Source organism: Sciurus vulgaris (assembly GCF_902686455.1).
Source record: "Sciurus vulgaris genome assembly, chromosome: 1".
NCBI lineage: Eukaryota > Metazoa > Chordata > Mammalia > Rodentia > Sciuridae > Sciurus > Sciurus vulgaris.
The window spans coordinates 118,080,565-118,145,102 of NC_136461.1; the positions used below are offsets into that span (position 1 = coordinate 118,080,565).

The 64,538-nt window shown below is 42.4% G+C and overlaps 1 protein-coding gene and 1 pseudogene across 3 annotated transcripts; one reads left to right on the forward strand and one right to left on the reverse strand.

Annotated features, from left to right (window-relative positions):
* The first annotated feature begins 2,963 nt into the window (after positions 1-2,963).
* LOC306643312 (CD48 antigen-like) lies at positions 2,964-50,062 on the forward strand. 2 transcript variants are annotated; one of them, XM_079109360.1, is made up of 7 exons: positions 2,965-3,321; positions 33,241-33,588; positions 41,903-42,202; positions 43,201-43,311; positions 43,617-43,762; positions 45,680-45,823; positions 49,791-50,062. In XM_079109360.1, the coding sequence occupies exons 1-6, from the start codon at positions 3,252-3,254 to the stop codon at positions 45,788-45,790; spliced, it is 1,086 nt and encodes a 361-aa protein (XP_078965486.1). In that variant the 5' UTR covers positions 2,965-3,251; the 3' UTR covers positions 45,791-45,823; positions 49,791-50,062. The 2 variants fall into 2 exon arrangements, with proteins under 2 accessions (XP_078965487.1, XP_078965486.1); XM_079109361.1 differs by lacking the exon at positions 33,241-33,588 and having other exon boundaries at positions 2,964-3,321.
* On the reverse strand, positions 39,059-40,865 carry LOC306658914 (RBPJ-interacting and tubulin-associated protein 1-like; annotated as a pseudogene). The gene has a single exon. The product of its transcript is annotated as an RBPJ-interacting and tubulin-associated protein 1-like (transcript).
* Positions 50,063-64,538: the final 14,476 nt, after the last annotated feature.

The window sequence follows — 64,538 nt, forward strand, 5'->3', positions numbered from 1 at the left end:
ATTAATCATTGGTATGTGGGGGATTTTTGTGTTGCATAGAAGTTCGTAAGTTCCCTCAAAGTTCCCTCCCCATTCAGGCTTCATGTGTTTGTAACACTGTGACAGAGCCAAGTCTTCAAAGGAACTGAGCTGATAGTACTCCTTTCTCTCACTGCTACTCCTCCCCAAAATCCCCAGACAAGAGCCCCTCAGTACGAGGCATGGCTGGGAACTGAATCCACAACTTTTCAGAACATCCTAAACAACTACTTCTCTGTTTTCTCACCAGCCCGCATGACTCTGATCAACAAATATCTCCATTGGCCTTTTCTCTGTCCAGAAGAAAATGTGACTCTCCTTTAGATGTCCTGTCACAGTCTGTTAAGGTATCAATCATCTGTGTATGCTCTCTCCAGTTCAGAACACTCCCTGTGAGCCAGATCTTGTCTTGGGGCATTTGGGGTCGGGGAAGAGAGGCAGAGAATGCATGGGAAAGAAAGGAAGAATCTTTTCCCTGGACAAAGCTCTATTTGTGAAAGTGAACAAATTAACTTCTAAAAATATGTTAAAACTTATTAGCCACCAGGGATATGAAAAGTGAAACAAAAGATGCCATTAAAAAATATATCAGGTTGTCAACCAGGTTGATAAGAGTATTGACAAGGTTGTAAAAAAAAAAAAAAGGGAATTCTCCTAGACTTTGGGTGAGAATGTAAATTTGCACAGCCATTTTGGTGAGCAGTTTGACAGCATATCAATAGTTGTAAATGTATAAGGCACTTTGATCTTAAAATTCTACTTCCAGGGATATATCTTAACAGAAGCAAAGCTATCGGCATGTTTGAAGAAACATGTTTAAGAGTATCATGGCTCAAACTGCTGGATGCCTATTCACTATCGATCCTGTCCTCTCCTAACTATGTGTTTGGCTGTAGTGATGTGACTAACTCAACGGCCAATGAAATGTAAGCAGAAGTCACTGGATGTGACTTCAGGGAAAACTCCCTCCTTCTTCTACTCTTTTCTTTTCTCTAGGGTTTGGACCTTGTACACGATGACTACAGTTCTAACAGTTGTTTTGTGACCTTGAGAACAAAAACTATATACCAAAGAAGAGAAAAATGTAAGGATCCTGGGACCCACCCTCATGCCTCACAGAGTTCCTGTTCCTACCTGTACTGTTTTACTACAGTGTGGTTCTGGACACAAGAGAAAAAGAAGCCAATAATTTGCTCAGGTCACTGTGATTAGGTCTTTCTCACTAGTAGATAAAATGTATTTGTTTTCTTTTTTCTTTTTTTCTTTTTGATGGGACTCTTTTTTTTAAACTGGCAAATTATAATTATACATAATAGTGGGATTTGTTGTTACATATTCACACATGCACATAATAGAACAAAATAATTCCCTCAATTCTCTCTCCTCCTGCTTTCCCTCCCCTTCTCCCTTCCCGGGGTCCCCTTCCTCTACCCTTTCGGTTCCCTTTCAATTTTCAGGAGATTCTCCCTCCCCTACTTTTCCCTTTTTTCTCTCTCGTTTCCATTCACATATGAGATCCTTGACTTTCTGAGTTAGCCAAGTTTATTTCCAGCTGACGCAGATGTTTATTGTGACGTTGCTTTAAAATAGAGGAATGACATGAATGTCTAAATGTCCCTGGCTTCTGGAATTTTCTTGAGGTTTTCAAGACCCATACAGTTTCAATACATGAAAATCCTTATATTGGACCTCTTCTTTTCCTTAAAGACACTTGAGTTTGGCCACTCTTGAGCACATTCCTCTCAAGCTGTTGGAGAGCCACATTTGTAAAGCAAATATTTTTAAACTCCCAAAAAAGAAGACCCACAGGAAGTAAGAATCAATCATTATAAGCTGTATCTAAAACCCTAAATTATAGCAACAAAACTCAGGAAGTGGTCGACAGACAGACGGAAGAGAGAAATGTGCTCAATTGTCACCTAACAGGAGAAAACAGATAACACTTTTTTCCCCATAACATTCATAATTAGAAGAAAAACAGATTCAAACTCTCTCTTTTTTTTTTAAATTACCAGAAACCACTACTAAAGTTGAAAATAGGATGTGTTCCTCCAAAATCATTAGGAGGCAGAGAAGGCAAAGGAAATAGTCTATTAGTGGTTTATAAACATCTTAGGGCTGTGAAAATGGTTACAAGATTTTAAGCAGGCCATCCTACCATATGTACATTAGTTGATTTGTTTATTGTATAGTTGAAGGCGTATAGTACATAAAAATAAAATATTTGAAAATATGAGATAGTCATATCCATAAAATAAACAATCTTTTCATATCTTGCAGTTCATGATGTCTTCACACAACACTGGCTAATACTTCAGGCCCTGTGTACATTACAGTAAGGGTTATTGTCATCTGCAGCAGAGGCAGTTCTGTATTTCATATGCTTTTCTTGAATATTTTGAATTTTGGGTGTATTTCTTGTCCAATTTAATTGGACCATCTGTTTTGCCTCATAATATACTGATGAAGAACTTATCCCTTGTGGGGGAAGGTCAGCTCTATCTGTTGTTGGTGTGCATTATGTTATTATTTTCAGTCTACCAATATCAGAAGGAGATCTTTTCAAATGAGGCACCCACTGTGTGTAGGTTCCTTCAGTAAGAACCAGGCCCACCAGAGAGCAGTTGTTTGAAATTGATCCTGGACTATGAGGAGCAATCTCACCCTTTACCTTGAGCCTTGAGCGTGTTGTTCACACACACTCAACTGTTCAACTGTTTCACAAACAAAGCACACCAGGGTGCAGGGTGGAGGGGCAGTGGGGATTTGTAACATACTAGGTAAGAGTGCTTTACTACTGTAAATTAAAGGGTTAATTGACAACCCGCCCCTGCTATTTTTTTCTTAGACTACAACCATCTCATATAACCCGCATAGGAGATATTTTACATAGAAAGGTAACTTCTAAAAACTTTATTTTAAAATGCACAGAAAAACATGCCCAGAAGAACTACACAAGACTATTTATGGTGGTTAGTTTTGTGAGGTATGATAACAAGTGATTTTATTCATCTGTATAATTTGCTGTGTTTTCCAAAAATTTTCTCCAGTCAACATCAATTATTTTGGGGTCAGAAAAACAACCTTGTATCTTCAAGTGAGAAGTTCCTTTTGACTCAAATGGCAAGAGAAAACTCCAGCCTGTGTTGAGAGGGTTTAAAAGGATAGGGGACTCAGGGAGAACAGGGCGGGGCGGAGGAGGGGCCGCGTCTCACCTCAGTCCCGGGGCGGTAATGGAAGGCTCCGGCAGCCGCTGCTGGCTCCACATCCTCATCCTGATGCTCCAGATCCTTCTTTTTCTTGGTGAGTAGCAGAACGGGTGGGCGGTGGAGACGGGAGGCTGGAGTCAAGGGTAAGGCAGGTGGGAAGGAGCTGGGGCTTCCGCGGATTCAACCTCCTGATTCACCTTGCGCTTTTGAGGGATGAGGCGAGGAAAAGGGGGCTGGGGACTTTCTGGGATAGCTCCAGTTGTGCCACCCTCAGGCAAATCACTGTCATGCACTGAGTCGCTCTTTGCCTGCTGACCCAAAGGAAACGCAGGCTCACGGGAAAAAACAAAAACAAACAAACAAAACAAAACAAAACCAAGCAGGATGTTTTTCTGACGCCAGAAATAATTCATATTGACTGTAGGAAATTTGGAAAACATAGCAAATGATACAGATGAATAAAAATCACACTTTATCATACCTGACAAAACTAACACCACAGATACTCTTGTATCATCCCTCTTGGTAATTTTTCTGTACTTCAGTAAATTTTTCTTCAGAATACAATTATTTGCTGGACTGTGCTCAGCTACAGCTGCTATCCTGAGAGCAATGTCTTGAGCCCCTAGTTTCTTGCTGCCTTAGCAAAAAAAGACGAAAAAAACAAAAGGAAAAAAAAATTGCAAACACACCCTATTTCCACGACCTACCCAATCCTTCAGCCCACTTCCTTCCTCTACTCCTAGACTGAGTTGGGTTGCAGCACAGCCTTTTATGCACCAGGCTGACGGTGTCTTGGCACCCTGCTCTTGCTGCAAAACCTTGTTATAGATGAAAGAGGGGCTGAGTTCTGCAATCAGACCCACTGGATTCCTACTATTGTTCATAAAACCTTGGGCATGTACCCTGGGACAAATAGGTGTGCCTTTCTGAGACTCAGTTACTTCAGCTGTAAAATGACCCTCTTAAAAGTCACTGCTGGGGAACCTCTTCCCCTACCTTAACCTGGGTAGTCTGGGAGTAGAGGAGCGAAGTAGAGTAACACCTAACTCAAAGTGCTGTTTGGGAGATTAAGGGAAATAGTGCACTTTCCGACCACTGTCTGACATAGGGACTTAAGTGTGTGGTGTTACACTTTTCTATCTTGATGAAAACTTGCAAAAGGATAAAATTAAAAAACAAAACAAAACTTTGTTTTGTAATTAAGGATTTTATCATAATCCCACAGTTTAAAAAGAGACAAGATTTTCCTCTGGGAACCAAAGGGTTGTATTAGTGCAGAGACTGTGCCTTCCTAGGCTTCTCATTACCTGGCCCCTTCTTCAGGTATAGTTCTTAAAAAAAAAAAAAAAAAAAAAAAGAAAGAAAAAGAAAAAAGGAAGAAAGATTGTTGACAAATGAGCAAAGGACATGAACAGATGAAGCTTAAAGAAAAAATTGATAAGTAAAAATGCAAGAGTCATCCTCATAAGTTCTTAACCATGCAAATTAAAAAAAGTAGATGTCATACTTTGCCTATCAAATTAACAGTCCTTTTTGTTTTAAATGAGAACATTCAGTATAGCAATGGAGCAGTGCAACAGGTGTTCTTATATATTATAGCAGTTTTTTAAGTGAGTAAAGTCTTCTTAATAGTCTGTTTGATGTGTCAGAAACATTTGAACATTTAATTTTTTTTTTCATGGTATTTCCACCTCTGGGGTTTAATTTTAAAGGGGGAAAAACAACATCATGCAGTAGAAGCTTTTACACGAAGAAATTAATTTTGGTCTAGTTATAGTAATGAAAAGCTTCAACCAATAAGAAGGTGAGTCACATCTTGTCAAATGATGTTAAGATGGTGAAACGATTGCTTTAGTAAGTGACTTTGGCTGGGCCACTGAGTTTTCCTGAGATGAGAAGATGGAAAGGATTTGGTTAGAAGGAAAGGGAATAAGCACATGTTGAAAACCGGTCATATGCAAGATATGTCCTGGGGATGTTAGAGGCATGATCTCATTCCAGCCTCGCACACTATATGTTAGTTACCTGTGAAGTTTAGTCAAGGATGACGAAGTAGGGAAGAGCCAAGACATTGGAAGATCCCTACTTAGCACCGGCACAGATACTTTGGTTGGGAATCTGGCTTTATACATAAGTCTCCCTAACCCATAAAGTCCCAAGTTTTCAATTCTGCAAATGTTTCAACAAAATCATCAAGAGCATTGAAATAACTTAGGAATCATAACCTAGAGCTTATATATATGTTACCTTAATATTATTGAATTATAATTATTATATCAAAAATATAATTATTATAATATATTTACATAGTGTATAATTATATCATACATTATGTGTATATTTAAGTTTTATGTATAGGTGTTCTGCATCTAGGACAATGTTCTGGGACAATGGGACTAAGTGGGTTCAGTAGATACATTACCCCCATTTAGCATTTGAAGAACTGTAGGCTCTGAGAGGCTAATTAACATGGAGGAGATCGATCATAGATCTAATATGTTTTACACTAGGATTCCAGCTGCTCCAAGACCATGCTCTGCCTCTGCGTGATCTGGCTGTGAAGTCAGTAAACTCTGTGCTGTCTTTGCACTCCCCTGCTGATCTTCCTCCCACAGGGCTCCAACCCTCTTAATTAAAGGACTGCAGGGAGTCGGTGGTGGTGGGGAGAATTCCCAAATGGCCCTCTGCTATTTGAAAGAAATTCAAACTCATAACTCTGTCTTCCCTTTCATGCTCTAGCCTGGAGGAAAGTAATTCCGTTTATAGCTCTCAATAGGGAAACAGCTGCTCCCTTAGTACCTTCCTTCCCTCTGCCTGCCCTGCTGTTTCCTTTCTTGCCAGTGAATACTGTCATTTTCCTGTTTGGGTCATGGGATCTTTGCAGGGGTCAGTGGTTAGTTCAGGAAGTTCCCCTTCTTTTATCTTTTTGAAATTGGTTGATTGATTAATTTTCCCATATTTTTTATTGGTGCATTATAGTTGTACATATTCATGGGATTTGTTGTTACATATTCCTCCAGGCACAAAATATCTAATAATCTAATTTGGCCAATATCACTCCCCAGCATTTCTTCCTCCCTCCCTGCCCCCCAACCCATGGTCCCTTTCCTCTACTGATTTCCCTTTGATTTTTAGGAGATCCACCCCATCTTTGTTTTCCTTTCTTCTCTCTAACTTCTGCTTATGAGAGAAAACATACAGCCCTTAACCTTCCTAGTTTGATTTATTTCACTCAATATGATGTTCTCTATTTCCATCCATTTTCATCCATGCCATAATTTCATCTTTATGGCTGAATAAAATTCCATTGTGTACATACAGCACATTTTCTTTATCTATTCATCTGTTGAGGGACACCCAGGATGGTTCCATCTGCTTTTCTTTTTGAAATGCTAGTTACACTTAGGCTGGCTCCACTGTTCTGCCATTGTATTTATCACCATTCTGAGAAAACTGCGCAGTTGGCAGCAAGCAAACACAGGAAGTCACCTCGGTCTCCAGCTGCCTTCTCATTTGTGTGCTGTTGGTTGCCCAACAACCATTGAGGTTGGAAGTCCCACAGAGGAGAGGCAGCGGTTCCTGCCTCGCCCACGCCTATGCACATGGCTCTCACCTAAGCAGATGTAGGCCAGTCATATCTAGGCTGCCTGGAGCCCTCCATGACGGGGGAGGACAGAGAGGTGGCTGGGTCCCAGTGTCTCTAACCACAATGTACTTTTCTTCCTTTAAATATTGACAAGACAAAAACTGTTTCCTACAAACACTTCTTGGATTAACGCACATTCAGGCCTTTCAAGCCATGATGAACTCATTTATATTTTGAACTGAAAATGACAGAACTACTGAGCCTTTGTCCTTTATTTTCAAAAAATTAAACTTGTATTTTTATATTTTTTTTAAAATGAAACTTTTAAAGCATACAGCATGACAAACTTGGGCTGAGGATATAGCTCAGAGGTGAAGTGCTTGCCTAGTATGTGTGATGGACCAGGGCTCAAAATAAGGAAGAAAACTTTTGGTCAGGGAATGTCTATGTGAAGAGACAAAAATCAAGCTACAGAGTGGGAGAAAATATATGAAAACCTATATCCATGACACAACTAGAAAGTAATCTATCTACAAACCTCCATAAGCTCAACAGCTAAAACAATGGGGTAAAGAGGTATCACCAAGAGGTTATGCAGATGGGAAAGAAGCATATGCAAACATATTCAATATGATTAACTACCAGGGAATACAGCTTAAAACTACAATGAGACATCAACATCCCGACATACTCAACAGAAGGATTAAAATAAAAAATAGTGTCAGCACTGAGTGATGGAGAAGATGCAGAGAATCTAGATCACTCAGTTGCTGATGGGAACATGACACATTGCAGCTTCTCTGCAGATTCTTACAAAGCTAAACCTGAAATTGCCTCTTTAGTCATATTTCACTCAGAAATATAAACAAATTTTAAAAAATATCAAGCATACAGCATTGTATCATAATAGTTATTATTATTATTATCCTCCTCCTCCTCCTCCTCCTCCTCCTCCTCCTCATCATTTTGGTGCTGGGGATCCAACCCAGAGCCTTGTGCAAGCTAAATACACACTTTACCACTGAGCTATACTGTCAATCCTAATCTTGGTTTTGTAAAATTTTGCAAAGAAAAAACTTTATGGACTTGTATTTGCATGTGCCTTCAAGGCAGGGCACAGGATGTCTTTGTGCACTAGCGATGGAGTAAGGGAAGAGCTGTATTCCATTTACTCCTCTCCAGTCTTTCACTCATTATTTGGTTTGATTCTTTTTCTATGTTTTATGGATTTTAGAAGTGTAGTTGGAAGAAAACTGGAAACCAGAAACTCTGGATCTTACAGGGATTGTATCACAAACTTCTCTCAAGTGATTCCTCTCAATTATGTTGTAGTTGGGAACTTTATCTCTCTGTATATAGTGAAGAAGCTTTTCTGTAGCCTGGTGGGAAATACCTTAATACATTTCTTTAAAAGGGAAAGAGAGAAAAAGGGAGAGAGGGAGATCAGGCAGCTCTCAGAATATTCCAGACCATTACAGATACACAGACTCAACTTCACTGGTATGTGAAGCTCTTGATGCTTTTCCTGATGCTTCTGGTTTCTGGAAATTCCCTCATTCCACTGCTTTCCTAAACTCAAACCACATACTTTCTCCTTATTTAGATCTCTGTTTAAAGTCCAGGGAACAAAATTTGATCAATTATGTGTATATATGAACATGCCAATGAAACCCACTCTGTACCAATAAAAATTCCTCTCTTGAAAAATGGAATGCCCCCAAAAGAAATAAAAAACAGGAAATATATACACAAAGGAAGCTAAAATATTTTTTTGCTTATTTCATTCAAATTTAATGAAAACCTCGATGACATTAATCACTTTCTCGGAAAGTATAGTTTAGTGAAAATATAGTTTCTCCAGAAGAGAAAGAAAATCTAAACAAATAATCTAATTTTTAGAAACCCATTAAATTGTCAACAAGCTACTTCTTAGTACATGGCACAGTTTCACAAATTAATTATAACCAATGTTCAGGGAGTAGGTAATTCTATTTTTACCACTATAATTTAACAGTGTTATGCTTACTAGTTAACATAGTTCTGCCAGAGAAAGAAGTGAGGCAAAAAATTTCAAAGGAAAGGGTCATATTGTAATTATTTTGTAATGATTTAATTTTTTTTCAAAAATCTAATGCACTCACAGGAAATTTATTACAAATGTTAGGAGAACTCAGGAAAGGAATGGCATATAAACAAAATAGAGAATTAAATAGATCTGTAACATGATACTAATAACCAGAAAAATGTTTTAGCACTAGAAAAATAAAATGCCTATTTACAAATACAATAGGAAATATGTAAAAGATAGTGATTTCTCTAGTAGGAAAATTAAATTTTACAAAAGTACTTTCTCTTGATGTTAATCTATAAATTAACTATGATCCTACCAAAAAATATTGAGGATTAAAAACATTTCAGACAAGCAGATTCTTTATAGGGAAGTAGGTCGTGAAAACTTCCAAAAATATTTCAAAAAAAAAAAAAAAAAAGCATAATCAGAAGACTAGCTCTGGAAGATATTGAAACATATGTAAATATATTTCCATATGGCAGTGGGGTAACAGCACATGAATAGACAGTACAGAGAAAGACCCAATGAATGGTTTTGAGACAGCTAGCAGCCATCAGGAAGAAAATATAAAACAAAACCAGTTGGATTCACTTCGCAGACCTCAAGCCAAAATATATTCCACAAGGACCGAAGATTTAAATCTGGAAATTTCTATCTGGAAAAGGACAGTGATGATTGTAAAATATCGTGAATGTACTGAATAACACGGATTACACATTTAAAATGATTAAAATGATATTTTAGGTATTTTGCTATGCTGAAATTATCATGCACACAAAACGTTAAACAAACATATTAAAATGAAAAAAAAAAAAAAAAAGAATTTTTTTTTTTTTTTTAACAACCAAGAGTGGGGAAGGCCTTATGTGACAAAACCAAATACAAAAATAGAAAAAAGCCTCTGAAACTGGAAAAAATTAATAAATTAGACAACATAAAAATGTTATTCATGGCAAAAACATTATAAAGAATTAGAAGAAACTCACAAATTAGGAAAAATATTGCAACACGTACACTAAAAGGGAAAATAGGTGAAAAGTACTTGAGATGATCATTATTTGGAAACAATAGAGGATCAAATGCAATAAAGCAATACAATGGAATTCTATGCGGTCTTGCAAAGTTAAGGCAGCTCTTTGTACAGTTATAAAATCGTCGTTAAGATCATTAAGGAAAAAACAAAGGTGAGATCAGAGTGCCTAGTATGTTAGCATCTGTGCAAAAAAGGAGGGGAATTTGATGCATACATTTTCTCTGTATTTGGTAGATTATCTCTGAAAGGGCACAGGAAAATGCAATAAAGGAAGAAAGTCTTTTTCAGGGTTAGTGGTTCTGAGCCTTGGAATTTTGAACCATGTGACCTTATTAGTTATTCCAAACTTCATGAAATTGAAAGACTTAAAGGCTGGAAATGTAACTTGTGCTACGCTCAGTATCTGAGCGGGGCAGGGAAGCAAAAATCACTAAAGGACTTTTCCATAACAAAACAACAGCTGGCGCAGAACCAGCTCTTCATGAATCTCTATCAGTGAAACAGTCAAGTGACTGTTGTCCAGGTGAGGTAGGAGCTGGGGATTCTGATCTTCAGAGACTCATGAATTCCTATGGGTTGGAGTTTGAGGGCAGAACTAGGAGAGCCTGCCGGACCTCCTGGCTCAGAGGCACTGTGAGAATTACACAGAAGGGCCAGACTGTGCCCAGCCCCTGTAGATGGAAGTTCACAGTTGGGGAAAGAAGAGATGATATCTTCTTCCAGTGCATATAGTTGGTGCCATGAGAGCTCCAGGGTGGAGCTGGCCAACCCTCTCCTCACAGCTGGCTTGCTGATGCTCAGGAAACCCTCCTATGTTGACTTGACCACTGAGGGCAAATGGAACCATGGGTAGGCAACTGAAAACACACCTAAGGGGCCTCAATAGCTTTGAGAAAAGAAGACCTTGCAGAATGCCTAGGATAGCGGGGAGGCTAAGGCAGGAGGATTGAAGTTCAAAGTCAGCCTCAGCAACTTAGCAAGACCCTCCCCCCACAATACACCTAGGACAGAACTTTACTGTAATTAGTTAGGAATCATTTGGGTCTTGTTAAATGTGTATTCTGATGCAGCACCTGGGTGAGGCCTGAGATTCTGCATGTCTAACAAGCTGTGAATTGATGCTGATAATTGATGAGACCATACTTTGATTAGCAAAAACCTAGGGGAAACCAGTTAAAGCAACTCTCAATTCTGACTGCATTTTAGAAACACCAGGAGAACAGTTTAAATTTAAATATCTAAGGCCCAACACAGACACAATTAAATCAGAATTTGGGGGGCGGGTGGAAGATCAATCTTTTAAAAGGAGTACAATCAGAATGGAGGAATAATTGTTTAGTATCTCTAGATTTATTTATTTATTAATAGTTTTTTAATTGGTGCATTATGATTATACATAGTAGTGGGATTCATTGTGACATATTTATACATGCACATAACATGATTTTATCAATTTCATTCCCAGCTCTTCCCCTTTCTGTTCCTTTCTCCCTTCCCCTGGTCTCCTTTCTCTACTCACTGTACTCTATTTTTTTAACTTCTTTCTAGCTTCCACATATAAGATAAAACATATGACTCCCTTCACTTTCTGAGTCTTAATTTGCTAAAAAAAAAAAAAAAAAAAAAAAAAATCCAAATAACCTAATCAATAAATGGGCAAATGAGCTACATAGACATTTTTTCAAAAGAAGAAGTTCAATGACCAAAAATATATGAAAAAAATGTTCAGCATTTTTAGCAATCAGGAAAATGCAAAGTAAAACTACACAGATTTTATGTCACCCCAGTTAGAATGGCAATGCTCAAGAAAACAGTAATAAATGCTGATGAGGATATGAGGAAAAAGGAACACTTTATTTTAAAAATCTTTTTTATTGGTTCTTTTTAGTTAGAAATGACAGTAGAATCCATTTCGATATAAATATACAAACATGGAATATATCTTATTCTAGTTAGAATCCCATTCTTGTTGATGTACATGATGGTGGGATTCACTGTGTTGTTTTCATGTATGTACATGGGAAAATTAGTCCCCAAAAGCCAAAGGTTGAATGTTTTCTCTCATCTGTGGAAGTTAACCCACAATAAGAGGGGAGAGTGAGGAGAAGAATAGAGGTTCAGTAGATTAGAAAATGGAAAGACAGGCATCTCGTTGACGTACTGATATAAATTACTTTGGTTATATATACAGAAATGGGATTGCTAGGACATACATCAGTTCTGTTTTTCATATTTTGAGGAAATTCCATACCGTTTTCCATAATGGCTGTGCCAATTTGCATTCCCATCAACAGTGTACAAGGGGTCCCTTTTCTGCACCAACCCTTGCTTTGGTAAGTCACCCTAAATATCTATCTCACTGTGGTTTTAATTTGCATTTCCCTGATGATAGGTAATTCTGAGCATTTTTTCATATGTTGGCCATTTGTATATCTTCTTTTGAGAAATGTCTATTCAGATCATTTGTCCATTTTTAACAATTATAATTATTAACACATAGTAGTTGTACAAATTAAGGGCTTTCACTGTGACGTTTACATATGGTTATGTATTATTCCTCGGTCACATTCACCTTTCTTTCTGCGGTCTCTTATCCTCTTGCCCTTCCCCACTCAGTCTATTCCCTTGCCCTTTTCCTGAAAGCTCCTCTTGCACTTTCAGGTTTCTTTTTCTTTCTCTCTCTCTCTCTCTCTCTCTCTCTCTCTTTTTTTTTTAATTTCCACATATGAGAGAAAACACTCCATACTTGTCTTTCTGTGTCTGACTTATTTCGCTTATTTTGTTATTTAATATAACGTCCTCTGGTTCCATCCATTTTCCTACAAATGACATCACCTCACTCTTCTGTATTCATTTGCTTTTCATTATTTATATATAGTATTGGCGAGTGAACTCAGGGGTGCTCTTCCACAGAGTTATGCCCCTGCCCTTTTTATTTTTTATTTTGAGATAGGATCTCACTAATTGCCGAGGCTGGCCTGGAACTAGTGATCTTCTGTCCCAGCCTTCCCTGGTGCTGGGATTACAGGCATGAGCTACCATGCCAGTTCATTTGTCCATTTATAATTAGATTGTTTTCTTTCTACTGAGTTGAGTTTCTTACATATTTTGTATATCAAATTCTTATCAGATATGTGGCTTGTAAATATTTTCATCCATTCTTTTTTTTAAATTTATTTTTATTATAAACAAATGGGATACATGTTGTTTCTATTGTCATGAAGTAAAGGCATACCATTTGTGTAATCATACATTTACACAGGGTAATGATGTTTGATTCATTCTGTTATTTTCTCCCTCCCCCCAACCCTCCCATTCCTCTTTTCCCTCTATACAGTCCCTCCTTCCTCCATTTTCGCCCCCCTCCCACCCCCCATTATGTGTCATCATCTGCTTATCAGCGAGATCATTCGTACTTTGGTTTTTTGAGATTGGCTTATCTCACTTAGCATGATATTCTCCAATTTCATCCATTTGCCTGCAAATGCCATAATTTTATTATTCTTTATGGCTGAGTAATATTCCATGGTGTATATATATAAGATAATATATATATAGATATATATATAATATACCACAGTTTCTTTATCCATTCATCAATTGAAGGACATCTAGGTTGGTTCCACAATCTGGCTATTGTGAATTGAGCAGCTATGAACATTGATGTGGCTGCATCTCTGTAGTATGCTGATTATAAGTCCTTTGGGTATAGGCCAAGGAGTGTGATAGCTGGGTCAAATGGTGGCTCCATTCCAAGTTTTCTAAGGAATCTCCACACTGCTTTCCAGAGTGGCTGCACTAATTTGCAGCCCCACCAGCAATGTATGAGTGTACCTTTTTCCCCACATCCTCGCCAACACCTGTTGTTGCTTGTATTCTTGATAATCGCCATTCTAATTGGGGTGAGATGGAATCTTAGTGTAGTTTTGATTTGCATTTCTGTTATTACTAAAGATGTTGAACATTTTTTCATATATCTGTTGATTGCTTGTACATCTTCTGTGAAGCGTCTGTTCATATCCTTAGCCCATTTGTCAATTGGATTATTTGTATTCTTGGTGTAGAGTTTTTTGAGTTCTTTATAGATACTGGAGATTAGTGTTCTATCTGAAGTATGAGTGGCAAAGATTTTCTCCCACTCGGTAGGTTCTCTCTTCACATTGCTGATAGTTTCCTTTGCTGAGAGAAAGCTATTTAGTTTGAATCCATCCAAGTTATTGATTCTTGCTTTTATTTCTTGTGCTATGGGAGTCCTGTTAAGGAAGTCTGATCACAGGCTGACATGTTGAAGATTTGAACCTACTTTTTCTTCTATAAGACGAAGGGACTCTGGTCTGATTCCAAGGTCCTTGATCCATTTTGAGTTGAGTTTTGTGCAGGGTGAGAGATAGGGGTTTAGTTTCATTCTGTTGCATATGGATTTCCAGTTTTCCCAGCACCATTTGTTGAAGAGGCTATCTTTTCTCCATTGCATATCTTTGGCCCCTTTGTCTAGTATTAGAAAATTGTATTATTTGGGTTTGTGTCCATGTCCTCTATTCTGTACCATTGATCTACCTGTCTAATTTTGGTGCCAATACCATGCCATTTTGCTACTATTGCTTTGTAGTATAGTTGAAGTTCTGGTATTGTGATACCCCTTGCTTCACTCTTCCTGCTAAGGATTGCTTAGCTATTCTGGGTTTCTTATTTCTTCCAGATGAATTTCATAATTGCTTGCTCTATTTCTGTAAGGTACGTCATTGGGATTTTAATTGGAATTGCATTGAACCTGTATAGCACTTTAGGTAGTATGGCCATTTTGACAATATAATTCTTCCTATCCAAGAACATGGGAGATCTTTTCCATCTTCTAAGATCTTCCTCAATTCTTCTTTCTTCAATGTGTTGTAGTTTCATTGTAGAGATCTTTACCTCTTTGGTTAGACTGATTCCTGAGTATTTTATTTTCTTGAGGCTATTTGCAAATGGAGTTGTTTTCTTCATTTCTCTTTCAGCTGTTTCATCGCTCGTGTATAAAAATGCTTTGGATTTACGCGTGTTGATTTTATAGCCTGCTATTTTGCTGAATTCATTGATGAGGTCTAGAAGTTTTCTGGAGGAGTTTTTTGGATCCTCTAAATATATAACCATGTCATCTGCAAATAGTGACAGCTTAAGTTTCCTCTTTTCCTATTCATATCCCTTAATTTCTTTAGCTGTCTAATTGCTCTGGCTAGTATTTCAAGAATGATGTTGAATAGAAGTGGTGAAAGAGGACATCCCTGTCTTGTTCCCATTTGTTAAAGTGGAATGGTTTCAGTTTTTTCTCATTAAGAATGATGTTGACCATGGGCTTAGCATAAATAGCCTTTACAATGTTCAGATCTTCCTACTACCCCTATTTTTTCTAGTGTTTTGAGCATGAAGGGTGTTGTATTTTGTGAATGCTTTTTCTGCATCAATGGAAATAACCATATGAGTCTTATCCTTAAGTCTATTGACATGATGGATTACGTTATTGATTTACGGAGGTTAAACCATCCTTGCATTCGAGGGATGAGCCCCACTGATTGTGGTGCACAATTTTCTTTCTTTTTTTTTTATTGTAACAAATGGGATACATGTTGTTTCTCTGTTTGTACATGGCGTAGAGGCATTCCATTTGTTAATCATAAATTTACATAGAGTAATTGTTGTTTGATTCATTCTGTTATTTTTTTCCCTTCCCCCACCCCTCCCAACCCCTCTTTACCCTCTATACAGTAGTTTCCTTCCTCCATACTTGCCCCCCTCCCTAACCCTAACTCTAACCCTAACACTACCCTTCCCTCCCCCCATTATGTGTCATCCTCCACTTATTAGCGATATCATTCGTCCTTTAGCTTTTTGAGATTGGCTTATCTCACTTAGCATGATATTCTCCAATTTCATCCATTTGCCTGCAAATGCCATAATTTTATCATTCTTTATGGCTGAGTAATATTCCATTGTATATATACACCACAGTTTCTTTATCCACTCATCAATTGAAGGGCATCTAGGTTGGTTCCACAGTCTGGCTATTGTGAATTGAGCAGCTATGAACATTGATGTGGCTGCATCTCTGTAGTATGCTGATTTTAAGTCCTTTGGGTATAGGCCAAGGAGTGGGATAGCTGGGTCAAATGGAGGGTCCATTCCAAGTTTTCTAAGGAATCTCCACACTGCTTTCCAGAGTGGCTGCACTAATTTGCAAGCCCCACCAGCAATGTATGAGTGTACCTTTCCTCCCCACATCCTTGCCAACACCTGTTGTTGCTCATATTCTTGATAATTGCCATTCTAATTGGGGTGAGATGGAATCTTAGGGTGGTTTTGATTTGCATTTCTCTTATTACTAGAGATGTTGAGCATTTTTCCATATGTTTGTTGATTGCTTGTAGATCTTCTTCTGTGAAGTGTCTATTCATTTCCTTAGCCCATTTGTCGACTGGATTATTTGAATTCTTGGAGTAGAGTTTTTTGAGTTTCTTTATAGATTCTGGAGATTAGTGCTCTATCTGAAGTATGATTGGCAAAGATATTCTCCCACTCTGTTAGGCTCTTTCTTCGCATTGCTGTTTAGTTTCCTTTGCTGAGAGAAAGCTTTTTAGTTTGAATCTATCCCAGTGGTTGATTCTAGCTTTTATTTCTTGTGCATATGGGAGTCCTGTTAAGGAAGTCTGATCCTAGACCAACAAGGTGAAGATTTGGACCTACTTTTTTCTTCTATAATCTGCAGGGTCTCTGGTCTCATTCTGAGGTCTTTAATCCATTTTGAGTTAGTTTTGTGCATGGTGAGAGATATGGGTTTAGTTTCATTCTGTTGCATATGGATTTCCAATTCTCCCAGCACCATTTGTTGAAGAGGCTATCTTTTCTCCATTGCATATTTTTGGCCCCTTGTCTAGTATGAGAAAATTGTATTTATTTGGGTTTGTGTCCGTGTCCTCTATTCTGTACCATTGATCTACCTTTCTATTTTGGTACCAATACCATGCCGTTTTTGTTACTATTGTTACTATTGTAGAGTTGAAGATCTGGTATTGCAATACCCCCTGTTTCACTCTTCCTGCTAAGGATTGCTTTAGCTATTCTGGGTTTCTTATTCTTCCAGATGAATTTCATAATTGCTTGCTCTATTTCTGTAAGGTACGTCATTGGAATTTTAATTGGAATTGCATTGAATTTGTATAGCACTTTAGGTAGTATGGCCATTTTGACAATATTAATTCTTCCTATCCAAGAACATGGAAGATCTTTCCATCTTCTAAGGTGTTCTTTAATTTCTTTCTTTAGTGTTGTATAGTTCTCATTGTAGAGGTCTTTCACCTCTTTTGTGAGATTGATTCCCAAGTATTTTATTTTTTTCGAGGCTATTGTGAATGGGGAAGTTTTCCTAATTTCTCTTTCTGAAGATTCATCACTTATGTATAAAAATGCGTTGGATTTATGGGCATTGATCTTGTAACCTGCTACTTTACTGAATTCACTTATGAGTTCTAAGAGTTTTCTGGTGGAATTTCCAGGTTCCTCTAAATATATAATCATGTCATCAGCGAACAGGGATAGTTTGAGTTCTTCTTTTCCAATTTGTATCCCTTTAATTTCTTTGGTTTGTCTAATTGCTCTGGCCAGAGTCTCAAGAACGATGTTGAATAGAAGTGGTGAAAGAGGGCATCCCTGCCTTGTTCCAGTTTTTAGGGGGAATGCTTTCAGTTCTTCACCATTTAGAATGATATTAGCCATGGGCTTAGCATAAATGGCCTTTACAATGTTAAGGAATGTTCCCACTATCCCTATTTTTTCTAGTGTTTTGAGCATGAAGGGGTACTGTATTTTATCAAATGCTTTTTCTGCATCTATTGAAATAATCATGCGATTCTTGACTTTAAGTCTATTAATATGGTGAATTACGTTTATTGATTTCCTTATGTTGAACCAACCTTGCATCCCTGGGATGAAACTCACTTGGTCATGGTGCACTATCTTTTTAATATGTTTTTGTATGCGATTTGCTAAAATTTTGTTGAGAATTTTTGTGTCGATGTTCATTAAGGATATTGGTCTGAAATTTTCTTTCCTTGATGAGTCTCTGTCTGGTTTAGGTATCAGTGTGATATTGGCTTCATAGAATGAGTTTGGGAGGGTTCCCTCCTCTTCTATTTTATGGAATACTTTGAGGAGTATTGGAATGAGCTCTTCTTTAAAGGTTTTGTAGAACTCGGCTGAGAACCCATCTGGTCCTGGACTTTTCTTTGTTGGTAGGCTTTTGATGACTTCTTCTATTTCAGTACTTGAATTTGGTCTATTTAAATTGTTTATGTCCTCCTCGTTCAGTTTAGGCAATTCATATGTCTCTAGAAATCTGTTGATGTCTTCGAAATTTTTTCTATTTTGTTGGAGTATAGATTTTCAAAATAGGTTCTAATTATGTTTTGCATTTCAATCCTGTCTGTTGTGATATTTCCTTGTTCATTCCAAATTTTAGTGATTTGGGTTTTCTCTCGTCTTCTCTTTGTTAGTGTGGCTAAAGGTTTATCAATTTTGTTTATTTTTTCGAAGAACCAACTATTTTGTCAATTTTTTGTATTGTTTCTTTTGTTTCAATTTCATTGATTTCAGCTCTGAGTTTAACTATTTCCTGTCTTCTACTACTTTTGGTGCTGTTCTGTTCTTCTTTTTCTAGGGCTTTGAGCTGTAGTGTTAGGTCGTTTATTTGTTGAGTTTTACTTCTTTTATTAAATGCGCTCCATGAAATAAATTTCCCTCTAAGTACTGCTTTCATAGTGTCCCAGAGATTTTGATATGATGTTTCTTTGTTCTCATTTACCTCTAAGAATTTTTTAATTTCCTTCCTAATATCTTCTGTTATCCATTCATCGTATAATAGCATATTGTTTAATCTCCAGATGTTGGAATAGTTTCTGTGTTTTACTCTTTCATTTATTTCTAACTTCAATCCATTATGATCTGATAGAATACATGCTAGTGTCTCTATCTTCTTGTATTTGCTAACATTAGCTTTGTGGCATAATATATGGTCTATTTTAGAGAAGGATCCATGTGCTGCTGAGAAGAAAGTGTATTCACTCTTGGATGGATGGTATATTCTATAAATGTCCGTTAAGTCTAGATTATTGATTGTGTTATTGAGATCTATGGTTTCTTTGTTCAATTTTTGTCTGGAAGATCTGTCCAGTGGTGAGAGAGGCGTGTTAAAATCACCTAGTATTATTGTGTTATGGTCTATTTGGTTTCTGAAATTGAGAAGGATTTGTTTGACATACATGGATGAGCCACTGTTTGGGGCATAGATGTTTATGATTGTTATGTCTTGCTGATTTATGCTTCCCTTAAGCAGTATGAAATGACCTTCTTTATCCCTTCTGACTATCTTTGGCTTGAAGTCCACATTATCGGAAATGAGGATGGATACTCCAGCTTTTTTGCTGAGTCCATGTGCATGGTATGTTTTTCCCCATCCTTTCACCTTTAGTCTATGGGTATCTTTTTCTATGAGGTGAGTCTCTTGCAGGCAACATATTGTTGGATCTTTCTTTTTAATTCAATCTGCCAGTCTATGTCTTTTGATTGATGAATTCAGGCCATTAACATTCAGGGTTATTATAGAGATATGATTTGGTGTCCCGGTCATTTGGTTCATTTTTTAAATTTTATTTATTTATTTTTTTGACACGACTTGTTTCCTCCTTTATTTGACAATTCCTTTAGGATAATTCCTTCCTTTGCTGATTTGCTTCTTTGTTTTTCATCTCTTCCTCATGGAATATTTTGCTGAGAATGTTCTGAAATGCTGGCTTTCTTTTTGTAAATTCTTTTAGCTTTTGTTTATCATGGAAGGATTTTATTTCATCGTCAAATTTGAAGGTAAGTTTTGCTGGGTATAAGATTCTTGGTTGGCATCCATTTTCTTTCAGGGCTTGGTAAATGTTGTTCCAGGCCCTTCTAGCTTTTAGGGTCTGGATTGAAAAATCTGCTGATATCCGTATTGGTTTCCCCCTGAATGTAATTTGGTTCTTTTCTCTCACAGCCTTTAAAATTCTGTCTTTATTTTGTATGTTAGGTATTTTCATTATAATATGCCTTGGTGTGGGTCTGTTGTAATTTTGTGTATTTGGAGTCCTGTAAGCCTCTTGTACTTGATTTTCCATTTCATTCTTCAGATTTGGGAAATTTTCTGATAATAATTCATTGAATAAATTGTTCATTCCTTTGGCTTGTTTCTCTAGGCCTTCCTCAATCCCAATAATTCTTAAATTTGGCCTTTTCATGATATCCCATAGTTCTTGTAGATTCTGTTCATGATTTCTTACCATATTCTCTGTTTGTTCAACTTTGTTTTCAAGGTTAAATATTTTGTCTTCAATGTCTGAGGTTCTGTCTTCCAGGTGTTCTGTCCTATTGGATATGCTTTCTATGGAGTTCTTAATTTGGTTTATTGTTTCCTTCATGTCAAGGATTTCTGTTTGTTTTTTTTTTCAATATCTCTAACTCTTTATTGAAATGATCTTTTGCTTCCTGTATTTGCTCTTTTAATTGTCGATTGGTGCGATCATTCAATGCTTGCATTTGCTCTTTCATCTCATCGTTTGCTTCTCTGATCATTTTAATTATGTACATTCTGAACTCCTTTTCTGTCATTTCTTCTGCCATGCTGTCATTGGGTTTTATTGATGTAACATCTAGATTTGTTTGCAGCATTTTCTTTCCTTGTTTTCTCATACTGTTCAGGTTTCAGTGGACCGCTGAGATATTGCAGATTTCCTCTATTGACTACCAATGTCCCTGGAGATTTCTATACATATCCCCCCTTAGCCTTCAGTAGGCTGAAGTCTTAGAGGAAGTTGATAATGCGGTGCAACACAAGGAAGCTGCCTCTCTAGGAGTGGTGGCCTTCAGGTGGGGTATAATCCCTGCTAGTGGGCAGAGGTGCCTCCACTTGTTAACCAATGGTCATCCAAAGGGGACCTAGGCTGCGGGCTGAGGCAAGGCCTATTTGGGCCTGAGTCTCTGGTTTTACCGTCCTTGTGGGGAAACCTCACCTGGCAGGGAAGACTCACCCGGTGGGGAGGTCTCACTGGTCAGTTCCTTCCTAGAGGTTCCCCTCAATTTACAGCTACCGCCTGGGCTGGGCTGCCTTCCTCTGCAAAGTTCCCAGGGGCCCGGCCCTACCTCCTGGGCCTGGGAGCCTCACCCTTCGCAGATGAGTCTCCTTAGGTTGCCCCTCCTCAGAGAATCTGCCTGCAGGTCTGGAACCTTCGCTCCGCCCTAAGCCTGTCTCTGTGCGGCTCTTCCACCAAGAAGCCTCCTAGGTCCTGGGACCCTGCTCTGCACCTAATCGCCTGGCTATGCGGCCCCTCCTCTGAGCAGCCACCTGGGGCCCCGTACAATCGCTCTGAGTCCCAGAGACCCGCCACACGCCTCTTCCTCCAGACCGCCGCCCAGTATTCCGGTGCGGTCACTAGGAATCCAAGAAACTCACTGCGTGCCTCCTCCTCCCACCAACCACCCGTAGCCCTGGGCAATCAATCACTCCAAATCGAAGTGACCCTCCCCGTTCCTCCTCCTTCTCCAGATAACCCCCCGGGTGTTCAGGAGTGGCCGCTCCGAGTGGCTCTGAATCCACGTGACCCGCTGCACGGGTCCCCCGGGCAACCGCCCGGAGCCCTGGCGCGGCCACTCAAGACCAAGCGACCCACCACGCTTCTCCTCCAGGCAGCCCCCCTGCGTTCAGGAGCTGTCACTTTATGTCCAAACAATTCACCACTCGCCTTCTCCTTTGAGCAGCCGCCCGGAGTGCCAATGCAGTCACTGCGAGTCCAAATGACCTGCCGCGCTCCTCCTCCTCCTCGTCCCACTCTTCCGGGCAGGCCTCGGTGTTCAGAAGTGGTCCGAGTCCAAACAGCTCGCCACGCAGCCCCTCCTCTGGCAACCGCCTGTAGCTCTGGTGTAGTCACCCCGAATCCAAGCGGCCACGCTCCTCCTCCTCTTCGTCCTCAGGGCAGGCCCCGGTGTTCAGAAGCGGTCGCTTAGAGTCCAAACAGCTCGCCGCGCAGCTTCTCCTCTGGCAACCGCCCGTAGCTCTGGTGCAGTCACTGCGAATCCAAGTGGCCACATTCCTCCTCTTCCTCCTCAGGGCAGGCCCCGGTGTTCTGAGTCCACACAGCTATCCTCGCCACTCCTCCCCTGGGCAGCTGCCGGAGCCTCAGTGGTGGCTCCAAGTCCCAGCGCTGTGCCGAGCGGCCTCCTTTACGGCGCTTCCAGTTGTCCGAGTTCACTGCTCGAGCGGGGGGAGGGGCGTCTCGCCGGCAGCTCTACTTCACAAAGTTTCCTGCGTTCCGGGACCACCGTCCCATCCAGGACGCCTTCCCAATGGGTGAGAGTCACCCGGCTGCTTTGAGTTGGTCCCAAGTGTCTCAATATCTCCTCTTTTGAATCCTGAGTCCTGGAGCAACATGAAATGCAGCCACCCTCTAGGCCGCCATCTTGAAACCTCCCTCCACAATTTTCTTAATATGTTTTTGGATATGGTTTGCCAGTACTTTGTTAAGGATCTTTGCATCTAAATTCATCAAGGATATTGGTCTAAAATTTTCTTTCATTGACGTGTCTTTTCCTGGTTTGGGTATGAGGGTGATATTAGCTTCATAGAATGAGTTTGGTAGGGCACCCTCCTTTTCTATTTCCTGGAATACTTTGAGACGTATTGGAATGAGTTGTTCTTTGAAGGTCTTTTTGTGTGTGTGTGTGTGTGTGTGTGTGTGTGTGTGTGTGTACTGGGGATGGAACTCAGGGCCTTGTGCTTGGAAGGCAAGCACTCTACCAGCTAAGCTCACACCCTAGCCCTCTCTTTGAAGGTCTTAAGAACTTGGCTGAGAATCCATCTGATCCTTGGCTTTTCTCGGATGGTAGGTTTTTAATGGCTTCTTCTATTTCATTGCTTGATATTGATCTGTTTAAATTGTGTATGTCCTCCTGGTTCAGTTTGGGAGGAGTATCTGTCTCTAGAAATTTGTCAGTGTCTTTGGTCGTTTCTATTTTGTTGAAATACAGATTTTCAAAGTAGCTTCTCATTATGTTCTGTATCTCAGTGGTGTCTGTCGTGATATTTCCTTTTTCATCACGAATTTTAGTAATTTGAGTCTTCTCTCTCCTTCTCTTTGTTAGTGTGGCTAAGGGTTTGTCTATTTTGTTTACTTTCTCAAAGAACAAACTTTTTGTTTAGTCAATTTTTTGAATTGTTTCTTTTGTTTCAATTTCATGGATTTTAGCTCTGATTTTAATTATTTCCTGTCTTCTACTACTTCTGCTGTTATTCTGTTCTTCTTTTTCTAGGGCTTTGAGCTGTAATGTTAGGTCATTTCATTGTTGACTTTTCATTCTTTTCTTGAATGCACTCCATACAATGAATTTTCTTCTTAGTACCGCTTTCATAGTGTCCCATATTTTGATATGTAGTATCATCATTCTCATTGACCTCTAAGAATTTTTTTATCTCTTTCCTGATGTTTTCTGTTATCCATGTTTCATTCAATAGCATATTATTTGGTCTCCAGGTGCTGGAGTAATTTGTGTTTTTTATTTTGTCATTGATTCCTAATTTCATTCCATTATGATATGATAGTACACAAGGCAGTATCTCTATTTTTTTGCATTTCCTAAGAGCTGCTTTGTGGCATAACATATGGACTATTTTCGAGAAGTTTCCATGTGCTGCTGAGAAAAAGGTGAATTCACTCATTGATGGATGGAATAGTCTATATATGTCTATTAAGTCTAGGTAGTTGATTGTGTTATTGAGTTCTATGGTTTCTTTGTTTGGTTTTTGTTTGGAAGATCTATCCAGTGGTGACAGTGGTGTGTTAAAGTCACCCAGAATTATTGTGTTGTGGTCTATGTGATTCCTGAAATTGAGAAGGATTTGTTTGATGTACAGGGATGCACCATTGTTTGGGGCATAAATATTTACAATTATTACATCTTCCTGATTTGTGGTTCCCTTAAGCAATATGAAATGTCCTTCTTTATCCCTTCTGACTAACTTTGGCTTGAAGTCCACTTTATCTGATATAAGGATGGAAACTCCCACTTTTTTACTGAGTCCATGTGCGTGGTAGGTTTTTTCCCATCCTTTCACCTTTAGTCTGTGGATGTCTTTTTCTATGAGATGAGTCTCTTGCAGGCAGCATATTGTTGGGTCTTTCTTTTTAATCCATTCTGCCAGTCTATGTCTTTTGATTGATGAGTTTAGGCCATTAACGTTCAGGGTTATTATTGAGATATGATTCGTATTCCCAGTCATTTGGGCTTATTTTTGGTTTTTAAGTTGGCTTGTTTTCTCCTTTGAGTGGTTTTTCTTTAAGGTAGTTCCTCCCTTTGCTGATCTACATTGTTGTTTTTCATTTCCTCCTCATGGAATATTTTGTTGAGAACATTCTATAGTGCAGGCTTTGTATTTGTAAATTCTTTTAACTTTTGTTTATCATGGAAGGATTTTATTTCATCTTCCAATCTGAAGGTTAGTTTTGCTGGGTATAGGATTCTTGGTTTGCAACCATGTTCTTTCAGAGCTTGAAATATGTTGTTCCAGGCCCTTTTAGCTTTTAGAGTCTGGGTTGAGAAGTCGGCTGCTGTCCGTATTCGTTTCCCCCTATTGTAATCTGATGCTTTTCTCTCACGGCCTTCAAAATCCTATCTTTATTTTGAATGTTAGGCATTTTCATTATAATGTGCCTTGGTGTGGATCTGTTGTGATTCTGTGCATTTGGTGTTCTGTAAGCCTCTTGTATTTGATTTTCCATTTCATTCTTCAGGTTTGGGAAATTTTCTGATATTATTTCATTGAATAGGTTTGGCCATGGGCTTAGTGTAGATGGCCTTTACAATGTTAAGGAATGTTCCCACTACCCCAATTTTTTCTAGTGTTTTGAGCATGGAGGGATGCTGTATTTTATCGAATGCTTTTTCTGCATCTATTGAAATAATCATGTGATTTTTAACTTTTAGTCTGTTGATATGGTGAATGACATTTATTGATTTCTGCATGTTGAACCAACCTTGCATCCCTGGGATAAAACCCACTTGATCGTGGTGCACTATCTTTTTAATATATTTTTGTATGCGATTTGCTAAAATTTTGTTGAGAATTTTTGCATTGATGTTCATTAAGGATATTGGTCTGAAATTTTCTTTCCTCGTAGTGTCTCTGTCTGGTTTAGGTATCAGGGTGATATTGGCTTCATAGAATGAGTTTGGGAGGGTTCCCTCCTCTTCTATTTCATGGAATACTTTGAGGAGTATTGGAATGAGCTCTTCTTTAAAGGTTTTGTAGAACTCGGCTGAGAACCCATCTGGTCCCGGACTTTTCTTTGTTGGTAGGCTTTTGATGACTTCTTCTATTTCATTGCTTGAAATTGATTTATTTAAGTTGTGTATGTCCTCTCGTTCAGTTTAGGTAATTCATATGTCTCTAGAAACTTGTTGATGTCTTCGAGGTTTTCTGTTTTGTTGGAGTATAGATTTTTAAAATAGCTTCTAATTATGTTTTGTATTTCACTCACGTCTGTTGTGATATTTCCTTGTTAATTCCGAATTTTAGTAATTTGAGTTTTCTCCCTCTTTCTCTTTGTTAGTGTGGCTAAGGGTTTATCAATTTTGTTTATTTTTTCAAAGAACCAACTATTTATTTTGTTAATTTTTCCGATTGTTTCTTTTGTTTCAGTTTCGTTGATTTTGGCTCTGATTTTAACTATTTCCTGTTTTCTACTACTTTTGGTGTTGGTCTGTTCTTCTTTTTCTAGGGCTTTGAGCTGTAGTGTTAAGTCGTTTATTTGTTGATTTCTACTTCTTTTGTTGAATGCACCCCATGAAATAAATCTTCCTCTAAGTACTTCTTTCATAGTGTCCCAGAGGTTTTGATATGTGTCTTTGCTCTCGTTTACTTCTAAGAATTTTTTTATTTCCCTCCTGATGTCTTCTGTTATCCATTCATCATATAATAGTGTATTATTTAATCTCCAGGTATTGGAGAAATTTCTGTTTTTTATTCTGTCATTTATTTCTAATTTCAATCCATTATGATCTGATAGAATATAAGGTAGTATCTCTTCTTGTATTTGCTAACAGTAGCTTTTTGGCATAAAACATGGTCTATTTTAGAGAAGGATCCATGTGCTGTTGAGAAGAAAGTGTATTTGTTCTTTGTTGTATGGTATATTCTATATAAGTTGGTTAAGTCTAAATTGTTGATTGTGTTATTGAGATCTATGGTTTCTTTGTTCAATTTTTGTCTGGAAGATCTGTCCAGTGGTGAGAGAGGTGTGTTAAAATCGCCTAGTATTATTGTGTTGTGGTCTATTTGATTTCTGGAATTGAGAAGGATTTGTTTGACGTACATGGATGAGCCAATGTTCGGGGCATAGATATTTATGATTGTTATATCTTGCTGATTTATGCTTCCCTTAAGCAGTATGTAATGTCCTTCTGTATCCCTTCTGACTAGTTTTGGCTTGAAGTCCACATTATCGAAAATGAGGATGGATACTCCAGCTTTTTTGCTGTGTCCGTGTGCATGGTATGTTTTTTCCTATCCTTTCACCTTTAGTCTATGGGTATCTCTTTCTATGAGATGAGTCTCTTGCAGGCAGCATATTGTTGGATTTTTCTTTTTAATCCAATCTGCCAGTCTATGTCTTTTGATTGATGAGTTCAGGCCATTAACATTCAGGGTTATTATTGAGATATGATTTGTATTCCCAGTCATTTGACTCATTTTTGTTTTTTGATGTGATTTGGTTTCTCCTTTATTTGGCTATTCCTTTAGGCTAGTTCCTCCCGTTACTGATTTGCATCATTGTTTTTCATCTTTTCCTCATGGAATATTTTGGTGAGAGTGTTCTGTAATGTCGGCTTTCTTTTTGTAAATTCCTTTAGCTTTTGTTTATCATGGAAGGATCTTATTTCATCGTCAAATCTGAAAGTAAGTTTTGCTGGGTATAAGATTCTTGGTTGGCTTCCATTTTCTTTCAGGGCTTGAAAAATGTTGTTCCAGGCCCTTCTAGCTTTTAGGGTCTGGATTGAAAAATCTGCTGATATTCTTATTGGTTTCCCTCTGATTGTAATTTGATTCTTTTCTCTCCTGGCCTTTAAAATTTTGTCTTTATTTTGTATGTTAGGTATTTTCATAATAATGTGCCTTGGTGTGGGTCTGTTGCAATTTTGTATATTTGGAGTCCTATAAGCCTCTTGTACTTGGTTTTCCATTTCATTCTTCAGATTTGGGAAATTTTCTGATATTATTTCATTGAATAGATTGTTTATTCCTTTGGTTTGTTTCTCTAAGCCTTCCTCAATCCCAATAATTCTTAAATTTGTCCTTTTCATGATATCCCATAATTCTTGTAGATTCTGTTCATGATTTCTTACCATCTTTTCTGTTTGGTCAACTTTGTTTTCAAGATTAAATATTTTGTCTTCAATATCTGAGGTTCTGTCTTCCAGGTGTTCTGTCTTATTGGTTATGCTTTCTATGGAGTTTTTAACTTGGTTTATTGTTTCCTTCATTTCAAGGATTTCTGTTTTTTTTCCATATCTCTAACTCTTTATTGAAATGATCTCTTTCTTCCCATATTTGCTCTTTTAACGGTTGATTGGTGTGATCATTTAATGCCTGCATTTGCTCTTTCATCTCCTCCTTCAATGCCTGCATTTGTTCTTTCATCTCCTCATTTGCTTCCTTGATTGTTTTAATTATGTACATTCTGAACTCCCTTTCTGACATTTCTTCTGCTGTGCTGTCATTGGGTCTTATTGATATAGTATCTAGGTTTGTTTGGGACATTTTCTTCCCTTGTTTTCTCATATTGGTCAGATGTCAGTGGGACTCTATGATATTGCAGATTTCCTCTATTGGCTTATAGTGTCCCTGTAGATTTCCAGTGTATCACCTCCCAGTCTTCAGTAGCCTGAAGTCTTGGAGTAACTTAATAATGCAGTGCTTCCGAAGAAAGCTGCCCCTATCCCGCTACTGGTTCCAGGGTTTGGAGCTGGCTCTGTGTGGAAAGGCTCTCACTGGGGGGCCTGCTCCGAGAAGCTGGCTGTGTGGGAGGAGACCACCGCCGAAGTGCCCAGGGCTGCCTGGAGAAGACTCTAGCTGCCCTGCCCTACTCTAATAAGCTGCCCGAATCTGGGTCTGCTGCTCGGGCCGAGCTTCACTGGGTGGGTAGACTCACCCCGTGGCTATATTTTAGTCTGAGTGTCTCAATGTCTCCCCTTCTTGAATCATGGGTTCTGGAGTGACTGGAGATGTAGTCATCCTTTCGTCCGCCATCTTGGATTGCCCCATGGAAAAAGCCTGCGGCTGGAGTGGACAGGTCCTCCTGGAGAGGTCTCTGGCTGCCCTGCCCTGGTCCCAGAGGCTGCTTGTGGGTTGGAGGTCTCTGCTGGTTTGGGGACTTGTGGCTGGCTCCTGTGGTTCTATTTTAGTCTGAGTCTCTCAATGCCTCCCCTTCCTGAATCCTGGGTTCTGGAGCGACTGGAGATGCAGTCACCCTGTACTCCGCCATCTTGGATCCGGTGACTAGTCCTACTTCCTCAGGTGTTGAAGTATATCGCTGGAGAAGCATGCCGAGGAAAATGTAGAGTGAAATTAAACCTTACTAAAGAAAAGTAAATGCAGACTTCTCCCAGGTGTTAGAAGGGGACCCAATGGCAGAATCCCCAAAATGGAATATTAAGAGTAAAGTTCCTTACTATTGGTATTGGTATTTCTCCCTTCAGTTTTGTAAGCAGTTGCTTTACATATTTAGATTTCATTATTTTTCTTGTCTTTCTTTTTCTTTCTTTCCTTCCTTCCTTTCTTTCTTTCTTTCTTTCTTTCTTTCTCTCTCTCTCTCTTTCTCTCCTTCCTTCCTTCCTTCCTTCCTTCCTTCCTTCCTTCCTTCCTTCCTAGTGCTGGGGATTGAACCCAGGGCCTCATGCACACCACCAAGGTGTTCTGCCACTGACCTACATCCACAGCCTTCTATATTTAAGTTTTCTGATGCTGGATATGTATTTATAATTATTATGCCCTCTTGATGGATTGTTCCCTTTATCATTATATAACCATCTCTTATGATTGATGCAAAGTCTATTTGTTTGATATATGTATAGCCACACCTGCTCTTTTTAGCTTTTATTTCCACAGAATATCTTTTTTCCATCCCTTCACTTTCAGCTTATAAGTGTCCTTAAAGCTAAAATGAGTCTCCTGTAAGGTGCATCTGGTTGAATTTAGTTTATTTATCCATTCAACCACCCTCTGTCTTTTTATTGGACTATACTTTTACATTTAAAGTAATTATTGATCGATAAAAACTTAGTGCAGTCATTCTGCTAGTTAGTTTTCTGTTTTGTAGGTAATTTTTTCTTCTGTTATTACCATCTTCCTTTGTGATTTGATGATTTTCTTGGTAGTGATATGCTTTGATTCCTTTCTCTTTTGTGATTTTGCTACAGGTTTTTTTCTTTGTCTTTTCCATGAGTGTTACTTAAAACCACTTTAATTTGAAACAGTGTTTAGCTGAGAGCAACTCATTTTTGACCACATACAATAGTTCTATACTGTAACTTTTCCTCTTCCCACATTTTATGTTACTGATGTGGCAGTTTTACATCTTTTATGTATTTGTGTATCCTCTAAGAAATTATTGTATAGTTATTTTTAATAATTTTCAATTTAATCATAGAATAAAACATGATTTATACACCAACTTTATAGTATTAGAGTATTCTGAATTTGACTATTTTTGCCCTTACGATGAGTTTTATGTTTTTATGTTAGTTAGTATTCTTTCGTTTCAACTTGAAGAACTTTCTTATGAAGCATGTCTAGTGGTGATGAATTCTTACAGCTTTGTTTGTCTTCAATCATCCTTCTCTCTTCCTTATTTCTCTTCTTTGTTTTCTGAAGCATAAACTTGCCAGGTATAGTACTCTTGTTACTCCCCACTTTGAATATATCCTTCTAGTCTTTCCTGACTTGCAAGATTTCTGCTAAAAAAATTGATATTCTTATGGATTTTCCTTTTTATGTGACAATTTTCTTTTCTCTTATTGCTTTCAAAATTCTCTTTTGTTTTTGACTTTTGAGACTTTAATTATAATATGTCTCACTGAAAATCTGTACTTAATCTACTTGGAGTTCTTTGGGTTTCATGATTTTGGATGTTTAATTTTCTCTCCAGATTTGGGAAGTTCTTCTGTCATTATTTCTTTTTTTAATTTTAATTTTACTTTTGTTGGTCTTTTTAGTTATACATAACAGTAGAATCCATTTTATAATTATAAAGGCATGGAATATATCATGTTCTAATTCCGTTCCCAGTATCTTTCTTTCTTCTTCCCCTGCTCCCCTCCCTCTACTCTACTGATCTTTCTGCCATTTACCTATAGTTATTTTTAAAAAATAATTTTCTTGTAAATGTACGCAATGGTGAGATTCACTGTGGTGTATTTATATGTGTATGTAGGAATGTTATATCAGATTTATTTCACTGTCTTTCCGTATCCCATCTTTCCTCCTTTCCCCCCTTAGTTCCCCTTTGTCTACTCCATTGAACTTCTATTCTTCTTCTTCTTTTTTTTAACCCCTGTTGCCCTTTCTTGTGTGTTAGCTTCCACATATCTGAGAAAACACTCAGCCTTTGGCTTTTTAGGACTGGCTTATTTTAGCATGATAGTTTCCAGATCCATCCATTTATTGGCAAACATCATAAAGTCATTCTTCTTTATGGCTAATACTCAACTGTGTATATATACCACTTTTTTTTTTTAATCTTTTCATCTGTTGAAGGGCACCTTGGTTGGCTGTTGTGAATTGAGCTGATGTAAACATTGATGTTGCTGTGTCACTGTAGTATGTTGGTTTTAAATCCTTTGGATATATACTGAGAAGTTATTTCTTTAAGTAAGCTATTCCTCCTTTCTTTTTCTCTGCTCCTTTGGGGCATTCATAATGCATATATTAGTTCCTTGGTGGTAATCTCAGTTTTTTTTTTAAATGGTTTCTATATCTCTGTCAGTCTCTGAAATTTTGTTAGTTATCTGTCTATCTATCTGTGTTCTCTCTCTCTCTCTCTTTTGGTACCAGGGATGGAACCCAGAGGTGCTTAACACTGGACTACATTCCCTCCCCTTTTTTCTATTTCTTAATCGAGGCACGGTATTGCTAGTAGCTTAGGACCTTGCTAAGTTTTGAGACTGGCTTTGAACTTTCAATCCTCCTGTCTCAGTCTCCTGAGTTTCTGGGATTACAGGTGTGAACCACCATGCCCAGCTATCTGTGTTTTCTTAAAGCTCACTGAAATTCTTTAAGATGATTACTTTAATTATTTGTTAGGTAGTTTCTAAATCTCAATTTGTTTAGGATCTGTTATTTGTGCTTTGTTTTTTCCCCTTAATTCCCTTTATTGATGTTCATGATCCTTGTGGCCATGCATTGGAGTCTTCACATTTGAAGAAGTAGGCTTGTAGTCGGTCCAGTTTTTCACAGACTAGCTTCAGCAAGGAAAGTCCTTAAACAGTCATCTGGTCCAGAGTTCTGGGCAGGTCATCTGGTAGGGCCCATGTGTGAATTGGCTGCATGAGTCCTTGAGTAGGCTGGCCTGATGCTGGGGTTCGTGAGATTGGGCTTGGAGTTTGAAAAGCCCTGGTTTCTTGGTTTATGGGAGCCATCCTAGTGCTGGGGTACATTGGGGTGGCTCTAGCCATGGCTATTCCTTCCATCCCATGTATAGGCCAAGCTCAATTCTGTGTTAGAACCTTTGCAAACACTCTTTCCTCTGCCTGGAACACTCCCTATCATCATTCAGGATATTGTGTAATTAACTCTTCCTAGGGGCCTTCTTGATAAATAACTCCCACTCCACACCTCAGCCACACCACCATTATTCTATTACATTATCCTAAGTGCCAATCACAGTTCTTGGTTACAAACAACAGAAGTCAATGGACTAATTGGAAATGTGCATTAAAGAATAGCAAGTGTCTGCAGATCTTTGAGGGGTTCAATGACTAACCTTTGAAACTACTCATCCAGGGACCACATCCTGAGTCACGCCATCAGAGCTGGTCCAGTAGAAGTTGGCCTGTCCCTCCTGGCTGAGATTTACTTCACAGCTCACACGCCAATGCCATAGACCTGGACACTTGCCCTGCTCCAGAACAGTGGCCACCATTGCCATAGGCAACTGGAGGTGACTGCTGCCATGGGTTTCACCATCTGCAGTACAGAGCTTGTGGTCTTCCTCTTTTAATGTGACTAGCTTGCATTTGAAAGTCTGGGATTGGCACATTTGACTAGAGGAGCCTAGGTTATGTGCTGTCCTATCTGTGAAGGACGCTGGGAGAGAGGATCTGGCATTTTAAGCTTCTGTAGCAGGAGATAGGCTCTGACTTTTCAGGCAGAAAATTCTCACATTTTTGAAAAATTCCAGTGCTAGGCAAGAGGTCTGTGCTGCATCTTTAAAATTTTCTTCATTGCACTTAAAATGATGTGAAATCATTTTTGCTTTTATTTGCCTTTTTCAACAGTCTCATTTATTCAAATAGAATCTCCACTGGAAAAGAGATCTGCCCTGCTTGTTCATCCTTGCACCCCAGCAGCCTCAACTGTGCATAGTGCATTAAATATTTTTTGAATGAACTTGAGCTGAGAGCCCAAAATGGTAAACATTTGTACCAAACAAGTGGAGCTTTCAGAGAGACAACTAGTCACATGTCAAATGCCACAAAAATAGGACGGAGTACTGAAAACTGGACTGATAAATAAGGGTTTACTAGTGACCTAATCAAGGGCAATTTCAGAGGGCTATTAGACCAGAGACTACATTGCAGTGGGTTGAGGAAAAATGTTGGCAGCAGAGAAAGCCAAAATAATTTTCTTCCAATACATATAGGCAAATGGAAATGTTGGATTTATCAACTTTGATGTTGTCAGTTTCCTTTTCCTTGAATTAGACCAAGGACTTTGTTGGGTACAAATTTGCCTTTTTCAACAGTCTCATTTATTAAAATAGAAGCTCCATGGGAAAAGAGATCTGCCCTGCTTGTTCATCCTTGCACCCCAGCAAGAGAAGGAAAGAGCCGGAGTCCAGGAGGGTGACAGACACGTGCTGGAATCAAAACTGTCACATTCTAGGCAAGATCAACACCCCAGCGAGTTCCTCTGCAGCTTTGGTTCCTTCTCTGTAAATATCCATGTGACACTGTTCGCTCCACTCCTTTCTTTTGCTAATCTCAGCTCTTCCTTCACCAGGTTTCCAGACTGTCAAAGACCCCAGCTTTTCCTGCACATTGAACAGGGCTGTGGGGGAATCTGTTCAATTGCCCTTGAACTACTCTTTGAGCCCTGACGTCCGAGAGATAGAGTGGAACTGGAATTCTGAGGATGAGAGAAAGCAGTTTCTGGTGTCTTGGAAGCCTAAAACCCCTGTTCCTGAGTGGTATGAACTTGAAGACAAATATAAGCACAGATTCCATCTGACTGAGAGGTATTTTTTGGACATTTTGAATCTCACCATGGAAATGAGTGGACTATATACAGCGGAAATCAAATTCCACTCAGGAAAATCCCAGAAGGTAGCCTTTAGACTCTGTATACATGGTAAGTCTGATTCCATGCCCAACCAGGCATTCCAAAAACCATGTTTCTAAAGTAAGTTAGCCTAAAATCAGGTGACAGAAACAAACAAAAACAAAAACAAAAATCCCAAAAAACAAAAAAATTAAACTGGCACTCTTCTGAGATCCTAAAAATAAAAACTAAAATTTAAAGATACATCTTAGGGAAAACTAGCTAAAGTTTGTTAAAATTTATACAAAATGCAAATGAAATGGCATTTTTATGGCAGTGGGTGTTACCCAAAAGGAAAAAAAACAAAAACCCAAACTTTCTTCAATCATGAGATACTGTAAAATCAATCATTAGAAATATAAAATTACGTCAAAAATGTCCTTAATTGTCTCTTTCAAAAACTGATTTAAAATTCTGTGACTGAGATAAGTTGGTAAAAACAGAACAACAAAATTGGACACTGAAAAAGACAAAGAAAAAAAAAACTACTAAAAAGGAGATTGGAGGTTAGAATGGGCATTAGGTAAAATGGTTTTATTTTATATTTTGGTACCAGGGATTAAACTCAGGGGTGCTTAACCATTAAGCCACATCACCAGTCCTTCTTATTTTCAGACAGGGTCTTACTAAGTTGCTTAGGGCCTTGCTAGGTTGCTGAGGCTGACCTCAAACTTGCAATCCTCCTACTTCAACCTCCAGAGTTCCTGGGATTAGAGGTGTGCATTGTCATATCTGGCTTGGTAAAATGGTTTTAGATAAATTGGTCTGATGTATGACTGTCAAACTTTCAAAAGACAACTCTGTCCTACAGCCAAGTTGAAGATGCAGAAGGTGACCAACCCCTGTGTTCTGGATCTCCCAGGCCAGCAAGTGAACCAGCATCCTCCCCCAGGAAGCAGAAGCAGAGGTCCCTGGGCAGATGATGCAGTGGAGAAAGTGCATCCCACTGCCAGAGACCCATTGGTCCCCTCTGCTTCCACCCATCCACCATCCCCTCTGCATGGATTATAGCAGGAATCTCCTAACTGGTCTCCCTGCCTTTGGTCTGTTCCCTCTTTCAGATAACCTCCCACATGACTACTGATCTATCTTTTAAAAATGCACATCTTAGCCAGGCATGGTGTTGTACACCTGTAATCTCAGTGACACCAGATATCGAGGCAGGAGGATTGCAAGTTTGAGGTCGGCTTGGGCAACCTAGTGAGACCCTGTCTCAAAAGAAAGAGAACTGGAGATGTAGTTCAGGGACGTATGCTGGTGACCCTCCAGGGAAGAATATCCACCTCCCACATGTCCCCTGGATGGCAGGCAGTCACTCACTTAGAGGGAGTGGGAGAGGGATGAGGGACTCCAATATGGCAGATGGGGAGGCTTTTAAGAAGAGACTGAGTTGACTGGATTGAGGGTCCAGGATGGTGGTTCCAGTCAGGGAAGGGTGGAGAGTACACCAGCCATCGCCCTGGCCTCTAGCTCTAAGTTTCTGATTTTTCCTTCACTCTGCTCCTTGGCTGATAATTTTTATTTATTTATTTTTTTGCGGGGTTGGGGATTGAACTCAGGGCCTTGTGCTTGTGAGGCAAGCACTCTACCAACTGAGCTACATCCCCAGCCCTTGGCTGATAATTTTTTTGCATAGCTTTCTGAGTGACAAAACATACTGATAGAGTATCATCCTATCTTTTTGGCAGCATGGGTACTTGCTTCAATTAGGTCAATAAAGAGGGTTTTCACCACATGGATGCATAGGTCCTTTAGGACCTAAGATCAATAAAGGAATTCCTTTGGCTCTCATACTCACAGGAACTAGAAAGTGGATGGGCACTCTCCTCTCTCTGTGAGGGGCCACAATAACCTGCCATCTTCACTACTTTTTTGTTTGTTTGTTTTGTTTCCCCACTCTCTCCTGTCATCTTTATTCCCATGGGCTTCTCTACATAGTAGGGAACATGTCCTTTGGTTGTTATGGATCCCACCCAACCAGAGAGCAAAGGGACTTTCCTGACTCCTTCTCCATAGACAAGTGGAGGAAAAGGTTCTCATTGGTGAGATTGGAACCCATGCCCAGCCCTAGATTGATCACTGGCTGGTAGAATCACACACTCTGCCTGATAGACTTGGGATGCACACTCTTCCCTGTAACCAGTTTCAGGGAGCTGTGATTGACAATCATATAAAAAACACAAGGTTGGAGCAGAAGGGAAGTTGCCAGAAAAAGTAGAATTGCTACTAACTGGTTTCCTTTTGTTTTGCCTTCCACTCCCTGATCCATCACTGCTCAGATGAGATCTTCCAGCAACACTTACTCATTCTTCATTGCCTGTATACCCATCTCAGTTTAGAGAGGCCTGTGTGAATCGAAGTCATCTTTCCTGTCTCGTTAATAGGCAGACACTTTTAACTCACATATTGGCTCTCTTTCTCCCTCTCCTCTGGGCTTTCAGAACTACCATGTCCTAAATCATGATTTTCCTGATCTTTCTGATCCTGAAATGAACCTTTCCGTTACCAAGTCTCAAAATTGATTTTTTTCTAATTCTTTTATGGGTGTTGTTTCTTCCTGCCTTGCACTGGAGTTATTTGTGTGTGGTCTACTCTCTACCTAAGAGCAGAGTCCATGTCTTGCTCTCTTGGGCATCCACCATGTGTCTGGTACAGCTTCAGTGAGGGTTCAGAAAGTATTCCCTTAGAGCTCAGGGAGACCTGAGAATAGAAGAAGGGAGACCAATAGAATAGAGGAAGGGGTCAGGGAAAGGGAGGAGGGAAGGGAAAGGGGAGGAACTGGGGGAAGGTCAAATTATATTACATGAATGTATGAATGTCATGAGGAATTCCACTAATATGTGTAATTATAATGCACCAATTAAAAATTTAAAAAGATAGTATTCCCTTAACCAAATAGATTTAAGCAATATTTAAAGGATGCTGACAGACACCTAATTTCTCTAAGTTTCTTTTTTAATTCAACCTTGACTCATCCCTTCATCCATTAAAAGAGCATATAATAAAAATTCTTATAAACCAATAGCTGGGTGAATATGTTAAATACCTAAGAGTATTAGCTTTTTAAACACTCCATGTCTCCGAAAACTTTCTAGTACACATGCCATTTGCTTTATAAGAACTATTATCTATTCATGAAGTAAGCTGCTTTAAAATAAGCGATTTTAAAATATCATTACATGTAACCTGTGTTTGATCCTCAGCACTGGCAAAAAAAAAAAAAAAAAAAAAAAAGATCTTCTTCAGGCACATGTTCTGTGAATTTTACATTTTATTAGAACACAGCCACATTGATTCTATTACATATTGTATTTAGTGCTTATGCATTATAAAAGACAAAGTTTTGTAGCTGTGACCTCGAAAACCTAAAATATGATCTGACCCTTTACAGAAAAGTGTGCCTATCCCTGCCCTGGATGATCCATGGATCAGCTTTATAGGGTCATGATGAACTAATGAATGTCGGGCCCTTGATGCTGTGCCTTGGCGGGGCAGTGAACATAGCTCAGTGGTAGAAGGCTTGCATGTGTGAGGCCCTCGGTTCCATCCCTCGTACTGCAAAAGTGGAGTAAAGGACATTAATAAATTTCCTAAATATAACATCTTTACATGTCTGTACTAAACACAACTTGATCATGATCTATTATGAGGTCATATTTGCTAATATTTAATTTAGGAATTTTAAGTTCTCTGTAACTGGCATTCACTCATGGGTTTACAAGTGTGTTTCGTCCTGTTTTGTTTTGTTTCTGGCATTCTCTGTGACTAATGTGAGTACTGAAGGTAAACTATCCTTTCTAAATGAACTGAGTACTGTGTTTCCCCCCCTAAATTCTGGAACAGTGTATAGGACCTGAGAATTTCACTTTTCTTGGCAATTTGTTATCATGCACTCCTAAAACCATATGTTCTTCAATGCCCTTTATAAGGGCAGATCCTCACCTGTCTTCCTAATTGCTTCTGAGACTATGGATGCGTTCAGATTTTCTCCTTGGTTTTTTTCCTTCTCTTTCTCCTTCTCCTTCATTGCCATCACTCCCTCTCCTCCTTCTTATTCTCGTCCTCCTTCTCCTTCGTCTTCTCATCCTTCATTATTATCTTCTCCACCTCCTCCTTTGTCTTCTTTTTCTCCTCTTTTGTCATCATCTTCCTCTCCTTCATCATGATCCCTTTCTCCTCCTTCTCCTTCTCCTCTTACTCCTCCCCACTCTTTCTTTGGAAGCACAGGCAGCTGAACCCTGGGGTGCTCTACCACCGAGCTACATCCCCAGCCCTTTTTATTTTTTGAGAGAGCATTTTGAAAAGTTTCTGAAGTTGGCCTTGAACTTGGGATTCTCCTGCCTCAGCCTCCCAAGTAGCTGGGGTAATAGCTGTGGGCCTGTGCCTGACATATATATAATGCATTTAAATGTTTGTGTGTATATATATAAACATCTTTTTATGTCTGTAGTTATGCTCCAGTTCTCATTCCTAGCATCACTTACTTAAAGGTTTAAATTTTTAGTCAGAGGAATCAATATTTTTTCTCTTGATGGGTCAATTAAATTTTGGTATTGCTGATTGACTATCTCCTTTATTATTATTGTCTGTGTAAGGTAGGTATATGCTTGACTACAATTAGAATAAAACTTGATTTTAAATTAGAATTATTCTAATTTATTAATTAATAAGTTAATTCTAATTTATTAATTCTAATCTACAATTGGAATAAAACTTTGATTTTTCAAAGGCTTATGTGAGTTAGGCTTATTTTTTTTTTGTATAACAAGAAGCCAGGAGAGAGCACTTGCTGACATTGGTTCAGCTGCCCGGCTTTCTTGTCAGGGACCTGGGCTGGCTTGTCTGCTGTGCCATCCTTGGCACAAAGGTCCTTATATATTCTCATACTTGTGGTCTGATGGTCCAATATGACTGTTTCTTTAGATGTTGTTCTGCAATAAGAGAATAAAGGCAGCAAAAGAGAAGGGCAGGGGAAAAAGTCTTCCTCATTTTGAGGCTTTGTCTCCTCAGGAGTGAAGACCTGCCCGCCCCTCCACCAAATCCCCCCTTTACTTCATTGGTCAAAACTGCAATTGCAAGAAGATTGGGAGACTGGGTATTTAGAACCCCCATGCTGTATAGCAGATGAAGGCAAGGACAGAGTGGGAGCTAGGCTTGAGTGTGGGCTGAGCTACCTAGACTGGACACCTCTCCACTAATGTCTGTTTCTACCTGTATTACATCCTCCCCTCTAACCTATTTAGTCTGTCCACCAAAGTATTTGTGGAATCAATAATTTATTCTTGAACTTCCAGTAGTTTTGCTTTGTAACATTTATACAAAAATGTTAGATACATAGTAATCTAAAATCTCTTTCTTTGGCCCATTTGCTATGTTTCAAAAATCTTATATTTTATGCAGTTTTCAGTCATTATTGCCACATTTACTGTCATGTTGTTGATTATTATGTTGTTGATATTTTCCTGGTCTTTCTTTTTCCATATTTTTAATTATTTTTTTAGCTGTCATATTTAACTTTTATTTAAATCAAGTCAGGTCTAACAACGGCCTTTACCTAAGAGGGGAGGAAGCAAGTGCCGCGCAAGGCCTTGATGAGCCACTGACAGAAATAAATACACGAACGTTTAAATAAAAACGTCCACCCACGAAGCACCCAGATGCCCTTGGGTTCCCCCAGTCACACACAGTCCTGGAAAACAGCTCTGTGGCCTCCAGACTCCGTGGAGGCTGAATCCTCAGCAGAAGTCTCAGCCTGAGGGGGAAGGAACCTCCCAGCAGGCAATCTGCTCTTGGCGGGAAGGCGGGGGAGGTGGCAGAGCCGGGTTGGCACAGATTCAAGTGGCTAAGACAGGGCCAGAGGGACATCTCAAGGGTGGTCCCCGTGCCCATCAGGGGAGAAGGCAGGGAACAACAGATCGTCAGGGTGAAGGGGCTTCTCCAATGCCTGCAGATGCCCAGGTAAGGCTGGTCTCCCAGGGGATCCCCTACCAGGGCCTACGAACCCTGGGCAGCCCTGGCGAAGGCACCTCACTTCCAAGGCGGCTTTGGTTTCTGGGTGGCCCCACTTTGGCGGGGCGTGGTTGGCACGGAAGCACTGACTGAGCGGGCCCTGTGAGTCACCAGGGGGCTCCGGAAGATCACCCCGGACGTGGAGGGCCTGGGGGGCCAGAGGTCCATTTGTGCGGGCTGGGCAGCCAGTGCTGGGGGTGTTCAGGTGGGTGAGGGACTGCGAGCGCCCCCGCCTGGGAGGGGCAGGGGTCCCTGCGCCACCCGCGGGCAGCTCACAGGCGTCCGCGGCTGCCTGGGACCCCGACTTGGAGGGGCCGGAGGGATGAATGGCTCGCAGCGGGGTCTCCCTGGGGCGGGGGGAGGGGCCGCCCCTGGGGGTGGCCGGCGGCGTCCAGAAGAGGGCCCAGAGCTTGGCGGCATCCCCCTTGGCCATCCCAGCGGCCTCCCAGCTGGTGCCCTGGGGTCGGGAGCCGAACAGCGACTCGTCACAGTAGGACGGGGAGCGGCTGACGAGCCTGTATTAGTTCTTCTTCTTTGGTGTCAGAGTCGGGGTGCTGCCCCTAGAGGGGGTGGTCTCGCAACTCCCCTTGGACAGCGAGGCCTGCGATGGCGATGCCCTGGTGCCCACTCCTCTGGTTCGGTCAGGCTTCTGCACCCAGGGTGGGTCAAAGTCTGGTGCAGGGGATTTGGTGCCCACAGGGCTGCCAAACAGAGTCTCATCCACTTAGGACGCCTTGGCCTTGACCCGGTAGCCACCCCGGCAGCGGTGCTGAAGGTGGAGGGTCTGCATCCCACTGATGGCCAGCTCCACGGGGGTCTTCATGCTGCCCGGGGTCCTGGGCGACAGCAGGTTCGCTCTGCCCGACAGGCCCTGCCTCCGGGGCTCTCTAAGCATCTTGGCTGCGGACGTCGGGTACCACCTTCAGGACCCCCTTCCCGCGCCTCCTTCGCGCCAGGTCTGGACCCCTCGGCGCGGGGACGGCGGTGCACGGGCACCCGCAGCGCGCACCGCATCCAAGCGCCCAATCTGCAGCCTGGAATGCCTGGGGCTCGGGACCCAGGGTAGCTCGGGTCGTCCGACCCCGCGCGCCGTGCGACTCGCTGGGGCAGCAGGGTCCCTAGCGACGCGTGCTCGGCGCGCGCATCCGGCCAACAGCAACCAGCGAGCAGCTGGGCCGACGCGGCGCGGACCATAGGCGCCCGCGGGGAGCGCCCAGTTCCTGCCGCCGCCGAGTCCCCCAGGGCCACGCGGCGGGCCGCGCGCGCAGCCGGGGGCGTGCGCACGGGCCCCGGGGCGGCCAGAGCGCCTCTTTTTAATTTTTTTATGTCATTAGATAGGGTAAAGAGCACACTGGGTTTACCCAATTTTAATAGGGGGTTAGAATGCATTTAAGTGTATTTCAATATTTTGTACGTATAAATTTGCTTCTGACATCTTATTTAATGTTTTCTATTCAACATACTTTCTCATTTTTTTCTTGCTTTTGTTGGATTAATTAATAGAATTTTCTTTGATCCAAAGTTCTCTAGTAGTTCTCTAGTCTACAACTCTGTACTTTAATCCCATTGGTTACTAAACTTAAAATTTTACCTCAGCATTTAAAGATAATAAGCATATTTTTCCCCTCTGAACAAAGTTAGAACTTTATCATGTTTTTCTGTTGTATTTGCAACTCCTCTATGTTGTGAATATCTATTATAAATATAGATATTCTTCCCTCTGTATATTCTTCATATATATGATATATATATGTTTTGATGTATAATATATATGTTTTGTTCTTTGATCAATGCTGTATCATGTTTCTTTCCCATTCTTAAATTCATTTTGCATTATTTTTCCTGCACATCATTGAATTCTTTTTAAAGAGGTGGTTAGCTTTCAAAGTCCTTTAGTGTCCTAAAGTCTTTGTTTTTCCCTTGCAGTTTAATGCTAGATGGGTAGGGTATAAAATTCTGTTTCAAGTCCATTTTCTCACAAAGGTCATGGAAAATCCCTGAGCAGGGTGACTTGAAGGAACCTATGAATCATGGGACAGTGGTGAGGGCCAGGGCAGCCTGGGGAAGGTCCAGGAATTGATCTTCACTTTGCTCCTTGGAGTAGATGGATGATGAGGAGCTCTAGGTCCCCTTTTCTGAGCAGAAAAGGCTTTAGCCATCTGCCTGTGGGCCAGGAGTGAGAACCCCTGGGAAGGGTGGGCAGGGGTAGGCTCCTTGCCCCGCCTGCCTTTAGAAAATTGGCAACATCTCACTGCTGCATCATGTAAGGGAGAATGTACTTGGGTGAGCCTCTCATTCTGAAGCTCAGTTTCTCTTTGGTCTTTTCTCACTCCAGAACCCATTCCCGAACCCCAAATTCTGATTCATTCATCATCCAACACATTAGGCTGGTGCAATGTCAGTCTGGAGTGTGGGACCCCAGGGACCATGGAGAACTTCATAGTGACCTGGTTGAGCAACGACTTTTCCAGGGAACTGAAGCAGAAAGGGACACTGTCAGCAGCCTCCAACTCCAGGAATCTAAGTCTGAGCCTGCCCCTGAGTCAGTTAAATGGTCATCTCACTTGTATGGTCAGCAACCCTGCAGACAAGAAGAATGCAACCTTAGACCTGGAGAGCGTCTGCCCACAGAGGGGTGAGTGTGGTCTCCTCAGAAGGGGGTGGAAATGGGATGGAATGGGGGTGGTAGCAAGATGAGGAGGACAGCGATGGGACCGAGGAACATGGTAAGGCTTTCACTTGGTACCTGAAGACCCCCACCTCTGTGAACAACCATGTCCTCATGACAGCCTTCACATCTGCAAGTCCAGGAGATGGCCAATATATGCAGACTGCTGCGTTCCCTAGGACTTCAATATGGGATAGTGTTTTAGTCAGATTTTTTGCTGCTGTGACGGAAAGACCCGAACAGAACAATTGTAGAGGGGAAAAGGTTTATTTAAGGGCTCATAGTTTCAGTGGTCTCAGTCCACATACAGCTAGTCCCCAGGGGCTCCAGGTGAGACTGAATATCATGGTGGAAGAGCATGGCAGAGGGAAGCGGCTCACGTGATGATCAGGAAGCAGAGAGAAACTTCATTCTCCAGATACAAAATATATATATACCCCATAGCCACGCCCCCATGAACCACTTCCTTCAGTCACACCCCACCTGCTACCAGTTACCTCTCAGTTAATCCCAACAGGGATTAATCCTCTGATTGTATTAAGGCTATGATCCTATCGTTACTCCTCCAAACCTTGTATTGTTTCACATGTGAGCTTTTGGGGGACACCACATCTAAACCCTAAGAGACTAGCATGTCTCTTAGGAGACATCACAGACATCACAGTTCCCAGCATCACAGGGCCCGGGATGGTCTGCAAGGAGAAAAGAGACAGACTGGAATGTACACTGGCACTCTAGGTAGAGGAGGCCTCTGAGGTTCCTGTGTAGAGATTGGACAGAAGGCCTGGCAGCAGAAAAATTAACGAGCCACTGACCACTTTATGGAGAGACTATGAGAGAGGACATTCTTTCAGGTTGCAGCAAACTTGGGCACTGGGAGACAGATGGAGCCCTGGAGGCCTACCCCCACCTGTCTGCCAGGCCTGGTTGAAGCAGATCTGACACCAGGTTTTCTTCGACCTCAGGATCTTTCCAGAGCAAATGGCTTTGGAAAGGAGTTCTTGCCATGATTCTGGTGGTGAGTCTGGGAGCTGGAGTGTGGGTCTGGAAGAGGAAGAAGATGGAGACTGAGAGAGGTAGGAGCTAGGAAGACACTGAGGGATGGGGGTGCTGGGGAGGGGCAGTGGATGTAGGAGACCCTAGAGACAGTTGGCAGGCTGGGGAAGTCACTGGGCAGAGAGGCGCTGTACTGGCAGAACCTGCGGGGAGCAATGCTGAGGGTGGGAGGTGCGTGCATGCCCAGTAAGGAAGGGCCAAGGGTGTCAGGAAACAAGACATGGGTCTGGGACCTGCTTTTACAGCCCAGGGAACAGTGACCTTGTTCTGGGCTTGGTGAGGGTCACTCAATTGCACACTTTAAATGAGAGTCTTCTGTGTACAGGTGGGACCACCCTCCTGCCTGCAGTACCAGCCTCAGCCACTGTTTCCCAAGCCCCTCCTACAGCTGACTCTGATGACCTGCAGATGGATCAACTTGACAGCCACGACCCTCCCTATGCAGAGATCAGCCCTCTGAGGCCCCCTAAGGTGAGTCTAAGGGAATTGAATCAGGACAACTGACATGTACTCAGAGGCTGGGAGTCCCAGGATGTCCAGGATTCTCTGTCCCACTGTCAGGCTCTGGGTCTGTTCCTTGCCTTGAACAATATGGTTGCATGCCTGGGTACCCGCAGCATGCTGGGGACTGTGGTGCCAAGGGAAGTTACCTTGCACATACATCTCCACATCTACGGATTCTCACTGCCAGTGAGGAGGGGCGAGTAGGAGAGGGGGCCAAGGGAGATGAGTGACGGACTCAAGGGCACACAACCTGGGAGTAGAGGAAGTGATACAAGAACCCTGGAGGAGCTCCTCACCCACAGGCTGAAATGCAGGCTACAGGAGAGGCCAGAGTGTGAATGGCTGGGGCTCTGGTGGGATTCTGCCATCAGTTCAAGACCCAAAGGAAGTAAAAGCAGGGTCCCAGCAGGGCCTGGAGGTAGGGAGAGCACAAGGATCTGAGGAGCATGAGGAAAGCCCCACCTTCTTCCAACCCCATCCCTCTTCTCCCTGCCTGAGATCCCACCAGTGATGCCACCCTTTTGTATATGCTGTCCCCACTGATGAAGTGCCTCTGGGAGGGCATCTTGTTGGCCACTGGCCCATAGCTGGAAGTCGGTGCTATGGTTTCAGATGGGGTGATTCCACCTAGGAGAAGAAGGGAGACAGAATGAGCCAGGGGAGGAGAAAGCCCTGAGGGGAATCCCCAGAAGCAGCGGTTCTCAGACTTGAGTCAGTGGCAGAATTCTCTGGAGGGCTTGGCAGAAAGACTTCTGGGTCCACTCTTAGAGTTTCTGATTCAGTGGGTCTGGAAATTTCCATTTCTGCCAGGCTCCCAGGTGATGCTGACACTCCTGGTCTCACACTTTGAGAACCATTGGGCTAACAAGTGAGTAGGGGGAAGCAAGTGGAGCTGCAGGCTGGACTCCCAGGGATAGCCAGTGGTTGGCTCCTCTCCTCTCCCATCCTCTGACTTCTCTAAAAAGGAATGACTCCAAATTCTTGAGACCCAGAAATCCCTTGGTCCAGTCCCAGCAGTTTATAGTGGAGAGGGTGGGACTCAGAAAGATCACTGGACTTATCCAGAGAACTATGGTAAGACAAGGCAGAACAGGGGTCTGCTCTCTCCTAGTCCAGTGCTTATCCACTGTTCCCAACTGCCCCAGTGCCTGTCACAATTACTTCCCATCTCACCCTTTCTGAGTTATGTCTCCACTTGGCTGGGGCTTTGGGGGACTCAGGAAATAGTTCTTCCCACCTAAGCCATAATCCTCCACTATCAGAGCACCACGAGAGGGGAGCACTAATGGCTTTGAGAGAGAAAACCAAACCTGACATTTAGACGATGCTTTGCCCTGAAAGCAAAGTGATTTACAAATTTGTCCAACATTATTTATTGAATGTCTAATGTGTTCCTAGAATTGTTCTAATCTGGGTTGGAGAAGTCACCAAAATAATCAAAGTCCTTACCTTCCCCTCATAGAATCTGTATTCTAGCAGAATTTTAATGACCAATAAAATAAAGAGACAAAGTGTGAAATGTTGGGTGATGATAAATGCTAAGGAGAAAGTAAAGCAGGGAAGAGGGATAGGGAAGGGTTTCAGCTGTTGCTAAGATTGTCAGAGAAAGCAGCACCGAGAAGAGAGACCCTGGAAGCCATGAGGGAGCAAGCAGTGTGGAGGTGCCGGGTGGTCGGGGAGACGGGAAGCATCCCAGTGGAAGACAGAGCAAGTGGCATTCAGGAGAGCGTCTGAGTGAAGCTTCATTTTGGGGCATTATCAGGGTTGAGCAGCAGAACTCCTGGCTGGCAGAGAAGAAGCCCACAGACATGTATCTTGACTGGCTCTTGCATCTGATTCTGAGAAGCTGACCAAGCCCCCTTCTCAACCCCGTTTGAATTGTAGAACAACTTGGACAAGGACACCTGCCATGCACAGACCCCCAAGCCAACTCCGGAAGTCCACACTGTTTATGAGAAGATCCATAAAAGTCCAGACCCCAAAGGGGACACCTAGATCATGAATGGACTTGGACAATGAGAGGCCTGGGTAAAGTTCATCCCTCCTCACTCTTCACCCTGAGTTTTCAGCTATCCCTCCTAAGATGGAGCTGGGACTAGATCCCCATTGTTCTTGATCCATTCTACTGAGACAGCAAAGCAGCATGAGGTGCTCCCCTGTACTCCCCTCTGTTATGACTTGAAGGTAGCGTCTCCTCTAAAAGACAAGGTGAAACTTAATCCCCAGTGCAACGGTATTAAGGAGTAGGGCCTTAGGAAGTGACTGAGTGACGAGGGCAGAAGTCTCATGAGTGGGATTAGGCATTCTTACAAAAGGACTCGACAGAGGGAGTGCATCCCTTTTTGCCTCGTCTCCTTCTGCTGTGTGAGGACAGAGCTGATGTTCATTCCCTCTGGAGGATGCAGCAACAGGGTGCCAGCTTGGGAGCAGACAGCAGCCCTCAGCAGACTGAGAACCTACTGGGGCCTTGACCTTGGACTCCCAGTCTTCAGAATAGCGTGAAATGAATTTCTGTTCTTTATAAATTACTGAGTCTGTGGTATTTTGTTACAGCAACATAAATAGACTAAGAAATCTACCAAAGTTTTCTTAATTACAGGTTATGAGCAGTTATTTTGCTTATGTAAACATCAGAGTACGAGAGAGAAACTTTTTAGCAGTTAGCCAGACTTCTGATCACTGACCTCTGGGCTACTTTATCCTCTTTAGGAGATTAGGCATTTTCATGAAGATAATTGGGATAGAGACGCTTTCCTGGAAGGCCTTTCAGGAAGATGGGTCTTGAGTGAAGGACTTCAGGATATCACAGTCAAGCCAACTACCCAAGAAAGAGAGAGTAGTGGGCCTTGACTGGTCAGGCCCATGAGGCCTGTAGATAGAGATCCAGGGTCAGCTGCAGCCTAGGGATAGGGAATAGTTCTTGAGTTTGGTGCCTACTGGGTGATTCTAAGCACAGTAAATTTTATGTCTCAGGGCCTCCCAGAATTCAAGTATTCACAGACCCCTTTACTTTTAAACTTTTACATTTGGTGGCAATAGGGATCAGCAATTAAGGTTGTTTCCATTTCTTGGCAATTGTGACTAATGCTACTGTGAACATGGGAGTCCAAGCAGGACTCCATTTCTTTTACACACTGATCTCGCATCCTTTGGATATGTATGTTGGATCAGTTGGTAATTCCATTTTTTGATTTCTTGAGGAACCTCTGTATTATTTTCCATGGTGGTTGTAATTCATGTACATTCCAACCAACAGTACAGGGGTTCTGTTTTCTACACATCCTTGACAACACTTAGTATCTTTCTTCTCTTTTAGCCATTCTAGCATGTGTGAGGTGATACCTCACTGTATTTTTTTTGCTTTTGTTTTAAGTTTATGTTGCAGGATTGAACTCAGGGCCTTGTTCATGCTAAATGTATGCTGTACACAGAGCTACATCCCAAACCCCTCATTGTGATTTTAATTTGCATTTTCCTGTAGATTAGTGCAGTTGGGAATTTTTTTTCATATTTTTTTTGGCTATGTGTATGCCTTCTTTTTAGGAATACCACTTCAGATCCTTTGCCAACTTTTAAATTAGGTTACTTTTCTTACTACTGAGTTGTTTGAGTTCCTTGGATATTTTGCATATTAACCCCTTATCAGGTGTATAGTTTGCAAATATTCTCTTTTATTCTATAAGCTGTCTCTTCACTCTGTTGTTTCCTTTGCTGCAGAAGCTTTGTAGATTAATGTTGTTGCTGGCTCTTTGCGGTTCCAAAATCCATGGATATTTGTCACTGCCTGCAGCAACAACTTGCACGGGTCTTATGGGTGGTGGAGTGGAAACTGAGGCACTTCTATCTTTCTCTTTAGTGCACTGCTTTCTTGCTTGTTTGTTATAGAGGACAGAGGAAATGAGGTTTACTTGCTTTGAGAGGAGAGAGAGAGAGACTGCTTATCAGAGAGAAAGAGACTTTGCTTAAGAGAGATTTTGAAAGAAGGACAGGCTTTTCTTAGAGCTTAGAGGAAGAGAGACCTGCTACACCTCACTTAAGTTCTGCTGCTTCCCACTGGTGCGTCCTGCATCCTGTGAACTGAGGGTACGTCTACCTAAGGTGGTTTAGTGATGCGTCTCAGTTCTCCGTTCTGCGATCTGCCTTCCGCCGCTGCCTGCTAGCTGCTGTGCCGCTTTTCCCTACTAGCTGCCGTCCCGTTTCCTAGCTGCTTTCGTGTTTGAGTCTTCTTCTCCTGCTTTTCTGCTAATGGCTGCTGTTCGAGTCTCGCTCCGCCTACACTTATATCACCTCCAGGAGGCGGAGAGCAGGGCCACGCCTCTTACGCAAAGATTAGGCAAGACGTTCCGAGCAGGCAGTTAGTGCTCGAGAACACATGCGCGTACATTGTGTGCGTGGACGATAAAATCACCTGAGTGTGCTTATGTCATTTAACCTCCTCGCTGCTGATGTGATCAGGCGCCATCCCGTCGCCGCCAACATGGCACAGCCCCCAACAAATGTAATCCCATTTACATATTTGCTTTGTTGCCTATGATTTTAGGTTCAAATTTAAAAAATCATTATCCGGACTAATGTCATGGAACTTTCCTCCTCTGTTTTCTTCTAGTAGTTTATAGTTTCAGGTTTTACATTGATGATTTAATCCATTTTGAGTTGACTTGGGATATGGTGTGAGATAACGTGTAAGTTCCTTTTTCTACATGTGTCTATCCAACACAAAAGTGAGTCTACCTGTATTTGACTTTTACCTAAAACACTAATTCTTTCCTTCACTACCAAAGAAATGCTTGGTTACTCCTTATCTTCTCTGCTCTTTCACTAGGCATTCCCAGCTCATGCTCAAGAGTAGGTGGTCCTTGTGTACCCCTGCCAGATTAAGATCTCCTTGAGGTCATAGAATGGCATTTCCTTTGGGAGCTCAGCATACTGGAGGCAGGACTTTGGAGACAGGCCCACATAGATTCCATTGCTCTCTGCCACCAACCTGTGTAATCATGGGCAGATCCTCAATGGTCTCTTCTATAAGATGGGATGAAATCTCCTTTGCATGGTTGTGAGGACCTAGACAAATATATTGAAGAAAGCACCTATCACAGTAGAACCCACAACATACAACCAAGTGTCTACTTCCATTCCTTCCATTCTTCCCAGGAGAGCTGTGGTCAGTCTAGGCACAGCCACTAAACACCTGCACTTAGAATTGCCCCAAAGGCTTAAGTTATCTTGGATTGGAGGGAAAACAGGAATGAGACAGAGTATTGGGTTCTGGTGAGAATCTGGTCCCGCAGATTCTGTTAGACCATTTGTTGAAATGTAAAGTGTGCAATGTTATCAGAAAAACCAGGTTCAGGTTCAGGTCCCAGAATTATCAAATATTAGATATTTGACGGTGGGTAACTTTTTGAATCCTCAGTTTTCTCATCTGCAAAATGAGGATAAGTTTGTACTTCATTAGATAGACACTCAATAAGTTCTATTGCCCTTCTTGTTGGTGACCCCTCTTCCAGTCCCCTTGCCCACATGCTGATAAATAGCATCTTCATGCCCTGACCCCTCTCTACTTTCCCCTGGCCACATCTTTTTCACCCTGTTTTTAGAGGTGCTAATTTTCATCTAAACCCTTTACCTCTCAGAAAGAGAAACTCACAGTCCATGGCCTTGTTCTCTGTATTTCAGGTCTAAAAATTCTCATGTGATTAAAATATTTAGTATCACTCAAACTCCTGTTGATAACATTCATGCTGATAGAATTATGTTGAAGATGACAAATAAAGTATGGGCAGCATGTTACTCGTTTATAATAAAAGACTTCACTGTCAAGGTACAGGTACAGAGCCAGAGAATCAAGATGCCCCGCCCCCTTCACAAGATTTCCTTCAATGACAAGGGCTCTTTCCATACTCCTACCCTAAGATGCCCAGGGTGCTGGGACTAGTTATTCAGGTTCAGGATCATCCTGCAACTTTCTAACCTAACTGTAAACATCTCTCTGCAGGGTGGCTTGCTCATGACTCTAATTCTGGGACCCTCACGGTCCAGTGGTGCTTCTGCAGTGCCCAGAGACCTTCAGGCTGGAAAATCCTCCCTAGATGAGTCGGTGAGCCGGCTGTCCTGGGAAAGACTGTGTCTAGAATGAGGCAGAATTACAACTGAATCAAACTTTTCACATATTCTCTCAGTGACCCTGGACAACCTGCTGAATTTAAGGAAGCCTGTGATTATCAGGACAATGGGCATGCGCTGCTTCAGGTAGTCTCTGGGTTTAGAAACTGAATGCGTGCCCGCTCAGTGAGGTCACTGACGAATGCTCAACAAGACTCCTCTTTTACCTGGAATCCCTTATCTAGGAGAAGCTTCCTGTTATGACCTTACTGGCCTTGCTACTAGACCATATTGCCAGCGGCTCTCCCTTGTGGAAAACATTTCTCTAATTATTTTTACAAACTAAAACTGTCTTTGGGGATAAAAAAAAACAAAACAAACAAACAAAAAAACACCTAATGATAGACACCACCATTCCTTCAGCTGCTTATTTCTACATTTAAAAATAGTCACTGAAACCTATTTAAAATGAAAAAATAAAGTACAAATATTTATTTTTAATGCATTTGCCTATTTGCACAGTGAATTCTTTACTCATCAGAAAGCAATGCCATTACAACTATGCAAGAGAATAAACAGAGTAAATGATACTGAGGCCAGAGGACAGACGCAAACAGGTCACAAAACCGGAAAGGCAATGACTTCACACATGCCCCAGGATAAAGCACAGGGTCACTGAATAACTGTATGCTCCAGGGTTTCAGCCTCTGAGTGACTTTTAAGGGCCTCCCAAGGGCCCCCCAGCCAAAACAATGCTTGGAATTAAGAGCAGTGTCTTGAGGAGGCAGAGGCCCCTCCTTCCTGCTTGGGGACTGGTTACAAAGAGCAGCATTGGATCTCATTGGAGATCACCATCTCTTTAATGCAGTGGCTGCTTCTCCCACACTGGGCTTCCAAGTCCAAGGGACCCTGAAAAGGACCTTGCATCTGTTGCCAAGTGTCCACCCACAACAAGGAGACGGAAGAGCCTCCCTCCCACAGATAGCTCTCTCCTGGGTTGAACCTTTCCATCTGCTTAGATCTGTGCCATCAGAACCTCAAGTGATGCTGCCCTCTGCCCATTCCCTCACCTTAATGATTCTGCTCTCTGTCCTCTCTTTCCTTCTCTGGGTCTTCTGCTGAGGGAAGGTGTGCAGAAGGGGCTAAGTCACCATCCTCATTCTCTGTAGGGTGGGCAGATCTAGGAGGGTCCCTCTCCCAGAATCTAAACAATCACTAATCACCCCACCCCCACTGGGAAAAATATCTTTTCCTAATTGGTTTGCCTGGATTTGAGGCCTTGAAATGCACCATGAATTCTGTGTTATTCGTCTTTTGTCTTTGTGACCAAAATACCTGACAAGGACAACTTAGAGGAGGGAAAGTTTAGTTTGGGCTCATGGTTTCAGAGGTTCAGTAGAAACTTGGTGTCTCCATTGCTCTGAACCCCAGGTGCAGTAGCTCATCAAGGAGAAGGGCATGGTAGAGGAAAGATGGTCATGGCAGCTGGTGGGGGGGAGGAAAAGAGAGAGAGAGAGAGAGAGAGGGAGAGAGAGAAAGAAAGAAAGGGGTGGGGGTGGGCTGGGAGGAAGCATGGAAGCATCAAGGACAAGATACAGTTCAGGTCACACCCCCAGTGTCCTCCTTCCTCCATCCAGCCACTTCCCACTGGCCTATAGTTACCACCCAATTGTCTACTCAAATTATTTGTCCATGAAACTGATTAGTCCACTGGTAAGGTTACAAATCTCATAACCTAAAAACACCTCCCAACCTTGCTGGGGACCAAGCTTTTACAACATGAACTTTTGGGGGGAGATTAAAGTTCCCATCTATAACCACTTCCTTTCCTAATAATCTCCTTTATCCTATTTCTGGGAAAAATTACATCTTTTTGTGGGGGTCTCTCAGCCACGTCCTGTGTGGATGAGAAAAGGGTTAGCTGCTGGAGGATGATGTTTGCTATAAATCAACCAATTAACCATAAACTTATCTAATCAATAAAAACACAAGGATCAATACTCTTTAAATGAGAGAGGGCATGACAGGTCTGGCCATACCAGTTCTGGCCTTTAACAACATGGAGTAGCCCAACTTTCTTTTATTTATAACACACAGGTAAAGGAGGACAAGACTTTGAGGAGCTTCTTCATTGACGAACAGGATAGGGTAGAGTTAGGGGAGCCACTTTCTTAGGGACACTATCCCAGAAGCAGACAGGGAACCACTCCCACAGTGCCACATACCCCCGGCAATCTGGGACAGATTTCCCTATCTGCCAGTTCCAGGAAGTCAGACCTCTGCATTATGAGATTTGACCAAGTCTGATTCTGCTAGATAAGGATGGTTTCTCACATTTTTCAGTGGTTTTAATTTTAACCACTATCACATCTAAAGATTCTGATGGCAATTTTCTAATCCCTTTGTGCCCTTCAAGTCCACTCTTGTCCCAAAAACTCAGGCCAAAAAATCAGACCTATGGACTTGGGTGAATTCTCTGCCTGTGGATGAGAAATTCTCAATTCCTCACTCTTGAGCAAAGAAATAAAGCAGTGTTGGATTATACCCTAAAGTATAAAACAATTATCCTTGAACTCATATTGATATAAATTAATGACTAAATAAATAAATGAAGGAGGAGTGAAGAGAAAAATTTTTCATGCAGAGGAATGAAAAAAATATGTGGGTAGATAATGCATTCTCCAGGAGGTAAAACATAATTCCCGTTCCTTAAGTGTGGCCTGCCCGTGAGAATTCCTTCCAAAGAGCACCTTGTGGAAAGATGCAAGAAGAGTAAATTGGCAGTGGAGCCATCTGACAAGCACTTCTTCCACCAGGTGATACAAACTGGGATTCCTATGGATTCTGGAGAATACCACAGAAGTTCCAATCTCAGCACATCGTACTGAAGGTCTGAACTATCTATAAGATGGACCACTATTGATGGTGACCTTTATCATCTGCTTGGGGTTTAGCTTTTGGATAATTTTTTATTCCTGCTTTGAGCTCCTATTTATGAGAGATTTTTCTCATTTTCAGATAATTTATTTTTGAATTACATTTTAAGTGTATGCATGTTTGGTAGGAAGGGGTTCCTAGCTTTTATCAGATCTCAGAGGGAGTCATGATTCAAAATAGAGGTGTCATGACTGTAACGAGACCACCAAAAAGCCTTTAGGTCAATTTCAGCTCAGTCAGTACTCAGCAAATATGGTCTGAATCCTCATGGGAATCTTGGGCTCATAAAATGTCACCCCCAAATATGGCATGCTGGTGAAATTGAAGACTGGCTTCTGGGTTGTGGCCTTTTCTATCTCTCTCTGACATGTCCATTTCCTAATGTGGAGGTAATTATTTTCTGTTATCCTATCTTCAGCAGTAAGAATCTAGCCATGGTCCCTGAGCTGAGGAAGTCTCCCCATCCATCAGTTTACTGTTTCTTCTGCTGTGACCCATAGGCTTCATCTGTTTCTAAGGTAGTGTCCTGTCCCAGGGTTCCAGCACACAGTGGTAGTCAAACCCACATTCTGGCATGGTACAGAGTTGAATTCCAGTTTCTCATAGGTTCCACCCATGGTGCAGCTCTCACCTTGATTTCCCAGGTGAAAGGACAGATAGGTTCTCCTCCAATACCCATGCCAGCCCCTCATCTGGCTTTGAGCAGCATCCCTATTAATACTGACTAGCCACAGCCTAGAGTGTGTCCCCTCATCACAACATGGGCCTGTCAGGTAGGGGTCTGATTCTGAGTGTCACTTAGGCCTCCAGAATTTCAGATTCCACTCACCCCCTTAGCCCTGTGTTCCCTCTTGTTTCTGTACCTGGAATTTTCCTGAACCTAAGAAGTTACATAATTAAAACATTTTTGTTATCTTTATTGAGCACTATTCCATCGTCAGAGTAGGAGAAGGTACTCTCAGAGTTTTCAAGTGCTTCTTATCTGGAAGACTCTCTCTATTGGTGTTCCATTGCTCCCCCACATGGATCTGTCAGCAAAAGCCTTTTAAGGTCCTACTTCCCATTGATGAAAAACATGGTCGCTTGACACATCAATGGTGACAGGCTACTTTCCCAACCGCAGCCCCACCCCTGCTCCTCCCCCTGTGGGATTCTCCGGTGTGAGTCACACACTTGTCCAGGATCTTTCCAAGCTGCAGGAGGTACCTTTCTGAATGGTCTCATCAAAGCCCTTTTCACCAAACTTGAGATGAGTGGCAGACAGCCATGAGGCAGGGAAGAGAGACTTCAAGCACAACTTTCTCTAGAGAAATCCTCTTCCCCTTCTCTCCAAATCTAACCTTTTTATGCCTTCATTATGAGTGAGAGTTTAAGAATCTCAAACATGAAAGTTAATCTCCAAGTTTTCTTATGACCTCCACATGCTGTAGTGCTTGTGAAGTATTCAACATGTATGTGGAAAGTGAGTAGATGTGAACTCAGCTGTGTAGTGTGGGCTAAGTGTGCAGGCTATGGAGAGAACTGAGAAACTCTGGCATCTACTCTTCTCCATAACTGGGATTCGGTATCACTTTCTCATTATGTGACTTAGAGAAAAGCTTCACTCCTACAAACCTGATTCTTTGATTGTAAAATGCTCTCCCTTCGCAGAAGAATGTGATGAAACTAAGTGTGGTAACGGAGTAGAAGTGTGCTTTACAGATGCAATATTTCTTTTGTTCCCTCCTAGCCCAGCATCCTGAGAGTTACTATCCATCACACTAGGCTAGTTTATTATCAACCTGGAGTCTAGAGCCACGGGGGTCCCATAGGACCTGAATGTTTTCTGAGAGAGCAAGGATCTTCCTCAGGGAGCTGAATCAGAGAGGGTCACTAGGACCAGCCTCTGATCCCTGGAACCTGGCTGCGAGTCTGCTCCTGATCCAGCCTAATGTCAGCCTCATGTGTGGTAAGCAACCATGTGAACCAGAAAACTGCCACCTTAGTATATGGGGAAATATGTTGGGCTCAAAAACATCCACAGAAAGATGGGTATGCTTTGATCTGTGGACACACCTTTCTAGGAGATTGGAGAAAGTTGGTTTATGATTTTCCTGCCAACTTTCCCAGGTGGGAAGACTCAGAGATAGTAAAATTTTGTATGGGCCTCAGAAACAATGTGGGGAAGGGGTGGAATCAGAGCTGTTAAGGAGAGAAAAGAACAGTTATATGGCACCTGTGTGCACCTCTGCTTTGTTCTGAATCCCACCTGAAGGGACATTGAGTGTATAAGGAATCCTAATTTTGACAAGCGATTTCAAGGTGGAAACTTGAAGAAGATAGAAAGAGGTCATTTTATATTCATTAGAGGAGAGTTTTCTGTAGTCAGAGTCATCAAAAAATAGAATATGTCATTTGGGACATAGTGGGAGTCCTTGTCACACTGGAATGTAAGTACAAGCATAGTTACTTGATGGAACTGTTATGAAGCCCAGGATGGGGCTGTATTTCATGGTGAGTTTCCTTGCAATGTGACATTCTTAGATGCTAGGAAACTCCCTTTGGAAAAATCATGTAGAATTATTCCCAGCCGCAAAGCTCCATTTCTCCAGAACCATAATCAGGTCAAGGAGGGTGCTTGGCATTGAGCAAGCCCTTGCACAGAGTATGGTCCTGGAACTCAATCACACAGAAGCCCTGTGCCCTGCTCTGTGTCTGACCCAACAGAGTCATGACTGGGGAGGATGCTGACACAGGACCTTCAGTTCCTCGGGTTCCTTGGGAGGCTGGGAGTTGAGCTCACCAGGAAAAAGTCTGCAGCAGAAGAAGGGGTGTGAGAGCTGTCCAAGCAGTGTGGTCCACTGGAGTGCAACTTTATTTCTTCATTGTGCTTTGTCAAGTTTTCCAAATCACAAATCAAATATTTCTATCATCTGCCATGTTTTAAAATGTATTTGTTATCACACCAAAAATGTCTACTTCTTAAGGTTTTGAAGAATCTACCAGCAATAAGACTTGGTCCTTAAACTCTTGAAGGAAAAAATAACTTGTTTTATAATATTTTCTGTCAGATTTTATGAGATATATATACATATATATATACACATGTAGATCAGTTTTAATCACTTATATTTTCTCCAGAAAATAACTACTTAAGGAAGAGTGACAGGACACAACTTACATTTTGAAAGGATCACCGCGGATATGAATTTGAAGATAAACTTTAAAGAATTAAAAACAAGCAGTGAGACTATAAGGCTTACAAAATGGTGTAGGTGAGAGATGATTGAATCAGGGTGGTGGTTTGTGTGCTGATTGAATTGATAGCTGTATCTGCAGACAGAGTGTGAGAAAAAGAAAGTGAGATGCTACCATGGTTTTGTGGCTGAAACAATGGAAGAATAGAGGTGACAGATATTGAGATGGGAACACTGTGGGAAACATGTTCAGAGAGTTTACCTTTAGGCATGTCAAGCTGGAGATGTCATGTGAAGTGTTAGATTTTACAATATGGAGTCTAGTGGAGATACCCAGGCTGGAGTACTCAAGGTGTTTAAAACCATAAAATGGCATGACATTTATTCATTCTGCCATAGTAAATCACCACAGTCTTAGCATCTTAACATGACACCAACTTATTGTATTATTGTTCTGGAAGTCAAAAGTCTGATGTGGAATAAAGTCAGGGAGTTGTAAGGTTGTGCTCCTTTCTGGAGACTCTAAGGCAGAATCCATTTCCTGCTCATTAAGGTTGTTACTATAATTCTGTTCTTTGCTGTTAAAAAACTGAGGTTCTTATTTTCTTGCTGGCTATAACTGAGGGCCTTTTATGCAAGAACACCACCATTCCTTGCCATTTGCTCAAGGCCCAAGCAAATGGGGAGAAGGGTTGAGATTCTTCATGACAAGAGGTACGTGTTGTCCTTGGAATTGACCTTCCCCAGTTCCATGATCCCTCTGAGGAAGCCCTAGCTTAGTCCAGTGGATAAGAAATGACTCCAATCCAGGACAGATTGTGGCAGAGGCCTGAGTGATTTTTAAATGTTGAAAGAGACTGAATATGAGAGAGCCTATTTTCAAAACTCTGGGATCCAGACAAGGCTCCTTGGAACAGGAGGCTGAAAGAGAGATTTGAGAAGGACAGTAGGATTTCAACAGGCAGGGGTGGTTGTGGAGTAGGAACATGGAGAAGGAAGGCAGACAGACCTGTGTGAGCCAGAGGAGGCTGACCTTAGGCTTGGGGCTGGAAGGGCTTCAGGGGGCTGAGGGTCAGTAGGAGAGCCTGGAGAAGGCTGGGTCAGACTTTCCCACAGACTTCACACCTCAGAGCCCACAGCAGCCTCACCAAGGGACCTGGGGAGACATTGCACTTCCATTCTCACCAGGGCCCTTTATCCCAAGCATGGAGTGTTGATGCTAATCTCCTAAGACAAACTCTGTGTGGGGGTCCAGAGTCAGGAAAAGAGAAGCCTGAGGAGGGCCTGAGGCAGTATGGATTCCTTTTTCTACTTGACATGGAGATGAATTTGCAATAGACAACAGCTTAAGTTCACGTTAGCTGTGGCTTGGTGTATTAGGTGTATTAGAAACTCCCCCCGCATCCCACACAGATCCTGACACTCCCAAGGGAGTCCTACACCAGGTCTGCAAAGGAGCTTGGGCTCCCATAATGTGTGCTGCCTCCACCAACCTCCAATTCAGCATGCAGAACCCATATTAACTCCATCCTCTGGGGCAACGTCCCCACCTCTTCACAGTCCCACCACTTGCGCTGGTGTTCTCAGGACAGACCAGTGACACAGCAGAGGTGGTGAGGATTTTCCACCTGCATAGCCAGGCAGGGTTCTCTTTGGAAAGGTTTCTCAAAAAGAGGGGTTGGGAGCTAGGTCAAGTGCAGAAGAAGAGCCCTTGCTTGGCTGGCATGAAGGTCTGAGTATGAGGGCAGATTGGGAAGGCATCAGAAGAAGTAATAAGTTCATGTGTGCTCAGGAAGATACACCATCTCCAGGGGCATCTGGAGGTGGACTGAAGCTGGAGGAGGTAGATGTCTGTGTGTATTGGGGTCAGAGTACAGGTCTCTCACAAGTGCCAGATTCTGCTGCTTCCTTCAATGAAACGATCTTCGTGGGCTGTCCTCAGTTATGGACGTCACTGTAGACACTAAGTGCAAGACCCCTTCTCTTCCAGCTATTGTTCATCAATTGCTGGGAAAACAAGACAGAGTGTTCCTTGGATAGCTGAGGAGAGAGTGGCCCCGGAGGTACTGGCCTACAATCAATACTCATTAATATGAACTGCTTATGAAATCCCCTAAAAAACCAACACTACATTTGTCAATTACTATTTTTTTAGTTAATAATGTTGGTATTACATAAAGATGTCAAGAATAGAAATAGTATATGCCTGGGTTTGGAGAGCCCAAGGCTGGGCAGTGTGAGACCTATAGGTGTTCAGGCTGGCCACCACTCCCAGATCTTACTTTGTTCTTGTCCTGTCTAGGCTCCTGCTGCATCAGTGTGCATAGTTGATGCCTTTATCCTTGACCATAGGAACCCACTGCAATCCTGGACCTGAGTCATCACAGATTGGAGCTGGATTCTCCAGGGAAATCTCTAACTATCCCACCTGCCAGGAATCCAAGGCTGTCATGTTTACACTCCTCATCTTCCCTACAAAGCCCACTTCCTATCAGTAAAACATAAGAGGAAGGGAGCCCAGGGTACAGTGGGAGAGAGGGAGTTATGTGGGTTCAGAAGGAGATATACAACCTGCTTCTTCTCATCTCCATCACTTTCTCATAGATCATCCAAAGGCAGATTCCAGCTACAAGGATCAAAATCACAGCCAAGTAGCTCATTCGGATGCTTCCCATGAGGATAGCTGTGCCATCTCCATATGAGTCTGTTTCCCTCACAATGAGAGAGTGAAAAATGTTGAGTAAGAAGACAAGAGGAGATATACAATGACAAGGGGAGAGAGAGACAGAATGTAGAAAAGGTAGAAGGAGCCTGGTTCAGAAGCGGAAAAGGGACAAGCATGGCAAGGTCAAACTTCAACCAGTGACCCAGGTCCTGTGCGTTTCAGGGGAGGCTGTGACCAACAAGGAGGGCTCTGTGACTTGAGAATGTCATCACCCGGGGGGAAGACAAAAGCTCTTAATATACAGGTAGAGGTTAACTGCAATAGAGGTTTAACCCTGTACAAGGTCTTCAGTGAGGACCTCCCAAGGACATGCTCAGTCCACTGTCTCATGGGGGAGCAGCAGGAGTTTCAGAGCTATTCAGTGTGGAGTGAGCACCGCAGCAGGGGAGGGACAGGACAGGAGGCAGCTGCAGGTGAGGAAGGCCAGGGGAGGCAGCAGCTGGATTCAGGAGGATTTTTGTGGGGCATGTTGTTCTGAACTTGATCTTGATGGGAGGTGGGTGGGGACATGACAAGGGATGATGATTGACACTGACAAGTCAGAGTCCTCCAGCAGCCCCTGGAGGGAGATTTAGAGGGGACAGGGGTGCACACAGGCCCGAGGCATTCATACATTCAATGAAGCACCTATTGGGAGCAAACGCTGCAAAGACCTGGCTTGACACAAGCATGAACAGGGGGAAGGATGTGTCCCCTGCCCTCATGGTGTTCCACTCACAGAAGATTCAAATACACATGTGGATCTTTAACTCAGAAGGGATGGACGAGGACAGCTCCTCAGAAGAGGCTCATCCTTAAAGGCCGACAATGGCTTCACACATTAGGAAACTTCAGCAAGCAGTTGTGTGTGCCCTGTGTGAAGGAGGCCAACATCAGGGGCAGAGGATCTTCCAAGTCCTGAATCCTATAGGGACTAACTGGAGGTCGGCTGCCAGACATGACGCAGACAAAGGCCACATTCTGATCTGGACATGGTGGGTGGTGAACGGGGTGGGCAGATCCTGGAAGGTTGCTCCCGGGACAAGTGCGAAGGGCATGGAAGTGAGAGATACTTAAAGGCAGATGTGAACTGGATGTGACTCCGCACTTCTGGGTTGGAGCGACCATGTAAAGGCGAGTGTGTTAATACACAGAGCAGAGAAGAAGCCAGGAACCCTCAGACGCCAGCGCCACCTGAGCTCCTGCAAGATGCCCCTCCCTCCTGCAGGTTGCACTCACCTTGGCTACAGATGTCAACAAGGTCTACAGTGGCATTTATCTGGTCCACTGGATTGCTGATGACACAGGTGAGGCTGACATTGGGCTGGCTCAGAGGCAGGCTCACGGCCAGGGTCCCAGGATTGGTGGATCCCGGTGTCCCTCTCTGCTCTAGCTCCGTGGGGAGGCCCTTGCTGCCCCAGGTTACATTCAGCACATCTAAAGCCCCTGTGGCCCCACACTCCAGAGTGACATTGCACCAGCTGGGTGTGACAGACACTGATGTGGTCCGGATCTGGGCAGGGGGCACAGGATCTGAGGAAGAAGGGGACAAAAAAGAGAGCCTCACACATGCCACACATTCTGCCCCTTATCTCACTGAAGCATAGGCAACTCCCTCCAAAGCTAAATACTGAGCAAGTGACAGCAGCCACTTTGCAAGCCTCGTGTGATTTCACTAGATTAAGCAAGGCTTCACATTCTTTTTTCCCCACGAGAAAATGATGGCTGAATCCCACTTTCCAGAGACCATTATTTCTAGAAAACAGGGGTCTTTTGGAAGGGGAGGAAGGGTGAGACATAAGAGCTAGTCTGGGGCCAGGGTCCTTTGCCCTGGGTCTTCAGCTGAGACAATGGCTGGGACTGCACAGCCCTCCTGTGCTCTGGGAGGACAGAGACAAGCTCGATGCTCAGGAGACACTGTGGGAGATACAGTGGCTTAACTAGAGACTGACAACTCTGCAGATAGAACTGACACTGAATATCTGGTCCAGACTGGAAGCGTCAGATTCACAGGCTAGTCTTGGAAATCCCAGAGAGCTACAGTCAAATCCACTCTCTCCACAGCGGGGTCTTCCCTGTGCAGAGAGGGACTGTAAAGAATCCAAGATTTGGCAAATGAATTTCCTAAAATGAGCAGCATCATAAACCTTCTCCTACCCTGTCAAGGCTCACAGAGCAGGATTTGCGGAGTCCTGTGTAAGGGAGGCTGGCCTCTCACTGGCCACTCACTGCAAGGATTGCAGGCGGTAAACTAGGTCCATGTGGATTCCGACTGTGGGAGAAGCATCATGTCCCCTCTGAGTCCACATCTTTATCCTCAGAACCTGTGAAAATGCTAGGTTCTGAGGAAAAGAGCCGAGCTTCACATAGGACTATCTGGATAATCCCAGAGTCATCACAAGGATCCTTAAAAGTGGAAGAAGCAGCCAGGCAGAGTGGCACACAGCCGTCATCCCAGCAGCTCAGGAGGCTGAGACAGGGGGATTGCAAGTTCAAAGCCAGCTTCGGCAACTTAGTGAGACCCTAAGCAACTTAGTGAGACCCTGTCTCAAAAATATAAAAAATTAAAAAGGGCTGGGGATGTGGTTGAATGGTTAAGCACATCAGAGTTCAATTCTCAGTACCAAAAAAAAAAAGCAGAAGAAGGAAGGCAAAGAGCAGGTGTGAGGGATGCAATGCAAGAGAGACTCCACCCTCCCTTTCTAGTTTAGGTAGAAGAAGGGACCATAAGTCAAGGGATGCTGGCAGCCTCTGGAAGGTGGGAAAGGTGAGAAAATGGATCTCCCCCTGGATCCCGCAGAAAACATGCAGCTCTGACCACACTTGGATTTTAGCCCAAGACAATCATGTCTGGTTTCTGACCTGTAGCATATTAAGAACACAAATTTGTGTTGTTTTAAACCACAATTCTGCATTGTTAAAACAGCAAAGGAAAACTAATATACAAAAGCTGTAAATTTAGTCTTATAAAGAACTGTAAATGTTACTGTAAAAATTGCCAAATTTCCATATGTCTCCCAAAACACAGCTGTGATTTTTCTCCCTGGTATACAATCTCAGCTCTACTGTTTGTGATGAATATCTGATGTGTGGATACCTGAGGAGAATCCTGTAACACGTGCTTGAAGAGACTCCTAGACTCAAAGGAAGGAGGTAGGCCATGGAATTAGGGTGAGGGTGTCACTTACCATAAACATCGAGGTGAAAAAATAGTTTAATTTCTCTTCCTTTATGAAATATGAACTGGGGCCCAGTACTGCCCACTGTCCTGTGAGGTCAAATTGTGAATCCTCAGGGAAGTCATGTTGGGCACCTGGACCTCTGCTTGTACTTGTCCTCAAGGCTAAACCATTTTGGGTCTTCTTTCCCATTCTGGATTCACAGCAATAATGTAGACTGTGACTCAGAGCCAAAGCCCCAGGAGCTCTCCTCTACCTTGATATCTTCTCCTGGCTCTGGGATCGCATGCAACAGGACAGAACCTCCTCGGATTGCCTTCAGAGAAGTGGGGTTCTAAATTCTTTTAATCCCAGAACCATGAGCTCCAGAACTCTTGGGTAAAGTGCAGCAGGCACCTAGGACATTGGGAAACAGAACATGGATGTTTCCTTAAGGAGAACAAATGAAACAAAAATTCTCTTCTGAACCAATCCATCCAGCACCTTTCCTTGATCTAGGGAGGCAGCTTGTACAGAGAATTGGGACCTATTCTGGGATCAAGGTCTAGTTCTACTGAAGTTACATTTCTGGGCATTTGTCTTCACTGGACCAACCTCAGTTTCTTATCTGTCTTGCAAGAGGATATGAAACGAAAGAGACTGTAAATTGAAAGCTCCTAGCACATTGTCTGGCTCATGCTAAGTGTGTAAGTCTAGGAGGTGGTTCCTAAATGTTCCCAGTGACCCCTCCTATGTTCACACCTGTGTGTCATCCTAGCCCCAAAGCGCGTGCACCTGGACACTGTCTTCTGCTAGCAAAAGTGATGGTATGTCACCTAATACAACCATTTTACCTCAGACCATGGTTTCCTCCTGGCTCCCTCAAGCTCCCTCTCCTCCACCCTCTCTCCTGCTCACTCTGATCCGGCCAGCTGCCATGCCCACATGGCAGAGTCCTGAGGGCAGCCCCAGGCCAATAGCCTGTGAGGAACTGAGGCCTTCCAGCCAGCAGCCGCAGGGAACTGCATTCACTGTGATGAGCTCGAAGCAGAAGCTTCCCAGTGGAGCCTCGAGATGTGGACAACCCAGAAACACCTTGATCTCATTCTGTAAGACCCTGGGCCAGAAGAGCCTGTCATATACCAGGTGCTGGCCCCAGAACCTGAGAGACAATGCACGAGGTTGCTTAAAGGCAATCAGTTATGGGGCAACAGGTTACTGAACATAATTAACACATTCCTTGAAGGTGCTTCCACTTCCCCTTCCTCTGCAAAGTGTATTAGTCAGATAGTACTGGTCGTGATGTGGAATCCATGATAAATCTCTGAGACTTAGGACAGGGAAATTCACATCTCATTCATATTCCATAAGAGACAGTGAGGGAGGGGTCGTGCTACACATAGCGTGAACTCTGCCACCCTGAAGCTGAGCCTGGGAAGCCCACAGCGTCCTCTCGCCTCCTAAGGTCCCACAGCAGGAGAGGGAAGACAGGAGAGTCACTCTTGTTTTCTCCCTGCAGCAGTGCAAGGGTAACCAATCTGTTTTCGGGTTTTGTGACCAGATGTTGCTAGGGACTGAAGATGTGGAGGAGCAAATGGAATGCTTGGTGAATACATGTCCCTGGAGCCCCCACCAGCCTTCCTCAGTGTCTGTCCCCTGCACAGTTCTGAGCATAGGCACAGTGGCCTCCACCCTGCCTCCTTCAGCCCTGCCGCTCCCATCGGACACAGCCCCAGTGAACCTGGGGAGCCTCTCTTCCTCCTGGGGACCAGGTAGGACTGAACCCACTGGGAGAAAGTGCATCACAACCATCTTGTCCTTGAGGAAGGACAATTCCTGCTTTCAGAAGCCCAGGCTCCACCTGGGTGTGCCACACCCAGTCCTCTCCCCAAATTGGTATATTCCCCCTCATGTCAGGTCCATCACTGCGAAGTGTCTATAATATCCCCAGGGTAGGCACACCACATTTGCCTTGCCACTCATCCGCTCGTGGGCACTTGGGTGGCTTCCACATCCCAGCTGTTGGGAACAGCGCTGCAGTGAACATGGCAATGCATGGCAACGCCCTCCACACACCAGTTTCAATTGCTTTGGCCCAGAAGTGGGGAGCTGGATCACATGGGGGTTTTGGTTCAGTTTTTGAGGACCCTCCATTTCTTCAAAACAACTACACTAATTTACGTTCCCAGCAACAGAGTATGAGGGTTCCCTTTCCTGCCTATCTTAGCCAGTCCTCATTATCATTCATCATTGTGATAAAGTCATGCTAACAGACGTGAGCACATCTCACTGTGTTTTAAATTCTCATTTCCCTGATGATTAGAGATGTTGAGGATTTTTTGTAGATCTGTTGGCTTTTCGTTTCTCTTCTTTGAGAAAGATCTGTTCAAATCTTTTAATCCAGTCACTTGTGTCCTTGCTATTGAGTTACTTAAGTTCTTTATACATTTTGGATATGGCCTCACATCGGTTGTATGACTTGCAAATAGTCTCTCCCAAGACATGGGTTGTCTCTTCCATTCTGTTACTTCCTTTGCTGTGCAGAAGTTTTTTAATTGATGCAATTCTGTCAATTTTTGCTTTTGGTGTCTGTCCTTTGGAATCCATACCACCCAAGTTCATGGAAAGTTGTCCTTTATATTGTCTTCTAGAGGCTTTTTCCATCC

Bases quoted from the DNA above. Each gene is read 5' to 3' on its own strand.
- LOC306643312 (XM_079109360.1), top strand. From the start codon at position 3,252: ATGGAAGGCTCCGGCAGCCGCTGCTGGCTCCACATCCTCATCCTGATG. The intron at 33,589-41,902 runs GTAAGTCTGATT...TTCTCACTCCAG, and splicing joins CTTTAGACTCTGTATACATG to AACCCATTCCCGAACCCCAA. The intron at 42,203-43,200 runs GTGAGTGTGGTC...CTTCGACCTCAG, and splicing joins GAGCGTCTGCCCACAGAGGG to GATCTTTCCAGAGCAAATGG.